Below are 72089 nucleotides of genomic sequence, written 5' to 3' on the forward strand. Positions count from 1 at the left end.
GGAGGTCTGTATGTTTGTCTCTAATGCCTGTCGACTACATACCTGACATCATGATGTAATGTTAAGTCATTTCCTTTTGTATAGTGTCACTGAATTGTCAAGGCGGTGATGGCATTTTATTTTAGTAGAACTGCACAAAATTTGCTTAAAAGAAGAGGAAAGGTCAGGAATGGCTCAGTTATTCAGAAAAAACTATGTATGCCTTCCTGACATCAGCCATTGTTGCTTTATTTATTCCTTCAAACAGGTGGTTAGAAACAGTATTGCTACCTTTTCCCATTATGAAATTGGAATGCTTATATTTGTGAGTCTATGCTTCAACTAGTGCCACTTTTAGAGTAATCACACTTTCAATATCTATTCAAACAGGGATGCTCGATTTTAGTGGAACTGCACAAAAAGTCCAACTGGTTCAACATTAGGAGCATGTTTTTTTTCAAACCTTTAGATCCAATTGGTGGCACTATGAGTTGTTCATTATGAAGGTACATGGTTTGCTACTATCTTGCTACTCTTTTTGTACTATCATTAGATAGTAATACTAGTGGTTTGCATGTGAATTTATTGGCAGGGTGGACCTACATTGGATGTGCAGGACATGATTCAATGATTGCATGCTCAATTTTGGTTGTATTGATTTCAGCTCTTCCCTCACTGCGAACATGGATATCCTTGGTCTGATGAAGAATAGGCGCTATATTTATGCTCTGAACCAGCAAATCAATTCAGTATGAAATTGTCCAGGGCAAAACATAACTATATCAGATTGTCGAGTGCAGAACATGACAGATGCTAAGCGGAAGAGACATGTTTAAACTGAAAATACAAGGTGTGGTATATGTTTACTAGCTGCTTGATATTTGTGCAGACAGAGATGTCTGCCCGTTGCTATTTGGCAAACAAACAAAGTGTCCGCAATTTTGGTTGAACTGCACAAGAGAATAGTATAGTCATTGCATGCAGTGCCATTTGAAAATAGACACAGAAAGATTGGATAGTCACTTCATGGACTGCAGAAAAGTAGTACTGTACTATTTATTGGCCAAAACTAGGTATTTCATTGCTTTGGTTTGACTATACAATGGGCATCATTTTGCCTAAGTTAAAGTTTGTATTCCGAAAATAGTCTCGCGGTGTGATCGAGAGAAGACCAAATCATATTGCAGTGGATGTTCCTCCATCATGTGTGGTTCATTCTCATGGTTCCAGCTGTTGGTGAAACCACTTACGCTTGCAAGAGGAATTGTAGACTTCAAAACAAATTTGTCTTTCAGTCTGTACCTGAATGTTGGCCAAGAGAAGCATCCATGTTAGTAGGAAGAACAGATGTTTTTTCTAGATCTCTGCTTTTGGAGTTACATATTTGTATATGATCTGTGAATCATTGAGATGCATTAACATGTTGATCTTATGTATGGGAATCGTACTAGTTAGTTTTAGTTGCGACGCGAGATCCGAAGTGGCTGATCTTTGCTTTTGGAGCTACATATTTGTATATGATCTGTGAAACATTGAGATGCATTAACAGTTACTTATTTCTGTTCGCTTAGTGTTTACAAGTTACTGATCGATCACAATCTAGCCTACAAATGCGCTCCTAGCAGTTTTATTTGCGACGCAAGATGCGAAGGGGCAGTTTTTTGAATAAAAATGCCTACCTCTGAAGAAACTGATAGGCTACACTATCGATCCTACACGGATAAAAATGCCTACCTCTGAGGAAACTAACAAGCTACACTATCGATCCTACACGGGTAAATAGCGGATCACGGGCGTACTACCTTCTTTCCGGTTTGTAGGGCTCAATTCAATAAATGGCCTACTCAATCCTACACGAATAAATAGCGGATCACGTACGTACTAGTACCTCCTTTCCAGTTTGCAGGGCTTAATTCAAACCTCTCACCAACCAAGGTACTCCCTCCGTCCGGGATTCATTAGTCCCATGAGCAAAGCAGCAAGACCAAGGCATGGCAATAATTAACGTCATGCAAAAGTTTAAGCCTAATTAATTCCAGCGATTTAAGTGGCTGCATGCGTGCCCTCGGCTGCGACTCATTGCATGCTGCTTCGCGTACTGCCTGCGAGCGATTCTGAGTGCCTGCATGCAGCCGGCCGTAATTAAGGCAGCTAACTGATGCAAAAAAAGATACGCTTTAAATTCGTGGAATCATTATTGACAAGGAGGGAGATGATTCGAGTGCACCCGTTTGACCGCCATGCCGGCGTGTGACCCAGACGGGACGGGACGGCATAGTCATAATTTCAGTTTCTCTAGTTTTCCACGGCAAGCTGGCGCGCTAAGCCATTATGCATTTAATTCCGATGACCGTCGCGCTACCTTCCGCCTATAAGTACTGTTTCCCGGCCTTCTCTGGTGCCACCGTGACCCAACTCGTCATATCCTCATAAGCCCCCACCGGCCCGGCGTTGCTCGCCACGTCCGCCATGCCCCCGCCCGTTCGTGATAGGCGACGCCGGAGGCGGTCACCGCCGGAACTAGTGTTCGGGTTTTCACCGGAAGGCAGATGGAGGGAGGAGGCATTCTATCTGTCTTTAGATGGCAATGCAGAGATCGAGGAGTTGTTGGAGCGCGACCGCATGGCGGAGGAGCAGGAGTTCTTGGAGCGCGACCGCCTGGCGGAGGAGCAGCGTATCGCCGATTTGCGCCGCCAGCGGGACATGGAGCAGCAGCACACTGACCCAACTGGGCCGACTACGTGGAGGTCGGCGCCCGCCAAATAGCCCTGGAGGCTATCGGGCACGCACGCGTTCGCGATGCCGATTTTTACTACCAGCTCGTCAAGTGGGTTTCCCGCATGGAAGTCGAAGCTTCGGTGGACCACGCCGGCATGGAAAGGGTCAATGCATGCGAGCAACGCGCCTTATCGCACATCTGGCAAGTCCGAGGCGAGGCGGAGGACGCCGGTGCCGGCGTTTAGCATGGACAGCAGATGGCGGCCGGCATCGTCTAGTTAGCTAAGAGTAAGTTAGTACTTGTACGCTACTAGAGTGTTAGTGGGAGTAGATAGTTAACTTGGCTATGATGGTTGTCAACGTGGAAGTTCAGTACTCTATATGTGGATCAGACCTGTTACTTTGCTCTGAATGTTGAAATTTCCATTTGAACGTATGGAATGGGCTGTTATTTTTTTAAATGGGTTGTATTTGTCCTACACGTTTTAGAGGCTGACTTGTGGGCCTAGCAAGTTGACGCGTACACAATCAGGAGATGATTGTACGTGGAGAGGATGACAGCAGGGACCCGCCAAGGTCATGGCAGTACGCAAGCAAATGCCTCCTTATTTCAAGCCAATAAAAAAATGGCTCCTCCTAGTGGATTTCTGACATCTGGGTCCCATGCCATTGTCAACGTAGTCAATAAACGAGAGAATTGCACAACGAGCGGCTGACACCAGGGACCCAGCAGCTCGCCCAGTTATTTTTGTTTTGGGTTAATTTGATAAATGCCACTCCAAATCTGGTGTATCCGAGAAATGCCGCTGCAATTTCCAAACTTTGAAAAATGCCATTTCTAGTGGCATTTTTCGAAGTCTGGAGTGGCGTTTTTCAAAGTTTGCAAACTGCAGTGGCGTTTTTCAAAGTTTGCAAAAATTGCAGTGGCATTTTTCAAAGTTTGGAAATTGCAGTGGCATTTTTATGAATCACCATAATTGGAGTGGCATTTATCTAATTTGTTTTTGAGACGGAAGCACAGTGTCAACTGGGCTGTGCGGGACACTCTGGCCTGTCTATACAACCTTTTCTTTTATGTTTACCACATACCAGGTCAGTAGTTTTTTTTCTTTCTAAAAATAGCTAGACCAGTTCTTTTGTGATTTGTCAAGTAAGTCGCTTTATCAGGCCTGTTCGGCTACAAATTTTTCAAGACGAGGAGAGCTTCATTCGGCTGGCCGAGAAAATGGCCTATCAGTAATGAGAAATGGGTTGTACATTTTTAAAACACATCAAACCGACAATTATTTTCAAATATCTTTTTTTCTTTTCGAGATTTTAAATTGCATTGATTTTTATGCGTGGACGATTTATTGGATTTTATATTGATATACATTTATTTTTAAAATCAGTCTAAATGTGACTCGAAATTTCGGGATTAAAAACAGTTCAGACCGCACCGGCATATGCAAAATTTCGTATAATTTTTTAACAGTGGCCACAATATGGGCTGTAATGCTAACATAAAGAATATGGGCTCCAAAAAAACCCGTAAGAATTAGCAAATGGGCTGTAAATTATTTGAAATAATGGCAGATGGGTTGTATGCTGTTTTCCAGATTTGAGGCTTTCCATAGATGGCGTGTATACTATTGGATGTCCATCCAACGGCCGTCGTGCTTCTTCAATCTCTGCTCTTCCTGCTCCAGCCGCTCAAACAAGTGCCGGCGGGACTGCTTGCTCCCTCCTCCCCGCGGCCGGCTGTGCTGCCGCGCAGGCCTCACCGCCCCACCATACTCCCATCGCTAGCCTAGCCATCTCTCTACTCACCCATATCTGTTGTTATTCTCCGGCGACGGCAGATGAACCAGTAAACCCTCGTACAGTCATACTCCCCTCCGCGTGGGAAACAAAAACAACGGCCGATTCTTCCCTGCCTCCGTGCCGTTCCCTTCCTCGGCCTCTCACTAATCTCTTGCAAAAATATGTTACTTTTATTTTTGATGATGATTGTGTAGAAGCATTTGAAATACTTAAGAAAGCCTTGATTTTCGCACCTATTGTTCAGCCACCTAATTGGAATTTACCCTTTGAAATTATGTGTGATGCTAGTGATTATGTTGTTGGTGCTGTTCTAGGACAAAGAGTTGATAATAAATTGAATGTTATTCATTATGCTATTAAAACTCTAGACAGTGCCCAGAGAAATTATGCTATTAAATATCTTATGGAAAAGAAAGATGCTAAACCTAGACTCATTAGATTGGTTATCTTGCTAAAAGAATTTGATTTGCATATTATTGATAGAAAGGGAGCTGTGAACCCCGTTGCAGACAACCTATTGATGATAGTTTCCCTAATGAATAATTAGTTGTCATAAATGCTTCTCGTAATACTCCATGGTACGCTGATTATGAGAATTACATTTTTTCTAAATTTATACCGCCTAGTTTCACATACCAACAAAAGAAAAAGTTTTTCTATGATTTAAGACATTACTTTTGGGATGACCCACACCTTTATAATGAAGGAGTACATGGTGTTATTAGACAGTGTGTAATTGAGCATGAATAGGGACAGATCCTAGGCAAGTGCCACTCTAAGTCTTACGGAGGAGACCATGCTAGAGATAGAACTGCACACAAGGTATTGCAATCTGGTTTTTATTGGCCTACTCTCTTCAAGGATGCTCGTAAGTTGTCTTGTCTTGTGATGAATGCGAAAGAATTGGCAATATTAGTAGACGTCAGTAAATTCCTATGAATTATTCACTTGTTGTTGAACCATTTGATGTTTGGGGCTTTGATTATATGGGACATTTTCCTTCCTCTAATGGGTATACACATATTTTAGTTGCTGTTGATTACGTTACTAAGTCGGTAGAAGTTCTTCTAACTAGTAGTGATGATCATAACACTTCCATTAGGATGCTTAACAAAGTTATTTTTCTGAGGTTTGGAGTCCCTAGATATTTAATGACTGATGGTGGTTAACATTTATTCATGGTGCTTTCCGTCAAATGCTTGCTAAGTATGATGTCAACCATAGAATTGCATCTCCATGTCATCCTCGGTCTAGTGGTCATGTAGAATTGAGCAATAGAGACATTAATTGATTTTGCAAAAGATTGTTAGTAGATCTAGGAAGAATTGGTCTAAGAAACTTGATGACGCATTATGGGCTTATAGAACTGCTTGTAAGAACCCTATGGGTATGTCCCCGTATAAAATGGTTTATGGGAAAGCATGTCACTTACCTCTCGAATTAGAATATAAGGCATATTAGGCTATTAAAGAGCTCAACTTTGATTTCAAACTTGCCGGTGAGAAGAGGTTATTTCTGTTAGCTCGCTCGATGAATGGAGAACCCAAGCCTATGAGAATGCAAAGTTATTTAAAGAAAATGTTAAAAGATGGCATGACAAGAGGATACAAAAGCGTGAGTTTAATGTAGGTGATCATGTTTTGCTATACAACTCTCGTCTAAGATTTTTTGCAAGAAAGCTTCTCTCTAAATGGGAAGGTCCTTACATTATCGAGGAGGTCTATCGTTCTGGTGCCATAAAAATCAACAACGCCAAAGGCACAAATCCGAAGGTGGTAAACGGTCAAAGAATCAAACATTATATCTCAGGTACTCCCAAAAATGTTGAAACCAATATAATTGACACCGTAACACTGGAGGAGTACATAAGGGACACTTTCCAGAACATTTCGGACTCCGAAAAGGAACAAGTATGTGGTACGGTAAGTAAACTTACTTCAAAACGTTTCTAATGATAATTTTTCTCCATTTTGGAATATTTAAAAAATAGGAAAAATTAAATGTAGTCTGAAAGAGACACGAAGGGACCACAAGGGTGGAGGGCGCACCCCCCTACCTTGTGGCCACCTCGTGTGCCCTCCGAACTCCGTTTTCTTGCACAATACTTCTTTTGGTCGGTAAAAATTCATTATTAATCTCCTAAAGGTTTTGACCACCGTACCACGACAAAAACGCCTGTTTTTGTTTTGAGCTGTTTTTTGCCAGAGTATTCATGGCCAGGCATCATGTCGTCCCCCTCCAACAACGCGGGTGGTGATGCTTGGCTAATGAAAATAAAGATGAAGATGGAAGAACTTGGGGAGACCAATGAGGGTGATATGATCAAGAAGGCCGCGGAGGATCAATTTTCGGTAGTGGAAGAACAAGACATCCTTCAACCATACTACAATCGTCTTACCCCTATTGAAATTGAAGCTTTCAAGATCATTGAAATAGTTCATGTGCAAAATAAATATTTCACTCGTGAAAATATTCTATTGCAAGTGCATATCCCCACACTCCAGGGCACTATTCATAAATTGGAGCATCTCCTACGCTCGATGTGTGTCACTACTTCATCAACAACTCCACAATCACCACCTCCGAAGAAAGAGACATAAATACATGGGTGTGGGCACTCAACTTGGCAACTGCCAAGCTTGGGGGAGGTGCCTCGGTATCGTATCACCATCACACTTTTACCTTTATCATTTTTCTTAGTTCGATCCTTTTGGTTATATTTTGATATAGAAGAATAAATTTTTAGTATGATCTAGCTTTAAGTTTTGTTTCGATCTCTATATATGTATTCAAGTCCGCGAGATATATATAATACAGAGTAGTTTTGAGTTGAGGGCTTTGCTTTTTTGCTATGATCTTGACAGAATTAAATAAAAGAAAGAATAAAAAGATCATATATTGATCTTATGGAAAGTAATGACTTCACATATATAGAGTATGATGAATAAAATTTGTTGAGAGTTGACAAACATAGTTTTAGTCATTGTTGCAATTAATATGTGACGCCCGGATAATTATGCTATAGTAAACCTATGATAATGATGCCACGTCACCTCTGTTACTGTTGCTAACCTCGCATTAGATCAGAATGTTTCAAAATCAAATTTGAATTTTAGGCAAACACTAAATGTGTTCGAACATAAAAACTAAAATGTTCTAGAGGTGAAAAATATTGCATAGTTAATTATGGTGGAGAATCCACATATTTATAAAATGTTTAATTGCACTAAAATGATTTAACTAGTAGTGAAAACAATTAAATAAACGCCTTTTGAATTTTATAAAACATTAAAACTATTTTATTATGGGCTAAAAATTAATCTGACAGTACTTTATTTATAAATACAAATTTAGATACCGGTGGAAATTTTTATAAACTAAAAATAAAAGAAACTAGAAATAAAACAGAAAGAAAAATAAGAAAAAGAACTCAAAAAACAAATAAATACAAATCAAAGAGAAACCCCCTCCCTCCCTAGGCCTCGTCCCAGCTAGCCATCGGGCCAACCAGGCCGGGCCGGTCGTCCCTTGTATAACCCCCCCCCCCAGTCCACCACAGAATCCTAGTGGTCGCTCATCCCCCCCCCCACTGGATCTGGATCGGCCCAGAGCCGATCCCTGATGCCCGACCCTGACGCCTTGCCGCCCGACGCCGCCTCCCCGTCGCCCGACCCCGACTCCTCCCCAAGCCCGCCTCACTCAACTATAGGGCTCTGTGAGCCCCCTCCCCTTCTCCTCTCTACCTCCCTCGCCCGCCCGCTAGTCCACCGTGATCGTGCCGTGCTCGCGGACACTTCTTCCCCGCTCGTGCCCCGCCACTCCCATCGCCGTCCGAGCGCGTGCCAAGCCCTGCCCGGCTCGCCGGCTCCCGCCCACGCTCCGGCTACGCTCGTAGCCCCCTCTCTGCCCCGTGCTGTCCTCACTTCAGCCGGCCACCGCGGCCTCACCCGCGGTCTCTACGCTCGTCCTGGCCCTTTCCCGGCATACCCGCACTCCCTCCGCCGTGCGCTGCATGCAAGCCCGCATGCCCCGCATTGCAGCCTCACGCCCCGCATGCCTTGCTGCTGGCTCTGCTTGTGCTGCAGCCGAGGGAGTCCTGTTCTAAGGGGTCCTCGGGCGTCCGGCGTGTTAGCCGTGGGCTGGATTGATGGGCTGTGAAGAACACGAAGACCGAAGACTGCCCCGTGTCCGGATGGGACTCTCCTTGGCGTGGAGGGAAAGCTTGGCAACCAAACATGTAGATTCCTTTATTTGTAACTGACCTTGTGTAACCCTAGATCCTCCCGGTGTCTACATAAACCGGAGGACTTAGTCCGGAGGGGAGATACTCATTACCATAGCCATACCAGTTAGACCTTTAGGGTTTAGCCATTACGATCTCGAGGTAGATCAACTCTTGTAATACTTGTATTCATCAATATCAATCAAGCAGGACATAGGGTATTACCTCCATAGAGAGGGCCCGAACCTGGGTAAACATCGTGTCCCCTGCCTCCTATTACCATCGACCCGAGATCCGCCGGTTTTGACACCGACATTGGTGCTTTCATTGAGAGTTCCACTGCGTCGTCCTCAAAAGGTTAGATGGCCCCTTCAATCGTCAACAATGACATCGTCCAAGGAGAAACCTTCCTCCCCGGACAGATTTTCGTGTTCGGCGGCTTCGCACTGCGGGCCAACTCATTTGGCCATCTGGAGCAGATCGATTGCTACACCCCTAGCCACCATGTCAGATTTGGGAGCATGAACTACATCGCGGACATCCGTGGAGATCTGATCTTTGCTGGATTCGAGACTGCGACGATCGCTCCTCGTCACCTCGATGAACATGATCTAAATCTATCATCGGACCATATCCAGGAGATAGCTCATGTAACTGCTTTAGCCTTAGATCCGGAGCAGACGACGCCATCTAAGGACTGGAGGTTCAACCCCACCACGGAGGCCACAGATTCCCCGGCGTTGGAGCTACACATGGACTTAAACTCACACAATATTCTTGTCACCAGAACCCCGGACTCGTCTCCGGATGTAAGTTCCGAACCATGTGGTCCACGCATGCCGAACTTGATCGTTTATCGATCTTCGAGTTCAATGCCGCAGACATCTTCCAACACTCACCCTTGGGCGATGAGCTAAGCTCATTAAAGAACCTATCCTTGGCAGGGGACTCATAGCCGAACTATATCCGGTTTGAACTAGAAGCTGATGATAGGGAATTTCGCTCCCCGCCCGCCACCCACTTTATAGCCACTGTCAAATACTTAACCGACATGCTCGATTACGGCTCCGATGACATCGGCGGTATAGACGACGATGCCGGAGAAGAAGAGGCCCAAGACCCGCCGTTCACCGAACGCTGGACAGCCACTTCCTCGTACGATGTGTACATGGTGGATGCACCAAAGGAGAATAGTGGCGATGACAAAGAAGACCCAGTTGAGGATAAACCTCCTAAGAAACAATTGAAATGTCGATGTCAGCAGCGCTGCTCTAAGTCACGCCGCAGTAAAGATAGGAACACTGGCACAGGAGAAGATAACACTCCGAAAGGTGCCGAAGACAACGAAGACCCTGTTGAAGCAGCTACTGAACGGGATGAACAGGCAGAAGGGTAGGTTAGCCCTTGTAGACAGGCCACGCACGAGGACTCGTAGGACAGTAATTATCTTCCGCTCTCCGAGGATGAGGCGAGCCTCGGCACCGAGGATTTCATCGTGCCTGAGGAACCTCTTGAGTAGGAGCGCTTCAAGCGCCAGCTAATAGCCACTCCAGGAGCCTGAAAAAGAAGCAGCAACAGCTTCAAGCTGACTAAGATCTGCTCAACGATAAATGGACCGATGTCCTAGCAGCCGAAGAATACGGCCTCAAGCGCGCGGCCAAAAGCTACCCGAAACGCAAATTACTACCTCAGTTTGACGACAAGGCGCGACAACACATACTGTAACACCCCAAAAATTTTAACCATGATTTGTTTATTAAAAAATTTCCAAGAAATTAAATTTTCATTTTTTGTGGAATTATCTTTTGATTTCAGAACCACTCTTTTCCTTGATATTGTGGAGTGTTCACCCCAAGTGAAAACCTTTCAAAAATATTGTTGGACTTGTTTACCCTCTCAAGAAAAACATTTCTTTTATCAGTGGATTTATTTGCGTAATTATTTTCCCTGAGCTTTATTTCTTTAGAAATGATTTTTCATAAGTTTTGGAGCCTCTTTTGCACTACAACCCTTTGGTAAAATTATTTATCAGTTTCACCAAAATTTGGAGATGTCATGGGATGCTCCCACATCACTTTTATGCAAAAATATCTTATAGTCATTTGGAAATTTTGAGCTCTACCCCAAATTTTCAAATCTGATCCAGTTTGTAAAATTGCACTACAACCTATTTAAATATTTCTTTAAAGCTTCCACCAAAATTAAGGGATGTTAGTAGTAGGGTATAATTCAACTTTATGGAAAAACCCATTAATGTTCTTTGAAAATTTTGAGCAAACCATCCTCTTTTGCTCTCTGGTCCAGTTTGGCATTTTCTACTGCAACCCTAGTTTATTTTGCTCTAGTGCCCATGAGCTTTTTCCTGCTTATAGTCCACCCTACCAAACCCTTAAGTCTAGGAGATTGGACCCATTGGAGTATTTTTGGTCCATGCAATAATGCCCTTTTCATTCTGTCCAGATTTGGTTTTCTCAAAAACTTGCACTAACAAGTTTTTGTTCTTGACAAACTAACCTTGCCACCCTCTTTGTCATCTAAAGAGACTATGATCTAGAGTTTTTGGCCACCCCAAGAGATGCTTAGATGACCATAGCTTTCTGTCAAGCACCTTGTGTGCATGGTCAGATTTGACATGGTTTTTAGTTTGCACATTGGACCTACTTGCTTTGCCTAACCAGCATGTCCACTAAGCTCCTAGCTACCTCTAACCTAGATCTGTTAATCCCCAGCCCCATCCAAGCCTCCTGGCATGCCTTAGCATTTTGCCGAGCACGTACCATGCGTGCTCTGGGCGCCCAGAGCGCACGTTTTGCACGCGCGCGCAGCTAAGCCGCCACGTCGTGCCCCTGGCCTTTGCTCGCCCACAGGGCCGCGCCTCGGCATCGCCCGCTCACCAGAACCCTCCAGGCCGCCCCTGGAGCCCCACAGCGCCGCCGTTAGGTCGGCCATGGCAGCTAGCGGCCGGCCACAACAAGCTCCTGCCATGGATGGTGCCGCCCAAGCCACTCTCGCCCGCCAGCTCGCCCCTGAAGCAGTGCTCACTCGTCTGCTAGCCTCTGCCGCCATCCCCAGCCTCGACACGTCACGTTGCAAGCTACAAAATGGCGGTTCGCCGCTCCTATCCACTGCCGTCGTCAATCCTATCCATGCCCGCCACGAAACCGACCTAGTCACGCTATTAAAAGGAGCCCCGAGCTCATCCAGACCCCCAGGCAGCCTCAAGCTATCTCACTAGCACCCCCATAGCCAGCCATCGACGGAGGGAGGCCGTCTTCCTCATCTCCAGCCAGTTCGTCGCAAGCAGGACCTCCCTCGTCCATCCAGTGCTCCCATCTCTTCCCCTTGACCTTGCGGAGCCACCCCACCCCTCAGCTTCGACTAGGAACCACCGTAGCCCAAACCCCCAAATCCTCCCGAAGCCACCTCCGCCGCAGAGCTCGCCGCTGACGACTCCCTCCACCCCTGCCAACCTAGCAACCACTGGGAGGACCGCCCAGGACTGGCGGATCCATCCCTGCCCTCGGAGCCCCGTGAGAGGCCACCAATCACTGGCGTTGATCGCCGGAGCTCCGCCTCCTCTCGAACAGAGGAGGAAGAAAACACGGGCGACTGGTCAAACCTAACCAGTGGGCCCAAGGGACCCATTGGCAGTGACCCAGCGATGGCCCGCGCTGTTTTTAAGTGAAAGCGTAAAACCCGAAGTACGTCTTCCCTGCCCCGAAAACGTATTTTCATTCGAACCGTTTTCTTTTTTTGTTTTAATTAAAAACAGAGTTTTGACTGAACTTTAACTAGCTATAACTTTTTAAATATAAGTCCAATTGACTTGATTCTTTTTCTGTTGTTTCTCAAATTTCGTCTAGTTTATTTTCATGTTTATTTGAAAATTTTCCAAGCAACTTTTTTGTACAGTTTTGAAACTATGTGTGAATTCGAAATTTGCATAAATAGGATTTTTGGAGAGAGAAGGCAACTTTGAAAAAGTGCACCCCCACTTCCATACTCTTGAAGGCAAGCATTCTGAACCCTGGCATAATATTGTTGTGTGTTGTTTGATATGGTACAACACCATCTTGACACGAAGTATTCGTTATTTTATGTGACGATATGATCATACTCATGAGTGCGCAAATGAAGATTTCTTGCGGTTAAAATTTGATATGCTTGTGATAGTAATCACCCTCTTATGCCTTTCATGCCCACCGGAAGGAATCCGGGAAATCCTCTGCCTTGGGTAGACACGAGCTTGTCCCTAGTTCTTCGTCGAGACGGTTATGTCCGGTAAGGCATGGTGGGGTACGATGAGCAGTGATTCTGTCTGATTGGTATGAAATATACTTCTTATGCTTATCATGCAGGTAATGCTTTAACCTCCTGAGTCACCCATAGACCGAGTCTTGTTCTAGTAACTCCCATACTTGTCTCGTACTACCACTTGTCCCTGCAATAGGTAGGGTACGGTTCAGTCAGTTGTCAACCCCTTCCTAGCAGACAACGTACAGAGAGGCCATGGTGGAAGATACCGGCTGCATCCGGTAGGCATGCCACCTGGTCCGGGGGCATGGGTGTTTTGGTTGGAGCCAAAGGGGGTAGCTCCCCTAGTTTGCGCGCGTTATAAAATTTGTGATCCCATGCTAGTTGAGGTTGTAGCCTCCCCACTTAGAGTTTCGCTTAACGGGTGTCGTGGGTGATTCCAGACGCCAGTAAGTTAGGCTAGTGTGTGCAGTCAGGTGTGTTTTCAATTAAAAGACCGTAGATGGAATTAGTCCCGACAGACTAAAGGAATCCGTTACTCGTGGGTAAAGAGTACACCCTCTGCAGAGATTATATCTATTCGAATAGTCGTGTCCATGGTTAAGGACTACAGTCTGGGATGGGTCAAGTGTTGGTCTTAGTGTCGGTCTTTGGAGGAACAATTGCTGAACTAGAACATGGATCATGACTTGTGACGCGTGATGACTATGATTATTATTATTATGAACTAACCGTTTACATTATTTGAATTATTGAGCATCCCTGGGAAGGTTCTTCCTCCTGGATGTTCGCTGTGATTACTCTCATATGAGCCCTTTATGTGGTGTCACGGAGACGCCCGACTGTGGCACTCTTGTTATTCATTTATTTTATAAGTCCTTTATGTGGTGTCGCGGAGACGCCCGACTGTGGCACTCTTGTTATCCATTTATTTTATAAGCCCTTTATGTGATGTCGCGGAGACGCCCGACTGTGGCATGTTGGTTATTTACTTAGTTTATAAGCCATTTATGTGGTGTCGCTGAGACGCCCGACTATGGCATGCTTGTTATTTACTTACTCTATAAGCCATTTATTTGGTGTCGCACAGACGCCTGACTGTGGCATGTTTGCCGCTTATTTCCTTTATAAGCCCTTTATGTGACGTCGGTCAGACGCCCGACTAAGGCATGCTTTATATTATTAACCTTTCGAGGCGTCGCTTCCGACACCCGATCGGTGCATTCTTTTTCTACTCCCTTATTACATATGCATGTTGTATGTGACTAACCTGCTTGCGTGCATCCTGGATGTTTATTTTGTGATTGACGTAAGATCATAGAATAATTCAGAGCATGATTATCATTTGTTATATTATACATGTGTTCATAATGTTTTCGAGTACATTCAAAAGTACTCACTAGCTTGTCCCTGGCTATTGTCTTGGCCAGATTTCTTGTGTGGAGAGGAGCGCCGTGACGACAACCCCGGAACTTACGCAATGGTGATAGCAGCCTCGTGAAGATAGGAGTTATCTAGGTCAGATGTTCCTGTGGGAAATGGAGTCCCATAGATGCTGATGATCCGCAAACCGCTTCCGCCATCAACCACTAGAAACCATTTGTTGTACTAATAGGCCAGAATTGTCTTGTACTACTCATTTTGTATTTTGCCTGGAGTTTCTTTATCAAGTTGGTGTCTCATCAGCTAACAGTAATCCTGGGGCTGGTGAGCATAAGGGCCATTTTCTGGGAAATTAATATCCCGAAAATCCGGTCCCGACAACCTTGGTATCAGAGCCATGCTGACCATTGGCTAATCCTATCTTGGCCAGGTCAATAAACCTAGGTAAATCAACCCACCAGACCTTAACCTAACCCCGGCCAAGCTTCTTGTGTAAGATAGCCACACAGTGAACCCAACACCTTTTGGCAGTCGGTGCCTAACCTATCAGCCTAGCCTGTCGATCACACGCCAGTGACCGACACCTAAAATGTCTCATTCGCAAGCATGCGAAGGAAGACTCCATCCCCTTTTACTATAAAAGGGAACACTAGCCTCAACCCAACCCAACACAACCTCTACCCCAAGCCGAGCGAAAATGCCTGGACCCATTGTTCACAATGAGACCACAGCAACCAACCTTGGAGGTTTTGTGACCGTGTTAGCAAACCTCACCAGCCGTGCCTTTGCATTAGAAGAGCCCCCAGAATATGTCATGTACCAAGGGCCCATGAGCAGTGAGAGCCGTCAATTCTGGTCCACTGTGCACGTTTATGGTACAGGTATATCGCCAGAATACCCCTACAGGTTCACCGGAAGGACAACTTCCTTTGAGCCAAAAGCCATTCAACTAGTTGCTCGAGAGGCTATAGTTCAAGTCTGGCACTTGTCACCCAGAGTTAACTGTCGCTTGTTCTACTACTACCCCAGCCGTGATGGATATGGTAGACCACCCCAAGTTTCCAATGGAGATCACGAGACGGATCCTGCATTGTTGCATCTGGTGCGCTATGTAAGTGCACTAGAGGAACTGTTCGATCAAATCACCCTTGATCTGATCGCAGCCCGTAGAGAACTGATTCGCCGAGCCCCGGCAAGAAGAGGAGATGAGCCCGACGCTGATAACCCAGTCGTAATGTTTGGACAACCGATCGAGTACTTAAGGTCTGCCCCAGCCATGGACCAAAACACTTTGGTGTCCCCAGAAGTGCTTCGTCGCCTTTTGGGAACATGCTCCAACGGGATCGTGGCCAACAACCCCCGTGATGATCATCATCGCTACCCCGACCCTGCAGCTCCTCAACCCCCTCCAGCTAACCCCGACGGTGAAACCCGTGGAGAAGGCTCGGCGTCCACAAGGCATGCCCGCTTAGATATAAACGAGGTAGACTAAGTCACTCGAGTAGTACCGAGTCTTAGTATGTCCACACCCTGTAATTGTGTGATCTTCTATCACCATAATTAAATAATGTCTGCTTATGCGCCCCTATTTTAAACAATAGCCATGCATAAGTATGTTGGCATACGATTGCATTTTTTTAATTCCGGGCGTAGCTGCCAAAAACCACCACGACGACACCCACAGTAATACGTCAATCTTGTGCGATATGTGTATCTATGGCATTAACCCCGGCCCCATAGAGCAGAACCAACAGACTAGTTGCCCCTCACCGTGATAAATGACCCAGCCCAAATGATGTATAAAAGGCCACCTCGTGACCTTACCAAGCATCCCTCACCTTGTGCACAACTCTCACAGCCATTTCTTTGCCATGCCAAGCCCTAGTATTTTTCTGAGAACTCCAGATGCAACTCCAGTTAGTTTTGTTAAAATATTTTGGGATTTTACCTGCAGTACCATGAGTTCTATCCATCCACCCCAGTACGAGTTGCTCAAATCGAGGATCACCCCATCCACCTCGAAGTATTGGGCAGTAGTGCACATCCCTCCCGCACACCCAAACCAAGACCCAACGGAAATCTCCTTCGTGGGAAAATCTATGCCAACCCCGCAAATGGCCATAGAAGCTGCTGCGTACAAAGCGCTTGCTCGCCTTCGATTTGCGATACCCTATGCCAGTGAACGAGGGTATTATTACTTCCTCAGTCGTGCAGCACCCGTAGAAGTAGCATCGTTTCCTGGTGGACGAATCGAGAGAGACCCAGTACTGGCTAACCTTGCCTAGTATGTCATCGCTCAAGAGCGTTTGACCCAGCGAGTAATGGGTTATCTCTAGAGCCTCGCTGATTTAAACCCACAGATCGCCATTGGCAGGCTACTGAGGCCCGACCAGGAGAGACGCATTCATCAACTAGTCAATCCGCTTCCCCCGATAGAAGAAGAGTGTGCCCCAGTGCCAGAGACTTTTTCTCAAGACCCTGTCTATTTACCGTTTTCATTGTAGGCATCACTGCTATGTTTATTGTCCCAACATTTATTTATGTGTTGCAACTCATGCGTGGTATCCTAGATTTGTGCGACGAATTAAATAATTGGTTTCAGTTAATATGAAGTAGTTTTTACTACTGTTAATTTTGATTAACTGACGTCGCTCTCGGTAATTTCGAAAGTGAGATTTTTTTTCCTGAGTTGTTGCGGCATATATCTCTTCACGACATAGATTTTTTATTCACGCAGCACCACGACAACAGACTCACAACCCCAAACCACTCGACCACATGCACTAATTGCAAATCCGTGTGCACACGTTGCATCTAATTGATTTCCTCCGTAACACACCACAATCTCTGAAGGAAAGATTTGTGGGTTATTAATCGGGTGCAAGTTGCCTGCAGCACACCGACAGCAGTTAGCACCCGACACCAGCACCTAATCCTCATGATCGCCGCCACCGCGGAGAGCTAACACTCGAGCAGAAGCATCACGACGATCATCGAGGATCATCGCGCATAAGAGCACGGAGAACCCCAGCAATGTCGCCAACCCTCCGCACACCAGGATCATGTACCAGTCCGGTATCACCTCTGCCATTAGAGCCTCGTCTCGAGCTCCTACAAGCAGAAATGGAGGAGAAGGAAGGAGAAGGAGAAGCAAGGCCAGGTGTGAGGAAGAAGAAAGGAGCACCTCGGTCATTTTATAGCTCGAGATTGGTGTACGGTGGGCGAAGTCCACCAGCGCCGCTCGTCGCTCGATCGCCGGTGTTCTCAGGCAAATCCGTGAGTAGTGCCGACAGTGCGCTGGCCCGCGAGGTGAGTGCACCCTGCGCCGGCAGCTAGCTCGCCGCGCACTATCGTGGTATGGCCTAGATGCCCTACGCGCTAGACGTCAGCGGTGGAGAAAGCGCGGGAAAGCGCATGAGAGAGAGGAAGAAGAGAGAGCCAGAGGTAGAAGAAGAGACTGACAGTGGGCCCCGGGTCCACCCGTCAGCTAGAGAGAGCACTATGCTCTCGGGGGCGACCAACGTATTTTAGAAATTTAATTCTAAATTTTCTATAACCAAAAGTAGAAATATCTCGTTTTCCCCCTCAACCATGGATTTTTCCATGCAGCGCCAGTATTCCACACTATAGTTTTACACCACTTATTTGCCCCCTCACTGCAGCCATGTTTTATTGCGTGAGTAGGGTGGTTATTTTTGTGATATTACTTTGAGATAGTAAGAGTAATTCTTTTTCAAAGCAGCCCTTAGCCAATCTCGAGGATGAGATTTTTCTTAAGGGGGGTAGTGTTGTAACACCCCACAAATTTTAACCATGATTTGTTTATTAAAATTTTGCCAAGAAATTAAATTTTCATTTTTTGTGGAATTATCTTTTGATTTCAGAACCACTCTTTTCCTTGATATTGTGGAGTGTTCACCCCAAGTGAAAACCTTTAAAAAATATTGTTGGACTTGTTTACCCTCTCAAGAAAAACATTTCTTTTATCAGTGGATTTATTTGCGTAATTATTTTCCCTGAGCTTTATTTCTTTAGAAATGATTTTTCATAAGTTTTGGAGCCTCTTTTGCACTACAACCCTTTGGTAAAATTATTTATAAGTTTCACCAAAATTTGCAGATGTCATGGGATGCTCCCACATCACTTTTATGCAAAAATATCTTTTAGTCATTTGGAAATTTTGAGCTCTACCCCAAATTTTCAAATCTGATCCAGTTTGTAAAATTGCACTACAACCTATTTAAATATTTCTTTAAAGCTTCCACCAAAATTAGGGGATGTTAGTAGTAGGGTATAATTCAAGTTTATGCAAAAAAACCATTAATGTTCTTTGAAAATTTTGAGCAAACCATCCTCTTTTGCTCTCTGGTCCAGTTTGGCATTTTCTACTGCAACCCTAGTTTATTTTGCTCTAGTGCACATGAGCTTTTTCCTACTTATAGTCCACCCTACAGAACCCTTAAGTCCAGGAGATAGGACCCATCGGAGTATTTTTGGTCCATCCAATAATGCCCTTTTCATTCTGTCTAGATTTGGTTTTCTCAAAAACTTGCACTAACAAGTTTTTGTTCTTGACAAACTAACCTTGCCACCCTCTTTGTCATCTAAACAGACTATGATCCAGAGTTTTTGGCCACCCCAAGAGTTTCTTAGAATACCATAGCTTTCTGTCGAGCACCTTGTGTGCATGGTCAGATTTGACATGGTTTTTAGTTTGCACATTGGACCTACTTGCTTTGCCTAACCAGCATGTCTACTATGCTCCTAGCTACTTCTATACTAGATCTGTTAATCCCTAGCCCCATCCAAGCCTCCTGGCATGCCTTGGCATTTTGCCGAGCACATAGGGCGCATGCTCTGGGCGTGCCCAGAGCGCACATTTTGCACGCGCGCGCAGCCGAGCTGCCGCGTCGTGCCCCTGGCCTTTGCTCGCCCACAGGGCCGCGCCCCGGCCTCGCCCGCTCACAAGAACCCTCCAGGCCGCCCCTGGAGCGCCACAGCGCTGCCGTCAGGTCGGCCATGGCAGCTAGCGGCCGGCCACAGCAGGCTCCTGCCATGGACAGCGCCGCCCGAGCCACTCTCGCTCGCCAGCTTGCCCCTAAAGCAGTGCCCGCTCGTCTGCTAGCCTCTGCCACCATCCCCAGCCTCGACACGTCACGCTGCAAGCTACAGAATAGCGGTTCACCGTTCCTATCCACTGCCGCCGTCGATCCTATCCACGGCCGCCACGGAACCGCCCTAGTCACGCTATAAAAAGGAGCCCCGAGCTCGTGTAGACCCCCAGGCAGCATCAAGCCATCTCACTAGCGCCCCCATAGCCAGCCATCGACGGAGGGAGGCCGTCTTCCTCATCTCCGGCTAGTTCGGCCGCCGCCATGCTCTGGTTCAATTCGTCGCAAGCAGGACCTCCCCCGTCCATCCAGTGCTCCGATCCTCTTCCCCGTGACCTTGCGAAGCCACCCCACCCCTCAGCTTCGACCGGGAACCACCGTAGCCCAAACCCCCAAATCCTCCCGAAGCTACATCCGCCGCAGAGCTCGTCGCCGCGCGACTCCCTCCACCCCAGCCAACCTAGCAACCACTTGGAGGACCGCCCGGGACTGGCGGATCCATCCCTGCCCTCGGAGCCCCGTGAGAAGCCACCAATCGCCGGTGTTGATCGCCGGAGCTCCGCCTCCTCTCGGACAGAGGAGGAAGAAAACTCGGGCGACTGGTCAAACCTAACCAGTGGGCCCAAGGGACCCACTGGCAGTGACCCAGCGATGGCCCGCGCTGTTTTTAAGTCAAAGCGTAAAACCCGGAGTATGTCTTCCCTCCCCCGAAAACGTATTTTCATTCGAACCGTTTTCTTTTTCTGTTTTAATTAAAAACAGAGTTTTGACTGAACTTTGACTGGCTATAACTTTTTAAATATAAGTCCAATTGACTTGATTCTTTTTCTGTTGTTTCTCCAATTTTGTCTAGTTTATTTTCATGTTTATTTGAAAATTTTCCAAGCAACTTTTTTGTACGGTTTTGAAACTATGTGTTAATTCGAAATTTGCTTAAATAGGATTTTTGGAGAGAAGGCAACTTTCAAAAAGTGCACCCCACTAGCGTACTCTTGAAGGCAAGCATTCTGAACCCTGGCATAATATTGTTGTAAGTTGTTTGATACGGTACAACACCATCTTGACACGAAGTATTCGTTATTTTATGTGACGATATGATCATACTCATGAGTGCGCAAATGAAGATTTCTTCGTCGAGACGGTTATGTCCGGTAAGGCATGGTGTGGCACGATGAGCAGTGATTCTGTCTGATTGGTATGAAATATACTTCTTATGCTTATCATGCAGGTAATGCTTTAACCTCCTGAGTCGACCATAGATCAAGTCTTGTTCTAGTAACTCCCATATTTGTCTTGTACTACCACTTGTCCCTGCCATAGGTAGGGTACGGTTCAGTCAGTTGTCCACCCCTTCCTAGCACACACCGTACAGAGAAGCCATGGTGGAAGATACTGGCTGCATCTGGTAGGCATGCCACCTGGTCCGGGGGCATGGGTGTTTCGGTTGGAGCCGAAGGGGGTAGCTCCCCTAGTTTGCGCGCGCTATAAATTTTGTGATCCCATGCTAGTCGAGGTAGTAGCCTCCCCACTTAGAGTTTCGCTTAACGGGTGTCGTGGGTGATTCCAGACGCTTGTAAGTTAGGCTGGTGTGTGCAGTCAGGTGTGTTTTCAATTAAAAGACCATAGACGAAATTAGTCCCGGCGGACTAAAGGAATCCATTACTCGTGGGTAAAGAGTACACCCTCTGCAGAGATTATATCTATTCGAATAGCCGTGTCCATGGTTAAGGACTACAGTCTGGGATGGGTCAAGTGTTGGTCTTAGTGTCGGTCTTCGGAGGAACAATTGCTAAACAAGATCATGGATCATGACTTGTGACTTGTGATGACTATGATTATTATTATTGTGAACTAACCATTTACATTATTTGAATTATTGAGCATCCCTGGGACGGTTCTACCTCCTGGATGTTCATGGTGATTACTCTCATATAAAACCTTTATGTGGTGTCGCGGAGACGCCCGACTGTGGCACTCTTGTTATTCATTTATTTTATAAGCCCTTTATGTGGTGTCGTGGAGACACCCGACTGTGGCACTCTTGTTATTCATTTATTTTATAAGGCCTTTATGTGGTGTCGCGGAGACGCTCGACTATGGCATGTTGGTTATTTACTTAGTTTATAAGCCCTTTATGTGGTGTCGCTGAGACGCCTGACTGTGGCATGCTTGTTATTTACTTACTCTATAAGCCCTTTATGTGGTGTCGCACAGACGCCCGACTGTGGCATGTTTGCCGCTTATTTACTTTATAAGCCCTTTATGTGACGTTGCTCAGACGCCCGACTGAGGCATGCTTTATATTATTAACCTTTCGAGGCGTCGCTTCCGACACCCGATCGGTGCATTCTTTTTCTACTCCCTTATTACATATGCATGTTGTATGTGACTAACCTGCTTGCGTGCATCCTGGATGTTTATTTTGTGACTGACGTAAGATCATAGAATAATTCAGAGCATGATTATCATTTGTTATATTACACTTGTGTTCATAATGTTTGTGAGTACATTCAAAAGTACTCACTGGCTTGTCCCTGGCTATTGTCTTGGCCAGATTTCTTGCGTGGAGAGGAGCGTCGCGATGACAACCCCGGAACTTACGCAATGGTGACAGCAGGCTCATGAAGATAGGAGTTATCCATGTCAGTTGTTCATGTGGGAAATGGAGTCCCATAGACGCTGATGACCAGCAAACCGCTTCCGCCATCAACCACTAGAAACCATTTGTTGTACTAATAGGCCAGAATGGTCTTGTACTACTCATTTTGTATTTTGCTTGGAGTTTCTGTATCAAGTTGGTGTCTCATCAGCTAACAGTAATCCTGGGGCTGGTGAGCATAAGGGCCATTTTCTAGGAAATTAATATCCCGAAAATCTGGTCCCGACACATACCACCATCGCGCAATGTGGCTGACCGACAACCACGTGGACGGGACAAAGTGGCAACTCATGCCGAACACCAGCCCGCCCCGCCTCATCGCAAAGGCAGAGGTAAATCAGCTCACGGTCATACATATGACCTTCAACATGACCTGAATAATAAAGCAGGATATACCCGATCAATTTACGGATCGCGAGGACGTTCCTCGACACGTGATGATGGCTACCTATTCGGACATGACAAACCTAGTCACACCCGAGCCGAAAACCGCAGATGGACTCCATTGGAGCTACGTCGCGACGCGGCCCGATATAGAGGCGCCGCACACCCCCTTTGCTTCAAACCCATTAACATTGAATCATACGACGGAACAACTGACCCCGCGGTATGGACCGAGGATTTTATTCTCCATATCCACATGGCCCGTAGAGATGACCTCCACACTATAAAATACCTCCCACTAAAGCACAAAGGGACAGCTCGGCACAGGTTAAATAGCCTACCCAAAAACTCTATCGGCAGCTGGGAGGACTTGTAAGAAGCCTTCCTTAACAACTTCCAAGGTACATATGTCCGGCCACCAGACGCCGATGACTTAAGCCACATAGTCCAATAACCTGGAGAGTCAGCCATGAAATTTTGGACTAGGTTCCTAACGAAAAAGAACTAGATCGTCGACTATCTGGATGCTGAAGCTCTAGCAGCCTTTAAACATAGCATCCACAATGAATGGCTCGCCCGCTACCTCGGCCCAGAAAAGCTGAAATCTATGGTAGACCTCACGGCACTTATGACCCGCTTTTGTGCGGGTGAAGTTAGCTGGCTGGCTCGTAGTAAAAATACGGCCAGCAATGCAGGCCCCTCTGAGGCCAAAAATAGCAACCGCAAGCTCCAACGTAACAAACACAAGCGCCGAAGCAATGGTAATAATACTGACGACACTACAGTCAACGCCAGATTTAGTGGCTCCAAGTCCAGCCAATGGAAGAAACCGTACAAGAGAAACAATCAGGGACCATCCATCCTGGACCGCATACTCGACCGTCCGTGCCAAATCCATGGCACCCCAGACAAACCAGCCAACCATACCAACAGAGATTGCTGGGTTTATAAGCAAGCTGACAAGTTAAATGCCGAGAACAAGGAAAAGGGATCGCAGAACAAGGACGATGACGAGGAGCCCATGCAGCCAAACACAGGGGACAGAATAAGTTTCACCCTCAGGTCAAAACGGTGAACATAACTACGCACTCAACATTCCATGGGCATCGACGGAGGCATAGCTAGCTTGTGATCCATAGTACGGCTTAACCGACACCGGATACACTCATACTTTCACTTTTATTCGTTTCCTTTTCAGGTTTCAATCCCGTAGGCCCCATCTGATGGCCTGATCATCGGTACTCTTGAAGGACAAACACACCAAGGCAGCAAGAAGCACAAGCATACGGGGGACTTCTCTAGGTGATTTCGTTAACGATCACTCTACCTATTTTTTAGGACCCACGTGCAACTCGCCCTTGGTTAAGGCGTAGTAACTAGGCTCCTGTTATTGCATTACTTGTATGACCGCGCTTTAACGCACCAATGAAATTATAATAAGAACATTTTGCGGCTCAAGTTTTACGGCCCTAGCTTATCACTTGTTCTTCTTTTTCTTCCTGTTTTGTCTTTTCTGGTAACTTTATCATGTAGCACTCGTACACTTCGGTACGTTCGATGTTTGCTAGGGGCTTCATAGCACCTCACACTAAGGCAAAAAAAGTCTGAACACTTTTTATAAGTATAGTTCGGCACCTCGAATTTAGCATTATATGCATCGGCTCCGAATCATGTCTTTGGTTAATAGTTGGGTTGCCCGGCTCCTGTGCTTGCTACCTTACATTCCGCTATAACGACTAAGGTCGTAAAGGGAGAACTACTGCGATTGTGCCTTGGTTTATCCAAAGGAGCACCTTAGTAGAGAAAGCCGAAAACTGACCGTCATGATGCCGCGAGAGCCGGTCGGCTGTTCGGAGGTTACAAATCGTTGGAGATTTCTTCCGCGTTACGCAAAGGATCGATACTTCCCGATCAGACGCTTATAGCACTCTAGTTCGGATACTTGGGGCTGCTCCCATGTTTTTATTTTCGAACTCCTATGGTTAAGTGAGGGTGTTAAAGCCGCATAGTCTGGTTGCCTGGTTCGTTGCGCTAAACAACTCCTTCAAGGACCATAAAATTGGATCAAGATTGTTTAGATTCCATCCCAAACACCTCCATACTACCTACATGGGGGCAGAAGCCGACGACTGGTTAACCCTCAGATTTCATACAACACGGCCGCATACGAGGTAAAATTTAAAAACATAACAAGCATTATATTTCAAACCCACTTTGTTCTATCATACAAGGCAGAAGGAACTTGAATATATTCATTCAAAGACTTTCACACATTGATCCGCAACAATGCAGGACCCCTCCAAGACATCACCAAAGTATTGCTCAAGTGTGCGGTCCTCCTTGCCCTTAGGCGGCCCCTCGGTCGCCAACCTAATGATGTCCATCATCACCTACCAGACCTTGACCTAGGAGAATGCCAAACACGCGCCTTCAATGCAGACGGACCGCTTGATGACGTCCAGGCGAGGACAAGCATCAACCAGCCTCTTCACGAGGCTGAAGTAACTGCTGGGTATAGCTTTGGCTGGCCACAACTGGATTGTTAAATCCTTTATGGCCAGTTCAGCCACCCTGTGCAGCTCGACTAGTTGTTTTAGCTGATCCCTAAAGGGCATCGGATGTTCCGGCGTAAGATATTGCGACTAGAACAGCTTCTCCGTGGAGCCCCCTTCTTCGGATCAGAAAAACTCCACAGCGTCAGTCACACTGCATGGCAGATCAACAAAATCCCCTGGAGAACTCTGAATCCGGGTCAGTACAAGATATTTCCTCTTCACATTCTTGCTTTGCATATTGAATCCTTAGCCGCCACGATCTTCCTGGCCTCCTGGATCTCCTGGAGGGCGCCCTAGGCTTCACTCCGGGCCATCTCTGCACATTTACAAGCCTTGGCGAGTTTGGCCTCTTGAGAAGACGCATTGTGCTCCAAGGTCTCGCACTTCCTCACCGCGTCCTGGAGCTCCTGTTGGACTTCGTTGACCCGGGACTTGAGCCTCTTACAGGTGTCCTGATCCTTGACAGCCTTCCCCTCGGCTTCGACCAGGGCCTCTCTCAGGGCCTCGACCTCGGTCGTCGCTTCTGTACATACCATGGCACTTCGGTCAAATGCATGTCATTTTACTTTTTTCGAATACATAACGGGTTATCACATACCTTCTTTTTCTTCGAGTTGCCTCCTCACCTAGCTGAGCTCCTCCTCGGCCTGCTCCAGTCTCCGCTTCAGTTCAGAGACCTCAGCAGTATGTGAGGCTGCAGCCAACAGCAACACCTGCGCATTCATGCGCATTCATTCTTGCTTTTCTTTCCGAACATCAGACAGTGTCTCAAGGGCTACTGTCTATATTGGGATTTTCTCTTCTTGCGCCGCCAACCTCAAAACATGTCAGCAGGCTATTGCAGGCTTCGGTTAGTATGCTCTTGGCAGACCGAACCCTTTCAATTACCGTGCCCATAAGAACACGGTGCTCGTCCACAATGGAAGCGCCTCGTAGCGCTTCTAGCAGATTATCCGGTGCTCCTGGTTGGACAGGGGTCACCTGCGGAATAGGCATACCCCCTTCTTTCGAAGGAGGTTGCGTGCCGGATAATGGAGCCGTACCGGTCTCTGGAATGGAGTCCGGCTGAGGGCCGAACTGAGTACGACCCTCCTCACCACCAGTATCCATGGGGATCGGCTTCCCCTGGTGTCCGGCAACGGAGGCATCGCCTTCTCGCACCGCCTGAGCCTCTCCCTGGCCTGGGAAAGTCCTTCGGGACAGCACCTCTGTGTCGTCCTTGGTCTTGGGGGAGTGAGCGGCTGGTGGTGACTCGCCGGCCATCGCCTATGAATCCAACGAACCTCCTGACGAGGATCACTAGGGGCAGTCATGGGCCAGACTGTAATAACGTAACCAATCATGTCAATACAACAAGGAGGATAGACTTGGTTTATGGGCAGATATGAGTCTTAGCACTTATGATGCAGCCTGAGGCTTAATGCGGGGGCATTGCTCTGGACGACTTTCGACATCCCATGCGAAGCTACCCACGAGTGGGCTATTGCCTTCTTGGGGAGCTCCGCCTCCAAAATTGTGGAGGCCGCCCTCTTCTTCCTCCCCCCATCAGGGGGAGAATCGCTTTCCTCCTCCTCATTGTCGTCGTATTCGACGGCAGAGGAGCGGGTCTTGTTTTCGGGCATCGCGTCCGAAGCGCCCTTGCAGTGGGGGCCACTCCGGACCCCCTTGGACTTCCCCTGGGTCTTCTTCTCCGGCGCCTTATAAGGCGACGGTTCCAACATTTTCGCTAAACGCGAGATGACTGGTTCTTCAGGCACCAGAGCCAGACACCGGATCTGCTTCGCCCTCTTCATCCAGTTCTGAAGAAGCAATGATAATAATTGCTTAGATATCATCCTCGAAACAAGCAAGTAGGAGATGTGTGAAAGATAACATACCTCATTGGGGAGGTGGTTAATGTCGTGCCCACGGTCCGAATCTGTGGCCGGCGGTATCTCGTTGCCCTTGAAGAGCAACTTCCAGGCATATTCGTGAGTTGTTTCAAAGAGCCTCTCCAGTGTATGGTGCTTCTTCGGAATGAACTCCCATAGAGGGCGGCTTCAGTTCTGGCAGGGGAGGATCCGGCGCACCAGCATCACTTGGATTATGTCGACGAGCTTGATGTCTTTGTCCACCATGCTTTGGATGCGTGTTTGCAGCGCTATCAGCTCGTCTGATGAACATCAGTTCGGGCTCTTCTCAACCCAGGAGGTGAGTCGCATGGGAGTGCCGGAGTTGAATTCGGCAGCCGCGGTCCAGGTGGTATCGCGGGGTTCTGTGATGCAGAACCATTGTTTCTGTCATTCCTTGATGGTCTCCATGAAAGTTCCTTTTGGCCAGGACACATTGGTCAGCTTGCTCACCATGGCGCCTCCGCACTCCGCATGCTGGCCATCCACTACCTTCGGCTTCACATTGAAGATTTTGAGCCACAGCCCGAAGTGGGCTTGGATGCGAAGGAAGGCCTCACACACGACGATGAACGCAGAGATAATGAGGAAGGAGTTCGGGGATAGGTCGTGGAAGTCTATCCCATAGTAGAACATCAGCCCGCGAACGAAAGGGTGGAGTGGAAACCCTAGCCCACATAGGAAATAGGGGATGAATACCACCCTCTCGCTGGGCTTCGGTGTGGGGATGATCTGTCCCTTGGCTGGAATGCGGTGGGCGATTTCCTTCGCCAGGTACCCGGCCACCCGAAGCTCGGCAATGTCCTTCTCCCCGACGGAGGAGGCCATTCACTTGCCTTGACCTCCGGATCCGGACATGGGTGAGTGTTCGTTCAAGAAGGAAAAAGATGAGAACTTGGGCGCTGGAGCTCAAGAGTGGAAGGGCAGAGGAATAGATAAGGCGTGGGAGAAGAAAGGGCATTCTTATCTCCTTATAAGGGCAGTGAATATTGAACGCCTCCCCACTCGCCTTAAAGTTCGTCTACTCCCAAGGGCTGTGTAAATGGCATGGTTGGGTTACCCACACCCGTATTGATGAGAATCCCGCAATAAGAGGACACGATCTCTGCTTCGACAAGACATGCCAAGGACAACCGCGTCTCGAAACATGGAGCAGCAGGCGAAGACCGGTTCAAAATTATGACCAGGCAGACGTGATGTCATGTTGTAAAAAATTGTCAGCAGATTGGACTCGAGCATTGTTATATTCTCTCTGCGGTTGTGTGTGTTGTGTGTGTTACAGGTCTAGACACGAGAAATACGTCCTAAGACTATCTTGGAGTTCGGAAGGAGGAACCTGCCTTGCAATGCCGGAGACAGATCTACGCGTCGGATACCTTGTCATTGAAGCCAGGTCTAGGGGCTACTGAGGGAGTCCTGGACTAAGGGGTCCTCGGGCGTCCGGCCTGTTAGCCGTGGGCCAGACTGATGGGCTGTGAAGAACGCGAAGACCGAAGACTGCCCCGTGTCCGGATGGGACTCTCCTTGGCGTGGAGGGCAAGCTTGGCAACCAAACATGTAGATTCCTTTCTTTGTAACCGACCTTGTGTAACCATAGATCCTCCCGGTGTCTATATAAACCGGAGGACTTAGTTCGAAGGGAAGATACTCATTACGATATCCATACCAACTAGACCTTTAAGGTTTAGCAATTATGATCTCGAGGTAGATCAACTCTTGTAATACTCGTATTCATCAATATCAATCAAGCAGGACGTAGGGTATTACCTCCATAGAGAGGGCCCGAACCTGGGTAAACATCATGTCCCCTGTCTCCTATTACCATCGACCTTAGACGCACAGTTCGGGAACCCCTACCCGAGATCTGCCGGTTTTGACACCAACAGTCACTGCTCCTTTAGCTGCTACCGTCGCCGCTCCCGAGCCATGCCTCGCCAGCAGCCGCCGCGCTTCGCCTGCTCCTCCCATCGCCCGTATGCCTCAGGCCGCCGCCGTGCGCTCGCTGCCTAGCGCTGCAGCCACCCACGCCCTCGTCCCCCCGCTCACCGGCCGCGCCATCCTTCCGACACCACACGTAGGCGTCCTCGCGCGCCCCTGGCCTGCCCGCCTGCAGAGCCGCTGCTACCATTGCCAGCGCTCGCAGCCGCTCCCGCTCATCCTGCCCCACCCCTGCGCCGCGCGTGCTGCCCGAGCCGCGCCTGCTATCACTGCCGACCGCCCCGCCCGCGCGGCCCTGCTCCGCCCGCCGTTGCTGCTTGCCGCAAACCCCCGCACACATCGCCGCCTCTGACCGGGCCTCGGGCGCCCCGTGCACATGCCACCCCCCCCCCCGGCACTGGCTGGCCTCGCCACGCCGCCCGCACCGGCAACGGTCACCAGCGCTGGGACACGCGTCGTCCCCTTTCCCCCTGGCCGCGCACTCGGTGCCCGCGCGTGCACCACCGGGGCGAAGCCCCGGTTAGCTCCGCGCCCACGCCCGCTAAGGAGCACCCTTTAGGCCCCTGTGTGCCTATGACAGTGGTGCGCCACCCATAGAACGATTTATAAAAAATAAAAATAATAAAATAATATATTAAATAATTAATTAATTATGCTTAATTAACCTAATTAACTAGTGTTAATTAATTAAACAGTAATTAGATTAGTTAAACCCTAATTAGATTAAACAGTTAATGACATGTGGGACCCACACGTCAGTTTGACCAGTCAACACCTCAGTTGATTGATGACATCATGCTGATGCAATAATACTATTTTTGAATTTAATTAATAATTAATAAATTAGAAAATGATTTGAAACATTAAAAATTAATATAAAATAATCCGTAATTCCGATGAAAATACTTTGTACATGAAAGTTGCTTAGAATTTCGAGATGAATCCGGATACGCAATCCGTTCACCCACCACACATACCTAGCATAGCAAACACACAACTTTCCCCCTTCGGTTCATCTGTCTGAAAACGCGAAACACTGGGAATACTTCCCGGATGTTTCCCCCCTTCGCCGGTATTGCCTATCCCTACGTTAGTTCACCTCTAGCACAACGCATTGTCATGTCTTTCTTTGTGTTACATTTGATTGCTCTGTTATTTATTGTGTTCCCCCTCCATTACTTATTTCCGGTAGACTCCGAGACTACTGCCGGTGTCCGTGTGTTCGACTACATTGAAGATGACCCCTCCTTCTTGCCAGAGCAACCAGGCAAGCACCCCCCTGGTCACCAGATATCGCATATTCTTCTCTCTACTGCTTGCATTAGAGTAGTGTAGCATGTTACTGTTTTCGTTAATCCTACCCTGATGCATAGCCTGTCTTTGCTACTACTGTTGTTACCTTTACCTGCAATCCTAAATGCTTAGTATATAGGATGCTAGTATTCCATCAATGGCCCTACATTCTTGTTCGTCTGCCATGCTATACTATCGGGCCATGATCACTTGGGAGGTGATCACGGGTTTATACTTATATACATGATATATCATACTTGTGGTGACTAAAGTCGTGTCGGCTCGTAGAGTACCCGCATGTGATTCCGACGTGGGGGCTGAAAGGACAAGTGGTTCCATCCAGGTAGTGGTGGGCTTGGGTTCCCGACGGCCCCCGACTGTTACTTTGTGGCAGAGCAACAGGGCAGGTGGAGACCACCTAGGTGGGAGGTGGGCCTAGCCCTGGTCGGCGTTCGCGTTTACTTCAAAATAACACGCTTAACGAGATCTTGGTATTTGATCTGAGTCTGGCCACTGGCCTATACGCACTAACCAACTATGCGGGAACAGTTATAGGCACTCGACGTCGTGGTATCAGCCGAAGCCTTCTTGATGTCAGCGACTGAGCGGCGCGCGCCGGGTTGGACCGCGTAATGTAACTTCCATGGAAATGGAGGTTGCAAGGTCTGCTCACCGGCCGCCCTCGCAACATGCAGGTGTGCAATGCGTCCAGACCCCTGCGCGTATAGGATTTAGACCGGCGTGCTGACCTCTCTGTTTTGCCTAGGTGTGTGTCGGTGTCAAAACCGGCGTATCTCAGGTAGGGGCTCCCAAACTATGCGTCTAGGTCGGATGGTAATAGGAGGCAGGGTTCACGATGTTTTACTCAGGTTCGGGCCCTCTTGATGGAGGTAAAACCCTACATCCTGCTTGATTAATATTGATGATATGGGTAGTACAAGAGTAGATCTACCACGAGATCGGAGAGGCTAAACCCTAGAAGCTAGCCTATGGTATGATTTTTGTTCGTCCTATGGACTACAACCCTCCGGTTTATATAGACACAGAGTCGGATACAATGGTAGGAGATCTACATATACGTATCGCCAAGCTTGCCTTCCACGCCAAGGAAAGTCCCTTCCGGACACGGGACGAAGTCTTCAATCTTGTATCTTCATAGTCAAGGAGTCCGGCCGAATGCATAGTCCGGCTATCCGGACACCCCCTAATCCAGGACTCCCTCAGTAGCCCCTGAACCAGGCTTCAATGACGACGAGTCTGGTGCGCAAATTGTCTTCGGCATTGCAAGGCGGGTTCTTCTCCAAATTCCGTGTACCTGTTGAATAGTGTCCGGTTTCTTATAAATGTATTGCTCCTTGGCTTCTACGCCCAATAATGGCCGTTTTCCATGTGTCAAACGAATACGAAAAGTCAGGGTGTTTTTTATATTTACACCCCTAGCCGCGTGAATGAGCCGCCTATTTAAGGGGACGAGGATTTAGATCCAAACCACACCTTCTCCCTTCCGCGAGTATTCATCAGAGCGTATCCGACAGAAGTCCATTCTATTATGGTCGGCCGCCGTAGCTCCTCCTGTCGCCCTTCCAGCCCTCAGCCTGGAGATTAGAAGAGGTGCTCCATCCCGCACAGTGAGCTAGTGAAGCTCCAGACCAAGGGATTTCTCCCCCCGGCCTATATGGTCCCGGTTCGAGCTGGACTTGCCACCTATAATGGCGGAGAGCACCCCCAATCCCTCCAAAGGAGAGCGGGTACGCCTTGCCCCTTACTTAATAAGAGGGCTCGGATTTCCAATTCACCTGTTCCTCCGGGGGCTTATGGAGTTCTATGGCCTCCAGCTGCACAACCTCACGCCTGCCTCCATATTGCATATCGCGGGCTTCGTATCCCTTTGCGAGCTGTTTTTGGGCTGCGAGGCTCATTTCGCGCTGTGGAAAAGGCTATTCTGCCTTGTGCCCCGCTCCAAGGATGGGTCGATATATCAAGTGGGCAGAGCCGAAGTCTGGCGCATCGCCGGGACCGGATATCTATTCGGAACCCCAAAGAAGGCGTCCGAGGACTGGCCTTCAGAATGGTTTTATATAGAGGACATCCCGCTGCCGGATCCTGTCCGGATCGTCCTCCCTGAGTTCGACAGTGCTCCCCTAAAGAAGCACCTAAGCTGGCGTCCACGGAGCCCTCAGAGGGAAAGTGACAGGGCCGTTATTTACCTGATGGGCCGGATAAGATTGTTAGCTCATTCCGGACTGACCATGATCGGGGTCATGGCCGCATGCATCATGCGAGGGGTGCAACCGTTTCAGTATAGAGGCCGCCCCATGTGGGACTTCAACGGGGAAGACGACGCCACCCGCTACGGCCTTAAGGGGCTGGATTCGGCTGCCGTTCTAATAAAGACCTTGTCCGCTTTGTACAAGGGAGAAGAGGAGGAATTTCTCCGTGTCAACCCACGGGGTGGATTTTCTATGTACAATCCCCCAAGTTGGCTAAGTGGACACTTTTACTTTCCCATCTATTTTATATTGCCATTGTTAAATTTTTAGTCTAACGACTTCAATGCAGGAACTGCACCAGGCTATTAAAGAAATAAACAGCCCTCCTCCAAAACCCGAGGATCCGAGACGGTCCCTTGACCCAGCCTCTCAAGAGGATCCGGACTTACCTGTGGAGCTGATTGATGGAGTGTTTCATCAATTGAGCAAGGACAACGCCTTGGTGGCCATTATGGCCGATTATCCAGGGCTACTCCCAGCCTCATAGGTAACTAAGACCGGAGTCCCAACACTTTGAAAAGGGCCCTGTCCTCGCGTGTTTTCGATTGCTGTATGACAACCGTGTTTTGCAGGGGAGGTCCTTGAGACGGGAGGCCGAGCCTGCGGCGACTAGCCAACAAGGGGCGGCAAGGCCCCGCGAGATGAAAAGAAGTGCGGTCCGGACTGAGGCACTGGCGCAAAGGTATAGCGCTCCGCCTTATTCCCAGGTGTTATTCCTTTGAGGCATATTAACACTTGTGCTCTCTTCAGGACGAAGAGACCTCGCCGGACTATATCCGGAGAGGCTGCCAATCGCGCCTCCACCAGCCAGGCTCCAAAGCCTAGTCCGGAAGCGGAGGCGAACACGAGGCGCGCATCGGACGCTCCTCCGATGGAGGATGCGGACAGGCTGTCTTCCACCCATTCTGAGGTGGAGAGTGCCATGAACCACAGGCGTCACCGGACAGTTCTTCGTGACGCTTGTTTCTCCCAAGAGGCGTTGGATGCCTTCAATTCGGGAGACGCGTACCTCCGTGCTGCTCAAAATGGTCTAGCCAGAGCCACGAAGGAGTATGTGAAAGACATACGGGTAAGAAAATTTTGGTAATTATATATATATACTAGTAGCCCCCGAGACTTGAAACAGTTAGAATAACTGTTTTAAGGATCATTTGTTATGCAGGTTCTTACAGAAAAGAATGCCCTACTGTCCCAGGAGCTGGCAGAGTGCAAAGCCCAACTTGAGGCCGCACTAGCCACGGCAGGGGAGCCCAAGGAGACCACCTCTGGTAATATACGCTTCGAAAGATAAGTATTTTGCAAAGTGCGGCGTGGGTGCAAATCTGACAAATGAAATTGCAGATGGCGCCGGATTAAATCCGGAAGTGCAACAATTCTGACGCCAGCTAAAGGCTGGTGAGAGCGTGCTGACAAAGGTGAGGCGGGAGAAGAACGATCTCCAAGATGCCAACACCAAGCTGGGCGTTGAACTGAAGGACGTTCGTGCCCAGCTGTCGGACTCCGTGAAGGAGAATCAGCGGCTTCGACGCGGCATATATAGTAAGTGCTTAAGCGAACTTTGAAAAAAGAGTTCGGCGAGGAAGTCGACTAACAGAGTAATATCTGTAGGTATGCTAACAGGTCGTCCTGCAGAGGAAATGCCCGGTTCTACGGGTGACCTTCTTCCCGAGCTCTCACAACTACACGAGCGAGTTCGGCAGGTGATGCAAGGCGTCGCCCAGGCCTTGTGGCCATCCGTCTCCATGCCCGAAGGCCTTGGAGAGCTTGTAGAGAAGCTGAAGGGAGCGCGGCGGCTTTTCCGATTGTGGATGATGTCGGCCTCCCGTCAAGGCGCCAGGGAGGCCTGGGCCATGGTGAAGACGCGGTACACGAAGGCTGACCCAAACCACATGGCCGAGGTCGAACCCGTAGGCTCTGATGGGAAGGAGATCCCTGTGAGCTTAGTATACGGCTAAGTAGAGTTGGCCGCAAAGTATTCCCAACAGGACTGTAAACTAGACAACCTGTTAGATGGTATTGAAGAGGAATACAATCAGTCAGATTGACTATGTAATTTTAATTCACATGTGTAATGCCTTCTAGTCGGATTGTAGATCGTTTCTCATGGCCGACCTTTTCGCTTCAACCTCGGGACCTGACGGTCCGGAGTGTGTCCGAATACCCTCGCGGTTATATAAGAACCAGGGTATGCATGGAGACCAGGCTTAGGGGTCATTAGTGCTTGAACAGACAAGTGCCCAACTAGTTATGTTATATTACATGGTTAGTAAGAAACATCTTCCAGGGAGAATAGTTCCGTTAGGTGTTCCTTTCCCTGGGAGGCATGCCCTAAAGTGCATGTCCATTCTGCGAAAAGAGACGCGGGAAAAACATCTGGGGCGTATAGATAAATAAGTGAAAGTAAAGATCATCTTTAGTTCGCTGACCGAATATTCCCTTAAGAACGCTAGCTTTCGGCTTCACCTAGTCTGAGGTACACATCCGGTTGACCCGACAGTAACAATCGCAGAGGTGCTCCCTTTACCACCTTGTCGAACAATCGGGAACGTAGGGGTAAGCACAGGAGCCAGGCAACCCAGCTTGGCCAAAACTTAAGTCATATCGATGCATATAATGGCGAATAAAAGGTACATGCAGAAGTATGACACATGTGTTGGGCATGAAGCCCGTATAAATAAGCTTCTGTTTAAAGAAGCCCCCAGGTTTAATGAGCTCGGATAGCGTGTCACTTTATGAGCCTTTAAAGGCTATAAGAGAGAGAGGAGAAGGAGAGAAATGTAAGACAGAAAGTATATAAAAAATGGACAGAGGAAGGAGACGAACACGGAGTCCGGCGCTAGGCATAGAATCTTCGTAGACGGGCTGCGTTCCATGGGTTCGGCTCGAGTCGGTTATCCGATGCATCTCGCAGGCGGTACGCTCCACCAGTTAGGACTTGGTCGATTATGAAGGGACCTTCCCACTTGGGCTTGAGTTTGTCCTTTTTCTTGTCCGGCGGGCGTAGAACTAATTCGCCAACGTTGTAATTTTTGGCCCGTACTTCTCTGCTTTGGTATCTTTGAGCCTGCTATTAATAGAATGCAGAACGGGTTTTTGCCACGTCACGCTCTTCCTCCAAGGCGTCCAAACTGTCCTGCCGATCGAGCTTGGCTTCTCTTTCTTCGTACATGCGCACTCAAGGTGAGTCATGAATTATGTCGCAGGCAAAACTGTCTCTGCGCCGTACACCATGAAGAATGGTGTGTAACCGGTGGTGCGATTCGGCGTGGTCCACAGCCCCCAGAGTACAGAGTTGAGCTCCACTACCTAGTGCGTATTAGATTCCTTAAGGGACCGCACTAATCTGGGTTTGATGCCGCTCATGATAAGACCATTTGCACGTTCGACCTGGCCGTTGGTTTGTGGGTGATAAACAGAAGCATAATCGAGCTTGATGCCCATGTTTTTGCACCAGAGTTTTACCTCATCGGCCGTAAAGTTCATGCCGTTATCAGTGATGATGCTGTGGGGGATGCCGTAGCGGTGTACAACCCCGGATATAAAGTCTATCACCAGTCCGGACTCGGCCGTCTTAACAGGCTTGGATTCTATCCATTTGGTGAACTTATCCACCATGACCAGTAAGTATTTTTTTCTTGTGGGTTCCGCCTTTAAGGGGTCCAACCATGTCAAGCCCCCAGACCACGAAGGTCCATGTGATGGGGATAGTTTGGAGGGCGGTGGGTGGCATATGGCTTTGGTTTGCAAAAAGCTGGCAACCGACGCATCGTTGGACTAAGTCCTGTGCGTCTGCCTGGGCCGTCAGCCAATAAAAGCCTATATGGAAGGCCTTGCTTAGAAGGGACTGAGCTGCAGCGTGATGTCCGCCGAGTCCAGCATGAATTTCCGCCAGGAGGTTCCGCCCTTCCTCTTCGGAGATGCACCTTTGAAGGACTCCGATAGTGCTTTTCTTATAAAGCTCTCCCTCATGGACTTTATAGGCTTTAGATCGCCGTATTATGCAGCATGCCTCATTTTGGTCCTCAGGATGTTCCTGCCTGGTAAGGTAGGTGATGACGGCCATTATTACGTGGGCTGAAGGTGTTATTTCATTGGCAGAGCCTCCAATTATGCCAGAGTGTTCGGTGTCGGCCAGTGCGGTTGGGTCCGGGCTGTTATTGCCAGGTTCCCCTTCCCATACTATGGACGGCTTGAACAGCCTTTCCAAGAAGATGTTGGGGGGACTACATCGCGTTTTGCGCCGATGCGTGCCAGGACATCTGCCGCCTGATTATTTTCCTGGGCTATATGGTGAAATTCGAGCCCTTCGAACCGAGCTGACATTTTTAGGACGACGTTGCGATAAGCTGCCATTTTTGGATCCTTGGCATCAAAGTCTCCATTTATTTGGGATATTGCGAGATTTGAGTCCCAGCGCACCTCTAGGCGTTGAATGCCCATGGATACTGTCATCCGGAGACCATGTAACAGGGCCTCACATTCGGTTGCTTTGTTGGAGTCTGTGTACATTATCTGGAGTACATAATGAACTATGTCTCCTGTGGGGGACGTCAAAACCACGCCAGCCCCTAGACCGGCCAACATTTTGGAGCCGTCGAAGTGCATGACCCAGTTTGAATATGTGTCATACTCTTTAGGTAGTTCGGCCTCCGTCCATTCTGCGACGAAGTCGGCCAAAACTTGCGACTTGATAGCTCGCCGTGGCTTGTAAGTTATGTCAAACGGGAGGAGCTCAATTGCCCATTTTGTAATCCGGCCCGTCGTGTCGCGGTTGTTTATAATATCGTTAAGTGGCACTTCCGAGGCTACTGTTATTGAACACTCTTGAAAGTAGTGTCGCAACTTCCGGGATGCCATAAATACGATGTATGCAATCTTTTGATAATGTGGGTACCATGACTTGCATGGAGTAAGGACAGTGGACACCTAATAGACCGGCTTTTGAAGGGGGAATTTGTGTCCGTCCGTTTCTCGTTCGACGACAAGCACTGCGCTTACGACCTGATGGGTTGCTGCAATGTATAATAGCATTGGTTCGCTAATGTTTGGCACAACCAGGACTGGGTTTTTTGCCAAGATGGCTTTGATTTCATCGAGTCCGGCCGTGGCTGCATCCGTCCACTCGAAGTGTTCAGTGCGCCGAAGGAGGCAGTAAAGCGGTAGGGCCTTTTCTCCTAGGCGGGAGATAAAGCGGCTTAGAGCCGCCATGCATCCGGTTAATTTTTGTATTTGTTTGAGGTCCTTCGGGATATCCAATTGTGATAGAGCTCGGATCTTGGCAAGATTTGCTTCAATTCCTCTACCGGATACAATGAAGCCCAAGAGCTTTCCGGCTGGAATGCCGAAAACGCATTTTCCGGGTTGAGCTTGATGTCGTATGTTTGGAGGTTATCGAATGTTAGCCTCAAGTCGTCTACTAGAGATTCGACATGTCTTGTTTTAACGACCACATCATCTATGTATGCCTCCATTGTTTTGCCGATCTGGTTTGCCAGACATGTCTGAATCATGCGCTGATATGTTGCACCGGCGTTTTTGAGCCCAAAGGGCATTGTGTTGAAGCAGAATGGGATGTATGGTGTGATGAATGTCGTTGCGGCTTGGTCTGACTCTGCCATCTTTATTTGATGGTAGCCGTAGTATGCGTTGAGGAAACACAACGAATCGTGTCCTGCGGTAGCGTCAATAATTTGATCAACGCGTGGGAGAGGGAAGGGATCCTTTGGGCAAGCCTTGTTAAGGTCTTTGAAATCAACGCACATGCGCCAGGATTTGTCCTTCTTTGGTACCATCACCAGGTTTGCTAGCCAGTCCGGATGTTTTATATCTTTGAAGAATCCGGCCTCCAATAGCTTGGCTAGTTCCTCTCCCATGGCCTGTCTCTTAGGCTCGGAAAAACGTCGAAGAGCCTGTTTGACTGGCTTGAATCCTTTTAGGATATTTAAGCTGTGTTCTGCCAGCCTGCGTGGGATTCCTGGCATGTCTGAAGGGTGCCAGGCAAAAATGTCCCAGTTCTCTCGTAGGAACTCTCGCAGTGTGGCATCTACATCAGGGTTTAACTGTGCCCCGATGGAAGCTGTTTTATTGGGGTCTGTTGGATGGACCTGGAATTTGACTATTTCGTCCACCGGTTTAAAGGAGGTAGACTTGGATCTTTTATCGAGTATCACATTGTCCCTATTTACCGTGGAGCGCAGCGCAGTCAGTTCCTCGGCCGCTAAGGCTTCGGATAGCGCCTCGAGGGCCAGTGCGGCTGTCTTTTTTTCGGCGCGGAGTGCTATTCCGTTAGGCCCGGGCATCTTGAGCCTCATGTACCTGTAATGGGGTATTGCTTGGAAGATTGTAAACGCTTCTCGCCCTAGCAGAGCGTGATATCCGCTACTGAATGGGGCCACCTGGAACGTGACCTCTTCGGACCTGTAATTATCCGGCGTGCCGAACACCACATCTAGTGTGATTTTTCCTGTACAGCGCGCTTCCCGACTGGGGATTATTCCTCTAAAGGTTGTGCTGCTTCGCTCAATGCGGTTCCAGTCTATTTCCATTTTTTGAAGGGTTTCCTCATAAATGAGGTTCAATCCGCTGCCTCCATCCATGAGTACCTTGGTAAGACGAAAACCTCCCACTATTGGACTGAGGACCAATGCGGCTGGTGCTCGGGTTGTTCGGAATTTAGGTTCATCACTGGCGTTAAAACTAATAGCCGTGTCACTCCATGGGTTTATTGTTGCTACTTGGTAGACTTCGGCAAGGCCGCGGAGTGTTCTTTTTCGCATATTATTTGATGCAAAAGTCTCGAAGACTGTTAATACCGTACTGGTTTCTCTGGGGTGGCTTTCTGTGGCTTCTGGAATTTGAAGATCTTCGCCAATTTTTGCCACCTGCCGGAGTATCCAACATGCTCTAAGGCTGTGAGTTGGTGTGGCGCCCTCTGCACTGTGGATTTTATAGGGTCCATTAAGCCATCCTTCCAGTACGGTTCCATGCCCTGTAGAGGGCTTTTGCTTTTTGGTATTGAATCCGGGTGTCTGGCGATGATGCACCCTTTTGTTTCGGACTGGGTTTGTATTCAGGGCCGGATTGTCCCAAAATTTTATTTCGGTTTTCCAAGCGCTTCCCATCACACAGTATTTTCGTACTATGGACGCCAAGTCAGCGAAGCATCTAATATCACGGCGACTTATGGCGTTGAGGATTCCCTTGTCCGTGCAATTATTGCAGAAGAATAAAATTGCATCTTCCTCGCGGCAGTCCTTTATACTATTCATAACCAGGAGGAATCTGGCCCAGTAATGATGTATTGTTTCTTCGGGCTCTTGCCTAATTTGGGATAGATCGCTTATGTACGGGTGGGTGGGCAGAATTAAATCCGAAACCTCACCCAATCTGAGACCCAGGGGCCAAGGAGTTTCCGAAGTCGGAAGTTTGGATTCTTGGATGCTGTCCAATGAATCTAGCCCGTCACCTGACTTTAAGTTCAGGTTTTGAGTGATGTCCTCCACTCTGCGGGTATCCGACTTGGAGGGATCGGGAATCCGAACATATCTAGTCCTTAAGATAGATGAAGGGTCGCCGCACTGTCCCTCTACCACGGCAACGTGATGGGTGACCTGGGGGAGTTAATCTCTCTCAGATCGGGTTTAGACCCAATCTGATAGTAATCTGTAGTGACTCCCAGGGCGGTGAAGCGATCCAAGAGCTCGTTTAATGAAGAGAGCTCCATTGGATCTAGCTGCTCGGCGAATTCCGAGCTGACGTGAAGATTGCTTTTGATGACCCGAGAGGTCATCATCGGCGCAGCAGCCGAACGGGTGGTCATAAGGAAACCACCTAGCCTGAGAGTCTGGCCGATAGCCAAAGCACCCTTAGCAACGGTGCCATCTTTAAAGATAGGATGAGGCATCCTTCCTGATGGTAACGGCACAGAGGAAATCTCAATGAAAGCACCAATGTCGGTGTCAAAACCGGCGGATCTCGGGTAGGGGGTCCCGAATGGTGCGTCTAGGTCGGATGGTAACAGGAGGCAGGGGACATGATGTATTACCCAGGTTCGGGCCCTCTTGATGGAGGTAAAACCCTACATCCTGCTTGATTAATATTGATGATATGGGTAGTACAAGAGTAGATCTACCACGAGATCAGAGAGGCTAACCCCTAGAAGCTAGCCTATGGTATGATTGTTGTTCGTCCTATGGACTAAAACCCTCCGGTTTATATAGACATCGGAGAGGGCTAGGGTTACACAGAGTCGGTTACAATGGTAGGAGATCTACATATCCGTATCGCCAAGCTTGCCTTCCACGCCAAGGAAAGTCCCTTCCGGACACGGGACGAAGTCTTCAATCTTGTATCTTCATAGTCTAGGAGTCCGGCCGAAGGCATGTTCCGGCTATCCAAACACCCCCTAATCCAGGACTCCCTCAGTGGGGCTGTGACGTGTTGATCTTCCGAGGCCGGGCATGACCCAGGAAAGTGTGTCCGGCCAAAGGGGATCTAGCGTGTTGGGAAATGTGGTGCACCCCTGCAGGGAAGTTTATCTATTCGAATAGTCATGTCCCTCGGTAAAAGGACGACCCGTAGTTGTACCTTGACCTTATGACAACTAGAACTAGATACTTAATAAAAATCACCCTTCCAAGTGCCAGATACAACCCTGTGATCGCTATATACTTATTAAAACACACTCTTCCAAGGACTAGCTATCCCCCTCTTATTCAGGCATTCTGCAGTTTAGTTCATATATACTACCCCTTTCATTGATACCAATGCATATGTAGTGTAGCTCCTTGCTTGCGAGTACTTTGGGTGAGTACTCACGGTTTATTTCCTACTTCTTTTCCCCCTTTTCCCAGTTACTGCGATCATATGATGGAGTCCAGGAGCCAGAGGATCCCGAGGATGATTCTACATGGAGTTCGACTTCGAGGAGTAGATAGGAGGTTCCCGGTCAGGTGGCCTTGCCTTTTCGATCGTTGTTGCTTTTGTGCTAGCCTTCTTAAGGCAGACTTGTTTAACTTATGTTTGTACTCAGATATTGTTGCTTCCGCTAACTCTTGTGTATTAGAGCTTATGTATTCGAGCCCTCGAGGCCCCTAGCTTGTAATATAAAGCTTGTATTATTTTAATTTGTGTCTAAAGTTGTGTTGTGATATCTTCTCGTGAGTCCTTGATCTTGATCGTACACATTTGCATGTATGATTAGTTTACAGTCAAATAAGGGGCGTCACAAGTTGGTATCAGAGTCGACTGCCTGTAGGAATCCCCCTTCCACACTCCTTGGCCGAAGTTGAGTCTAGTCGATGAAAACTGTTTTACTAACATGGCTGTGTGGCCCAAGGGCCCGTGTCGCCATTGGGTGGTATTAGGATCTTTTATTCGTCATCTATACTCTGGGACTCTGATCTCTCTTCTATTCGGGTTAAATGATTTTACTAACACTGACTCTAGGTTCTCGTAACTTCTTTCTCTCGGAGAGACCCTCACTCTAGATGATTACTTGGTGCATCGAAGGATTTATCGTTCGATGTTCTCTCGAGACTTTTTGCCATCGCTATTGCAATTCCCTTCCATCGATCCCATATGGATAACCACGTGTACTTACCACTCATACAATCATTCCCCATTGATCTTGTTATTACAAGATACCCCAGAATTTTCTCTATTGTTCCGAGAATACTTTGTGCCTATTGCCTTGCGGTTCTTTGCCACATGACAACCCTATAGATAATTCCTCGCACTTACCGAGTATCCTCTCATCCCAGTTGATTCAAGTCTTTGAAATACCGTTCGATCTTCCAAAAATCCTCAACCTCCTATTACTCTTGAAATTCTTTCTTGCATTATGATTAGTCCCATAAGTTTATTAATATTATTGGCATCCTTTGTCATTATCATTTTGAGTCCGTTAATTCAATATGTTGCGAATGCTCGCAATCCTCAATCAGATCCTAGAATTCTTCCTCCCGACTCAGATGTCATTTTAAACATGAGCTGGATCTCGACCAATCACATTGTCATCGATTGTACCCCTAAGGCTATTCAACTTATCCATCCCTAATCAGAGCATTGCTTTTGATCCCTTGTCTTGGAATTCATAATTCCTTTGCATTTGAGCTTTGAGTTAGTTAGTTGTTTCTATAATCTGATCTCCTTGCATTCTTTCTTCCTCTGGTGGAGTAACGATGCTTACCATCAGACCCCTTGTGGACCACCAGACACTCTATCGGATTTTATCAGACAACGTCCTTCATATTCAATAGCTTGTGAGCCTTTCCTCGGGTACATAATGCCTTTGGTAAATTGTATCCTCTGCTCTCTCAAGCATGCTCTACTATCGAGCTTGTGTTATTTATTCTTGAAATTCGTGGTATATTATTCCCAAGATAACCCGATGGGTTTAACCTATACCTTCCCTAAAGTCGGGTGAAACTGAAAGTTTTCACAAGTAATACCCTTCTGGTGTTTTACCTGATAATTTTCTGCCATACAACTTTGAAGACGAGAAGTGAATGAAAGGTGAGGCATTGAAGAAGTGGGAGTCGACCTTGAACTTTGTGTTCATGCCCATGCACACGATGTAGATCTTATCATTAAAGCTTCTCTTAAATTAATTATTCCCTTGGTATGAGTTCATCTTATATCTGGGATCTGGCCTTTTGCAATCGTGGTTTAGACCATGTTTTCCTTTAAATACCATTTCTCGTGCAAGTTTAACCACTTGTCTTCTGCAAAGCAATACCCTAGTCCAACCTCTACTGATTTGTCGTCGAGTATTACACTCTGGTATCTTGAGAATATCATGGAACTGCATAACTTCTTATGGGTTCTTCATCAACTGTTATTTGTCACAGATTCCAATTTTCTCAAGTTTTGGGTTGTCGTCAACCAAGAATACCAAAAACTGAATCGAGTTTGCATCGTGATTAAACAACTCTTAGTAATCTTCTTTACTTACGAGTTTGTACTCGATCACGTCATTCATAGCTTGATCGACTATATCATTACCGTGCTGATTTTAACGGTGCTACCTAGTCCTTATTCCTGGAGCACAACTTTTGATGATGAGCTAAGATTATGTCGATCTTCCTCGTCTTATCGTTTCACCTCCAATAACAAGCTTGGTTTGGGTATTGAATCGTACCCTTGGTTCCATTAACCTTTCACTTCATCATTCCTTTGACTTGATGTCATCGTTGATCGATTACATCTTCGCGGAGCCTCTCGACAAAATTTGCCGTGATCATCATAAACATATTGACTCCTTCCATAATATCAATCAAATTCATGATGACAAGTACCACCCTTGGCCCTCGATGATTTGTGTTATCATCCACAACATTACTGCTTTCCCTCCAACACAAACTTGTTTGTTTTCTATATTATACCTAGAGATCTGTGCTTCCCATCAATTCTTCTTCATTACCTTGCAGTATTACCATCTTTTATGTCAAGAATGTCGTGAGAATTTCACCACCTCTTATGACATCTTCATACAGGTGATACTTCTTGCCATATCCGTTCATTCCTTGGTCCCTGTGTTGTTTCTAACCGGAAAACCAACAATTGAACTATGGTGTGCGACTTCAAAGCTTCTAGCAACCCTATTGCTTTGAGGTTAATGGTCGATATTTCATTCTTAGACCATTGGTTATCGAATCACCATTCTAACACTGATCATGCTACCTAAGCCCTTATTTTGGGTGCACCTTTCGACCAATGTTTAACTGTGTATGTTTTCCTCGAGCATACCTCATTATATCAATTGATCTGACAAGTGTTACCTCCTTGTTCACATAGTTATGGAAATCCATCTTTGGTTAATCTCGATGAATTGTCGCTTACTCCATCAATCACATCCTCATTTTCTACTTGGTTCATGATGAACTTTTGTTTTGGAACTTGATTCTATAGTTCATTTCCCGAGAATCTTGTAATGTCATATCGTCGATTTGTGTTGCACCTCTTCTTCACAGGCATCCAGAGTCTAAGGTATCCTGACACCAATGAGATCTAAATCTCGGTCAGATATGATGGTTAGAACATACTTCCAGTAGTTATAACATCTTTACATGACCGGGTAAGGTGATGTCATGCCTAGCAAACCTGGCAGGAGCACCTAGTGTTATAGTTTCCTTTTTTGCAAGGTTATCCATTCTTTCATGAGGAAATTGTAAGACATATTCTACAATGGATCCTTCGTGTATCCAGAGTCTGACCCTTAGTTGATTGCCATGTCAATGCTATCTCGAAGCATGTCTATGGTACTCCAATTTTCAACATGAACATTTGTAGCCCAATGCTAAATGTTTCCTGCTCAATTATCCAAACACCGTTGTATGGGTAACGCCATGAAATTCCTCTCCCCTTACCTAAATAGTTTTCTACTCCCTCCGTCCGGAAATACTTGTCGGAGAAATGGATGTATCTAGACACATTTTAGTTCTAGATACATCCATTTTTAGCCATTTCTTCGACAAGTATTTCCGGACAGAGGGAGTACATTATACCCTATCATGGATATCATGCTCTGCCTGTCTGTGGGAAGGATATACCCTTTAAATATGTGTTTAAACACATTTTCCTTTCCATTGTTCTGTTTAATCTGATAACCATATTTTTCCTTTCCATTGGTTGGTTTAACGATTCTTGTGATCTATATTATCTAAACATTAATATTCTCCTGCTTATGTAAACACCTCATTGTACAATTCTGTGAGCAAGACCCTGTTACTATTGTTGATGGCATTCCAGTAGCCACCGATGGATGAGAACTTTTCCTATTGGTTCGCCTCGTTCAACGAGCAGGAAAATGGTTCTCTTCGTCCCTTGCCCTTGGTACCACCATTGTTACCGACATAACTGACAGGTTATTCTTTGACATGCCTTGCTATCATGATCGTGCAAGATGACTCCACCCTCCTACTTTTAACCCACTTGTGGGCCCATAACCCATAGTTCCACAGGATAGAAACCTAACTCTCCTGCACACCTCATACGTCTCCCTCATATCTACTTTTCCAAACACTTTTTCCCTTATTTTGGACTCTAATGTAACACCCAGATCTGGCTATATCTCCCACGTGTCGGGCATGACTTAGAGGCATAGCCGCATGGTAGGCATGTCGCAAGAGGGGTAATATTTACACATCCCATGTACTGAATAAGAAAGGGATAAAGAGTCGGCTTACAATCGCCACTTCACACAATACATAAATATATCATACATCATCCAGAATACAATCAAGGTCCGACTATGGAACCAAAATAAAGAAGGACAACCCCAAATGCTAGATCCCCGATCGCCCCAACTAGGCTCCTCTACTGATCATCCGGACAACAAACATAATAATGGCCCGAATCCTCGTCGAACACCCACTTGAGTTCTGTAGCATCCCCTTCACTGGCATCATCGGCACCTACATCTATTTGGAAGTATCTATGAGTCACGGGGACTCAGCAATCTCACACCCTCACGATCAAGACTATTCAAGCTTAAGGTAGGGAAGGGTAGTGAGGTGGATCTGCAGCAAGCACTAGCATATATGGTGGATAACTTATGCAAAAGAGAGCGAGAAGAGAAGCAAAGCATAGTCAGGAAGCTAATGATGATCAAGAAGTGATCCTGAAGCTACTTACGTTCAAGCATAACACGAGACTGTCTTCTCTTCCCGGAGTCCGCCGAAAAGAGACCATCACGGCTACACACACGGTTGATTCATTTTAATTAACTTAAGTTTCAAGTTCTCTACAACCGGACATTAACAAATTCACATTTGCCCATAACCGCGGGCACGGCTTTTGAAAGTTCAAAACCCTGCAGGGGTGTCCCAACTTAGCCCATCACAAGCTCTCACGGTCAACGAAGGATATTCCTTCTCCCGGGAAGACCCGATCAGTCTCGGAATCCGGATTGCAAGACATTTCGACAATGGTAAAACAAGACCAGCAAAGCCGCCTGATGTGCCGACAAATCCTGATAGGAATCGCACGTATCTCGTTCTTAGGGCACACCTGATAGGTCAAGCTACGAGTAAAACCAACCCTCAAGTTGCCCCGAGGTGGCCCCGCAGGTTTCCCGTTTCGGACCAACACTCAGAGCAGCACTGGCCTGGGGGGTGGTTTAAAATAAAGATGACCCTTGAGTCTGCAGAACCCAAGGGAAAGGTATATGGTGGTAGGTAGGCAAATGGTAAAACCAAGGTTGGGCCTTGCTGGAGGAGTTTTATTCAAAGCAAACTGTCAAGGGGTTCCCATAACACCCAACTGCGTAAGGAACGCAAAATCAAGGAACATAACACCGGTATGACGGAAACTAGGGCGGCAAGAGTGGAACAAAACACCAGGCATAAGGCCGAGCCTTCCACCCTTTACCAAGTATATAGATGCATTAAAGTAAATAAGAGATAATAATGATATCCCAACAATATCCATGTTCCAACATGGAACAAACTTCATCTTCACCTGCAACTAGCAACGCTATAAGAGGGGCTGAGCAAAGCGGTAACATAGCCAAACAACGGTTTGTTAGGAAAGGTGGGTTAGAGGCTTAACATGGCAATATGGGAGGCATGATATAGCAAGTGGTAGGTATCGCGGCATAGCAATAGAGCGAACAACTAGCAAGCAAAGGTAGAAGTGCTTTCGAGGGTATGGTCATCTTGCCTGCAAAGTTCTCAGAGTTGACGGAAGCTTGATCCTCGTTAGCATACTCAACAGGTTCCTCGATCACGTACTCGTCTCCCGGCTCTAACCAAATCAAGAACACAAGTAAATGACCAACAATCAATCCCGAAGCAATGCACAAGCAACATGAAGCAAAACATGGCATGACATGCGGGATGTGATATGCAATGCATATGTGTGCTTCTGAAGGGAAATATTGAACCAGGAATCAACTTGGAAAACCAAGTGTACCGCTGGAAAGATGAGATGATTTCGGTTGAAAACGATATAAAGATCACCAGAATCGGATGCATGGTTTGCAAATGGCAAGCAAAACAAGAATGGCGTAATTCTGCGAGTAACAACACGATGCCATCTAGAATGCAACAAGAAACTACGCTACTGCACTCCAACATAGCAACAAATTACATGGCAGTGATCTACTCAAGATGATTGACAAAACATGAACATTGAGCTACGGCTAAATCATACAAGAGCAGGTTCAAACAAGCATGGAAAAAGTGCAAAAGATATCAGCTTCATAGACTTAGTGAAAGTACTAACATGCCAGGAATAACATGAGGAAGCAATGTTTAGAGCAAGCGAAAAACATGCTACAGGAACTTATCATAGCAAAACAAGGCATGGAATGAATCTACTAATGCATTGAACAGAAGGCCCTTACTGATCATGAGCCAAAAAGGGCTAGAAGATATGATGGCACCCATGTAAACATAGCAAGTTCTATTAACAGATTCAGACTTAGCAGAAAACTAAGCATGGCATAAACAGAATTATGAAGGCATCTTTGCCAGCTCGATTCACTCAGCACAAGGCATTGCCTGACAAGATAAGCATAGCATCAACAAGAAGAAATGTTGAGGAAGCTAACCATGGTAAGAGAGACTACATAGCATGCATGGATCAACTACAACAACCATCACAAAATTGATTAACATGTAAACAATCTGTCAGGAACATTTTATAGCAAAAGTAGAGCAAGATTAATACATGCTAGGGCACTCCATAATTGCAAAAAGGGGCATGGAAGGATAGATCGCAACCATATGTCCAAATCATCCTTACTGAAGAAACTTAAAACAAGCACGTATCTCACTGTAGAATCTAGTTTACATGGCATAAAAATAAGAGCAGACCAAGGACTTGCATGCTTGTGATAGTCCCTGAAATCAGAAATATCACGAAGGCTACTTTGCATGCTTGTTATAGTCGCCACATTGATCACAAAAATACATGGCATGCACCCCTGTAAAGATGGCATGGCATAGATCGAAACACGTGTAGAGCTCATGCCCATATGAAGCACACAACAAATGTGACAAAAATGACAAATCACCTTAAACTGGTAAGTAACAGGAGCAAACATTTTATAGCACTCTTGCATCAATGATTTGGGCATCAAGATGGATTCAAACAAGCATGTCACAATGTAATGAAATTAAGAGCATCTCCCAATGAACATTTTGATATATCGTGCGCATGAAACGGAGGTACGGTCACCGAGTTATGATGCGTTGAACAGGGGCATAAAAATTAGCAGAAAAATGACTTAGACGAAAATGAGGTCAACTTCCTCAGATCCAAATCTGGCACGGAGTTCAAGGATCACCGAAGATCACCGCGGTGGCCGAAGTTTGGCCGAAGAGGTGTGCCGGTGAGGTGGAGAGGCGGATGCAGGCGCATGGTTGCCGGAGCCGGGGAAGAAGTGGGCGAAGGCGGCGCTGTGCCTCCGGGGCGGCGAAGCGGAGCGAGGCGACAGGGTCGAGCGGCACCGGCGGAGCTGGCCGACGGCGAGCGAGGCGGTGGAGGCAGCGAGCAGCACCGACGAGGATGGGCGACGCACGAGACGGGCAGCTGCGGAACCCGCATGAGCCGAGGAGGCTCGGGCAGCGTGGACGGGCCCCGCGGGCCCGATTCGGGTCCGGCGGGCCACGGCGGCGGGGACGGCGCAGGGGACAGGTGGCGCCTTCTAGTTGGCCGCGGGCGGCGGCGGGTGTCGGCCGGTGGTGGCGGACATGTCCCGTGGCGGCGGGGGCGATTTGATCTAGGGTTTGGACTCGAATTATGGACGGGGAGGACATATTTATACCTAGAAGAAGGTAGGAGTGTCCAAATGGGGTGTAGTTTTCACCCGCGCAATCGTGATCCTACGGCGGAGGACATGGAAGGGGTTTGGAAGGGTTATTGGGCCGTTTTGGTGGGGTGTTGGGCTGCAACACACAAGAGGGCTTTCCGGTTACCCGGTTAACCGTTGGAGTATCAAACGGACTCCAAATGACACAAAATTTGACAGGCGGTCTACATGTGGTGTACCAAGGCCACTTGGAAAATCTCGTTCCATTCTGAGAATGTTTAACACCCGCTCATGAAAAGAGACAAAAGGTGCGCCGGTGCACGTAGGAGTGTCGGATTGCAAAACGGACAACGGGAAAATGCTCAGATGCATGAGACGAACACGTATGCACATGATGCCATGATATGATATGCATGTCATGAACAAAATGCAAAACGAAGACAAAACCCAACCATGAAGGGAAATCTCATAACTTAAAGCCGAGAAAGGCAAGAGTCGGAGTACAAATATGGCAAGTTACATCCGGGGTGTTACAACACTCCACCACTACGAAAGGATCTCGTCCCGAGATCTAGGACTAAAAGAACTCTGGATATTTGGAACGGAGGTGGTCCTCGTGTTCGCTGGTGGCTTCTCAGTCAAAATGGTGTGACCACTTCACTTTCAGGAATTTGATAGACTTGTTGCGAGTATTGCGCTCGGTTTCTTAAAGAATAGCAATGGGATGCTCATGATAAGACAAGTCTTCTTGTAGATCAATGTCTTTGAAGTTGATGGTGCGCTCAGGAGTCTTGAAGCACTTGCGAAGCTATGACACGTGAAACACATCGTGCACGTTTGCGAAGTTGGACAGAAGCTCAAGTTTGTAGGCAAGATCGCCTCTTTTGCCAATGATCTTGAAAGTACCCATGTATCTAGGGGCAAGCTACCCTTTGATACCGAAGCGACGAGTACCTTTCATTAGAGAGACGCGGAGGTAGACATGGTCTCCGATCTCGAAATCCAAGTCACGATGCTTGCTATCATAGTAGCTCTTCTGGCGCGATTGTGCGGCTTTGAGATTTTCATGGATGACTTTACACATTTCTTCAGCCTCTGAGATTAAGTCATTTCCAAGAAGTTGGCGTTCACCAGTATCTGACCAAAAAAGAGGAGTACGACACTTTCTTCCATAGAGAATCTCGAATGGAGCCTTGCCCGAACTCGCTTGGAAGCTGTTGTTGTAGGAGAACTCGGCATATGGAAGACAATCTTCCCACTTCATACTGAAGGAAATGACACAAGCCCTGAGCATATCTTCAAGGATTTGATTGACTCGCTCGACTTGTCCACTAGTTTGAGAATGGAAGGTTGTGCTGAAGCGAATGTTGGTGCCCATGGCCTTCTGGAAGGAGTCCCATAACTTAGAAGTAAAGATGCTTCCACGATCTGAAGATATCAATTGAGGAATGTCGTGCAAGAAGACAATCCTGGAGGTGTATAGCTCTGCCAACTGAGCTGCTGTGATAGATTCCTTGATTGGAAGGAAATGAGCCACTTTTGTAAGCTTGTCGATGACAACAAAGATAGCATCATTTCCGCGTTTGGACTTGGGAAATCCAGTCATGAAGTCCATCTCAATATGGTCAAACTTCCATTCTAGAATAGCAAGAGGCTAGAGGAGACCAGCTGGCTGTTGGTGTTCTGCTCTCACTCTTCTGCAGACATCACATTCATTCACGATTTGAGCAATTTCTCACTTCATTCGAGTCCACCAATATGACTGCTTGAGGTCATGGTACATAGTCGTACTTACATGATGAATGGATAGAAGGGAATTGTGAGCCTCGTTAATAATGACTTTCCTTAGATTGCCTTTAGGAACCATAATTCGATCCTCGAAGAAAAGAGTGTCTTTCTCATCAATGTGATAGCACTTGTATTTGGGTTTGCTCTTGGCAATCCCATTTTTCACCTTCTTCACCATGGCATCAAGAAGTTGTGCCTCACGAATTTGATCTTCCAAACTAGGAGAGACTTGGAGCTTGGCAAGAAAGCCTTGAGGAACAACTTGGAGATTCAGTTTGCGGAAAGCTTCACAAAGGTCCGGTTGGAAGGGCTTGAGAATTAAGCTGTTGCAGTAAGCCTTCCTGCTCAAATTATCTTCAATGACATTGTCCTTGCCTGGAGTATATTCAATACTCAGATTGTATTCTTGAATCTTTTCGACCCAACGAGTCTCTGTAGGGTTGAGGTTGGGTTGAGTGAAGATGTACTTGAGGCTCTTATTGTAATGCCCCGTGACCGATGTGCCAGGTGTCCTCTAGTTATTCGTTGTTGTTGCCTTGTCATTGCTTGTGTGTCATGCATTGCATATCACGCCATCATGTGCATTGCATTTTCATATGTGTTCGTCTCATGCATCCAAGCATTTTCCCCATTGACCGTTTTGCATTCCGGCGCTCCTATCTCCTCCGGTGGTCCTTTCTACCTTCTTTTCATGTGTGGGGTTTAAACATTTCCGGATTGGACCGAGACTTGCCAAGCGGCCTTGGTTTACTACCGGTAGACCGCCTGTCAAGTTTCGTACCATTTGGACTTCGTTTGGTACTCCAACGGTTAACCGAGGGACCGAAAAGGCCTCGTGTGTGTTGCAGCCCCACACCCTCCCAAAGTGGCCCAAAACCCACCTAAACCTCCTCCATCATCTCGGTCGTTCGATCACGATCGCGTGGCCGAAAACCTCACCTCATTTGGACTCTCCTAGCTCCCTCTACCTATATATATGTGATCCCCTCCGAAATTCGCGGATGAAACCCTAGCCTTCCTCTACCTCGCGCCCGGACAAAAACCCACGCACTGCCGGACATGTCCGCGCCGCCCTCCTCAGCGAATCTCGCTTCGCCACCTGTCTCCGCCGCCTTCTCTCTCCTCGCCTGCGCCGCAGCGTCCCTGCGGGCCCAAGGCCGGCCCGCCCAGCCCAAGCGCGACTGCGCGCCTTCCCGCGGCCTCATGAGGCACGCGCCGCCTGCCGAGGCGCGCCGCCCGACCGCCTCATCGCCGCTCCGCCGCGGAGCAGCTGCTCTGGCCACCGCCACCGTGGCGCCGCCTACCGGACCACCGCCTCGACGCCGCAAGCTCCAGCGCCGACGACCTTCTTCCCCGCGCCTGGTCCGCCACCTTGCTGCCCGGCGCCATCTCCGGCCGGACTCCGGCGCCGCCCCGCCGCCCCTGTCGTTGGCTGCCGCGGACGCCCTCACCGCCCGCCGCCACGGCACCGACCGGCCTCGCCGTTGCCTTCCCCTTCTCCGGCGAGCAGCATCTCTGGTGAGCACCCGCTGCTAAAGTACCACCGGATCCCGATCCAGATTTGTTTTGCCCTAGGTTGACTTTTATCCCCGAAACCCTAACTTTATGCCCATCTTCATCGCATCGTAACTTTGCATCCGTAGCTCCGTTTTACGCGCGCATCATATCGAAATGTTCGCCTTGACGAGCACATCATTTCATCTCATTGCATCATTTTCATTTGAGCTCATCTTGATACCCGAAATGCTGTTGGAAGAGAGCTATTTGAGTTAATTGTCAGATCTGCTGCACCAATTAGCTATTTGTCATTTTTGCCATGATTAATGTGTGCATGATATGCTCCTGAGCTCTACATGTGTTTTGTTATATGCCATGCCATCTTTACAGAGGTGCTTTCCTTGTATTTTTGTGACATGTGTGGTGACTAGCACAAGCTTGCGAAGTAGTGCATTCGTTAATGCTGATTTCAGGGACTTAGAATTTCACTAAGTCCTTGATCTGTTTTTATCAATATGCCATATGTTCATGTTGTTTCCTAGTGATCCGTGCCTCTTTTGAGGATGATCAGTAAGGATGATTTGTTAATATTGTGGTGCTCTATCCATACATGTCTTTGTTTGCATTTATGGAGCACCCTAGCTCGAATCAATCGAGCTCTACTTTTTGCTATTTTGTGATTCCTGGCAGATTGTCTACTTGTTAGCGATTTTGCCGAGGATGTTCCTAGTGATCCGTGCATGCTATGTTGTTGTTCTTGCCATGTATAGCTTATATAACATGTATTTTTCATGGGTGTATGCTTAGATTGTCATGCCTTGCTCTGTAGTGAGTGCATTGAGGTTGTAAACATGCCTACTCGTTAACTGATTTGCATTCTGCTCCAGTTTTTCACCAAGTCTGTAATCTGATTATGTTTTGCCAAGTTCACATGCTTGCAATTGTATTTTCTGATCCATTTTGGCTCAAGGTCACTAAGGGACTTTTGTTAAGCTCTTTGAGTAGCTTCGTGCCATGCTTTGTTTCGCCAAGTTAAGTTCATGTAGCATATAGTTTTCATGCTCCAAAGTGGCTACCTGATCTGAAATTCCAGGCTCGTGTTAATTTCACTAAGTCTGAAACCTGTTTATCGTTTGCTCTTTTGCCATGCTAGTTTGAACCTATTAATGACTGAATTGGCCGTAGCTCAGTGTTCATCTTTTGTCAAGCATTATGAGTGGATCCCTGCCATGTGTTTTGTTGCCATGTTTGAGTGCTGTAGCATAATTATCTTGATGCATTTAGATGGCTACTTGTTGTTCATCGCAGACCTGTGCCATATTTGTTTTGCTTGCCATTTCTAAACCGCGCATCCGATTCCGGCGATCTTTATATGGATTTCAACCGAAATCACCTGACCTTTCCAGTGTCACTATTGGATTTCCATGTTGAGGCCAGGTTCAATCATTCCTTTGCAAATCATGCATATGCATCGCATACCGCATCCCGCATATCATACCATGTTCATGTGTTGGTTGTTTACTATGTTGTGTGCTTCTTTCTGGTGTTTTCTTCTTCGGGTTGGTTCCGGTAACATCGCGTTTGTGAGGACCCGTTCAACTACGTCCGTTTGTCTTCTTCATGGACTCGTTCTTCTTCCTTGCGGGATCTCAGGCAAGATGACCATACCCTCGAAATCACTTCTATCTTTGCTTGCTAGTTGGTCGCTCTTTTGCTATGCCTATCCTGCGATACCAACCACTTGCTTATCATGCGTCCTATATTATTGAACCAAGCCTCTAATGCACCTTGTCCTAGCAAACCGTTGATTGGCTATGTTACCGCTTTGCTCAGCCCCTCTTATAGCGTTGTTAGTTGCAGGTGAAGTTTGCAGTTTGTTCCTTGTTGGAACTTGGAGTTCGTTCCTTGTGGGAACATGTTTTCTTTTTGGGATATCACAATATATCTTATTTAATTAATGCATCTATATACTTGGTATAGGGTGGAAGGCTCGGCCTTATGCCTGGTGTTTTGTTCCACTCTTGCCGCCCTAGTTTCCGTCATATCGGTGTTATGTTCCCGGATTTTGCGTTCCTTATGCGGTTGGGTAATAATGGGAACCCCTTGACAGTTCACCTTGGATAAAACTCTTCCAACAATGCCCAACATTGGTTTTACCATTCGCCACCTAGACTTTTCTTTCCCTTGGGAGTCGCGCTCCTAAGGGTCATCTTTATTAAACCCCCAGGCCAGTGCTTCTCTAAGTGTTGGTCCAACCCAGAGCACCATGCGGGGCTGTCCCTTGGAAACTTGGGTTACGTTGGCTCTCGTACGCTTAGCTTATCCGGTGTGCCCTGAGAACGAGATATGTGCAACTCCTATCGGGATTTGTCAGCACATTCGGGCGGTGTTGCTGGACTTGCTTTACCATTGTCGAAGTTATCCTGTAGAACCGGGATATCGAGTCTGATCGGAATGTCTCTGGAGAAGGTATATCCTTCATTGACTGTGAGAGCTTGTCATGGGCTAAGTTGGGACTCCCCTGCAGGGATTGAACTTTCGAAAGCCGTGCCCGCGGTTACGGGAAGATGGGAATTTGTTAACGTCCGATTGTAGAAAACCTGAAGTTGACCTTAATTAAAATACATCAACCGCCTGTGTTACCATTATGGTCTCTTTCCGGCGGAGACCGGGGAGTGAAAACGGTGTTGGAGTTATGCTTGACGTAGGTTGTTATAGGATCACTTCTTGATCATAGTTCTTCATTCGTGCTTTGCCTTCTCTTCTCGCTCTCTTTTGCGAACAGCTTAGCCACCATATATGCTAGTATCTTGCTGCAGCTCCACCTCATACCTTTACCTTACCCATAAGCTTAAATAGTCTTGATCTCGAGGGTGTGAGATTGCTGACTGCCCATGGCTCACAGTTTACTTCCAAAACCAGTTTGCAGGTGCCGATGAAACCGTGCAATTGATGCAACCAAGCTCAAGGAGGAGCTCGTTGAAGATCTTGTCCTTTGTCTTGTTCCGTTCTAGTTGATCAGTAGTGGAGCCCAGTAGGGGTCGATCGGGGACCTTGTCGCATTTGGGGTTCTTCTTTTATTTTAGTTCCGTAGTCAGACCTTGATTGTATTTGGATGATGTAATGCTTTAATCATGTAATTGTGTGAAGTGGCTATTGTAAGCCAACTATGTAATTGTGCTTTCAATGCGGTTATGCCTCTAAGTCGTGCTTCGACATGTGGGAGATATAGCCGCACCAAGGGTGTTACACTTATGATCAGTGAAGATGTCCACTTTCGTTCCCAACAAGAGATGTCTCCATGTTAGTAGAGCCTGGACAACTGCCGCCAACTCGAGGTCATGAGTCGGGTAGTTCTTTTCATTGGGCTTCAACTGGCGAGAGGTATAAGCCACAACTTTCTTCTCTTGCATTAACACAGCACCGAGACCTTGGAGGGAGGCATCACAGAAAACTTCGAATGGTTTGGATTCATCACGAGGAGTCAAAACAGGAGCTGTGACTAACTTCTCTTTCAGGGTGTTGAAATCCATGTCACATTCAGGCGTCCATACATACTTGACATGCTTCTGGAGGAGGCTGGAAAGATGGTTTTCAATCTTAGAGTAATTCTCAACGAATCTTCGACAATAGCTTGCAAGCCCAAGGAAACTGCGGAGCTGCTTGACATTCTGAGGCAGTTCCCAATTCACAATTGTTGTCACCTTCTTAGGATTAACAGTGATGCCTTTGGCGGAGATGATATGGCCAGGTAGAGAACCTTATCAAGCCAGAACGCACACTTTGAAAACTTTTCATAGAATTGATGCTCTCTAAGTTTGTCGAGTACCAATCTCAAATGCATGGCATGATCCTCCTTATTCCTGGAAAACACCAAAATATCATCAAGATACACCAGGACAAAATCATTTGTGTAAGGGTTGAAGATAGAGTCCATCATGAGAGAGAATGTTGGAGGAGCATTGACAAGGCCGAAAGACATGACAGTATATTCATAAGAACCATAGCTTGTAAAAGCTGTCTTGGGGATATCTTGTTCACGAATGCGAATCTGATGATAACCCATGCGGAGGTCAATCTTGGAGAATAATTGAGCACCCTTAAGTTGCTAAAAAAGGTCATTGATGTTGGGAAGTGGGTACTTGTTCTTTATTGTCTTCTTGTTCAATGGGCGGTAGTCGACACAAAGTTGGTCTGTGTCATCCTTCTTATGGACAAAAAGAACACCACGCCCCCATGGAGATGAACTCGGTCTAATCAGACCCAGACGCTCTTGTTCATCGAGCTGTTTCTTCAATTCCTTCAATTCCTTTGGTCCAAGCTTGTAAGGATGCTTGCAAACAGGTTCCGTGCCAGGCTCAAGATCGATAACAAATTCAACCAGCCGGTGAGGAGGCATTCCCGGAAGCTCTTCTGGAAAGACGTCTTGATATTCACAAATGACTGGAATCTGAGAGATGGCATTCAACTCGCCCTTCTCATTGAGAGAAAACAGTAGAATGGTATCATCATGAGCGACATATAAGATCACATCCTCAGATGAGTGTGTCAATTGAATCTGCCTGGCAGCACAATCCAGCTGAGCCTTGTGCTTAGAAAGCCAGTCCATGCCGAGAATTAGATCAATATCCGAGTCACCAAGAACAATTGGAGAGGACAGAAATTTATAGTCGCCCATATCGATTGACACATCAGGAGCTATCATGCTAGAGCTCAAACGTTTACCAGAAGAAATGACAGCCATGGGTTTAACCAAAAGTGAAGAAGTGAATTCATTATTGGCAAAAAAATGGTCTTGACATGAAAGAATGTGATGCACCAGTATCAAAAAGAACTTTAGCAGGAATGGAGTTAACTGGAAGGTTACCCATGATCACTTCTGAAGAATCCTCTGCCTGAGCTGCGTTCATCATGTTGACCTTAGCATGCTTGGGATTATGCTTGACCACTACATTACTAGCAAATATCACAGGAGGAGAAGGCGGAAGGCGCCTTTGGTTGAAGCATTTGTTTGCATAGTGCCCTTTCTGCTGACACTTGTTGCAAGTAACCTCTAATAGCGGACGATGATAAGGAGCACTTGACCTTGGAGTATGAGTCTGCGCTTTGCTCTGATAGTCTGGGTTGAGTGGGTGGGAAGATCCATTGCCACCTTTGCTCTTCTGCTGGTAAGACTGATGAAACGGAGGAGGAGGAGGCATCAGAACTTCTGTTACTTAGCTGCCACTTGAGTTGAAGAACAAGATTGAGCTGCATCCCTGACTCTCTTCTGAGAAGCATCACACTTGAGCTGAGCAGCCTCTTGCTTTAGTGCCATGTTGTAGAATTCATCATACTTGGTCGGCTCAAAAAGCACGAGAGCCAATTGCAGATCTTCTCTGAGGCCACCTCTGAATTGATAAATCATGCTCTTTTCATCAGGGATGTCTTGTTTAGCGAAGCGAGCGAGCCTCTGAAACAGGATATTGTGTTGGTAAACAGACATGCTGCCTTGCTTGAGATTGCGGAACTCCTCGCGCTTACTCTCAACAAAACTTTGTGGAATGTGGTGAGCTTTGAAGTCTCGGCGGAAATCATCCCAGGTAATCACACGACCTCCTCTGGAATCTCTATATTGTTGATACCACTCAGCAGCTTGGTCTTTGAGTTGAAACGAAGCAAACTTGACAAAATCCTCAGGCCTGACATTGCTACACTCAAAATGTTTGCAGATATCCACGAGCCAGTCATTGGCGTCGGTGACCTCGACACAGTTACTAAAGGACTTCGGCTGGTTTGCGAGGAACTGATTGAGGGTAGCAAACTGAGGTTGATTGTTGCCTTGTCCTTGATTTCCTTGGTTGCCTTGCCCTTGGTTGTGCTCTTGCAAGAGTTTCAAAAGCATCTGAGTGTTGGAGTTGTTGGCGGCCATGACATCTTGCCATGCCTCCGGAGGTGGAGGTGGTGGTGGAGGGTTCGACTAATCTCCATCATTGCGGTCTGGATTCTGACGCGTTGGAGGATCCATCCTGTAGAGGTTGACATCCGTTAGCATCTTTAAAGACATATATTCAAGCTGAATCAAAGGATCGAAATTGCAAAAAATAGCCTTAACATTCGAACAAGGATGAACGAATGAATTCCAAAGTAAATCATTACACCTCCATTAAGTTGAGAAGCCACTTAGATAAAGGTAGATGAATAAAGCAACAAGGTACGGATATGAACAAATAATTGGTATGGATTACCCAATCACAAACCAAATATCTGCGGGAAGAAATACTAGAGCTACTTGAATTCCCACCTATAAAACTCCTGAAACTATCTAGTTATGCAATCAGGTGTTGGGGATACAGGGGAAGCATAATATCTCAACCAGAACTAGCAAATCCTACATCCAGTTGTATCCATCCTTCAACACATAATCAAGAAACCTTCAGAAATCATTTACCTCAACCTTCGAAAAGCATCTGTTATATGAGTTATGGCAATACTCCCGAACTCCCGCTCCAGTACTGGGTGGCGTCGAGGTTATCTCACCAAGAACTGCATAAAGGAGATTTTCAATGTCGGTGAACTCAGGTGTTCCAGAACTGCAAGGATAAAATTGTGATGACAACACCTTGGGGCTCAACTCCCCGGGACATTGCCACAACCCCTAAATGTCAGGAGGCACCAAGAACAATGTTCTCGCCACAAAACCATCGGAACGATTCCAAGATACCCACATGATCCTAAAAAATCGTGAAATTTGAGAAGAGTCAAAACTATACGTGACGAGGCCTCACCAGGGCGACGAAGCGGCTGAGGAGTAAAAAGAATCCTACTCTCCGATATATATAATCCTAAGACTCAAAAAATTTTGTTCTAGACTCAACAACGTCAGCATTCGATCAAACAGGGGGCTCCTAAGTCGGGGAAGGCTCTGATTACCAACTTGTAACACCCACGATGCGACAGTATCTCCCACGTGTCGGGGCATGACTTAGAGGCATAGCCGCATGGTAGGCATGTCGCAAGAGGGGTAATCTTTACACATCCCATGGACTGAATAAGAAATGGATAAAGAGTCGGCATACAATGACCACTTCACACAATACATAAATATATCATACATCATCCAGAATAAAATCAAGGTCCGACTACGGAACCAAAATAAAGAAAGACAACCCCAAATGCTAGATCCCCTATCGCCCCAACTGGGCTCCTCTACTGATCATTCGGAAAAGAAACATAGTAACGGCTCGAATCCTCGTCGAACTCCCACTTGAGTCCGGTAGCATCCCCTGCACTATCATGATTGGCACCTGCATCTGTTTGGAAGTATCTGTGAGTCATGGGGACTCAGCAATCTCACACCCTCGCGATCAAGACTATTCAAGCTTAAGGTAGGGAAGGGTAGTGAGGTGGAGCTGCAGCAAGCACTAGCATATATGGTGGCTAACTTACGCAAAAGAGAGCGAGAAGAGAAGCAAAGCACAGTCGAGAAGCTAATGATGAGCAAGAAGTGATCCTGAAGCTACTTACGTTCAAGCATAACACAAGACCGTGTTCTCTTCCCGGACTCCGCCGAAAAGAGACCATCACGGCTACACACGCGGTTGATTCATTTTAATTAAGTTAAGTTTCAAGTTCTCTACAAACCGGCATTAACAAATTCCCATTTGCCCGTAACCGCGGGCATGGCTTTTGAAAGTTCAAAACCCTACAGGGGTGTCCCAACTTATCCCATCACAAGCTCTCACGATCAACGAAGGATATTTCTTCTCCCGAGAAGACCGGATCAGTCTCGGAATCCCGATTACAAGACATTTCGACAATGGTAAAACAAGACCAGCAAAGCCGCCTGATGTGCCGACAAATCCCGATAGGAGTCGCACATATCTTGTTCTAAGGTCACACCGGATAGGTCAAGCTACGAGTAAAACCAACCCTCAAGTTGCCCCGAGGTGGCCCCGCAGGTTGCCCGTTTCAGACTAACACTCAAAGGAGCACTAGCCCGGGGGGTTAAAATAAACATGACTGAGGGAGTCTTGGATTAGGGGGTGTTCGAATAGCCGAACTATACCTTCAGCCGGACTCCTGGACTATGAAGATACAAGATTGAAGACTCCGTCCCGTGTCCGGAAGGGACTTTCCTTGGCGTGGAAGGCAAGCTTGGCGATACGGATGTTCAGATCTCCTACCATTGTAACCGACTCTATGTAACCCTAACCCTCTCCGGTGTCTATATAAACCGGAGGGTTTTAGTTCGTAGGACAATATACACATCAACAATCATACCATAGGCTAGCTTCTAGGGTTTAGCCTCTCTGATCTCGTGGTAGATCTACTCTTGTACTACCCATATCATTAATATTAATCAAGCAGGACGTAGGTTTTTACCTCCATCGAGAGGGCCCGAACCTGGGTAAAACTTCGTGTCCATTGCCTCCTATTACCATCCGGTCTAGACGCATAGTTCGGGACCCCCTACCCGAGATCCGCCAGTTTTGACACCGACAATGACCCTTGAGTCTACAGAACTGAAGGGAAAGGTATATGGTGGTAGGTAGGAAAATAGTAAAACCAAGGCTGGGCCTTGCTGGAGGAGTTTTATACAAAGCGAACTGTCAAGGGTTCCCATAACACCCAACCGCGTAAGGAACGCAAAATCAAGGAACATAACACCGGTATGACGGAAACTAGGGCGGTAAGAGTGGAACAAAAGACCAGGCATAAGGCCGAGCCTTCTATCGTTTACCAAGTATATAGATGCATTAAAGTATATAAGAGATAATAATGATATCCCAACAATATCCATGTTCCAACATGGAACAAACTTCATCTTCACCTGCAACTAGCAACGCTATAAAAGGGGCTGAGCAAAGCGGTAACATAGCCAAACAACGGCTTGCTAGGAAAGATGGGTTAGAGGCTTGACATGGCAATATGGGAGGCATGATATAGCAAGTGGAAGGTATCGCGACATAGCAATTGAGCAAACAACTAGCAAGCAAAGATAGAAGTAATTACGAGGGTATGGTCATCTTGCCTGCAAAGTTATCAGATTTAACGAAAGCTTGATCCTCGTTAGCATACTCAATAGGTTCCTCGATCACGTACTCGTCTCCCGACTCTATCCAAAGAAAGAACACAAGCAAAGGACCAACAATCAATCCCGGTGCAATGCACAAGCAACATGATGCAAAACATGGCATGCCATGCGGGATGTGATATGCAATGCATATGCGTGCTTCGGAAGGAAAATATTGAACCAGGCATCAACTTGGAAAACCAAGTGTGCCGCTGGAAAGATGAGATGATTTCGGTCGAAAACGATTTAAAGATCATCGGAATCGGATGCACGGTTTGCAAATGACAAGCAAAACAAGAATGGCATAATTCTGCGATTAACAGCACAATGCCATCTAGAATGCAATAAGAAACTATACTACTGCACTCCAACATAGCAACAAAGAACATGGCAGTGATCTACTCAAGATGCTTCACAAAACATGAACACTGAGCTATGGCTAAATCACAAAAGAGCGGTTTTAAAAAAGCATTGCAAAAGTGCAAAAGATATCAGCTTCACAGACTTAGTGAAAATACTAACATGCCAGGAATAACATCAGGAAGCAATGTTTAGAGCAAGCAAACAACATTCTACGGGAATATACCATAGAAAAACAAGGCATGGCATGAATCTACTAAATACATAGAACAAAAGTCCCTTAGTGATCATAAGACAAAAAGGCACAGAAGATATGATGGCACCCATGTAAACATAGCAAGTTTTATTAACAGATTCAGACTTAGCAGAAAACTAAGCATGACATAAACAGAATTATGAAGGCATCTTTGCGAGCTCGATTCACTCACCACAAGGCATTTCATGACATGATAAGCATAGCATCAGCAAGAAGACATGTTCATTGAGCTAACCATCGCAATAGCAAGTGCATACCATGCATGGATCAACTACAACAAACATGGCAAAATTGATTAACATGTAAACAATCTGCCAGGAACATTTTATAGCAAAAGTAGAGCAAGATTAAGACATGCTAGGGCACTCCATAATTTCCAACAGGGGCGTGGATGGATAGAGCACAACCATATGTCCAAATCATCCTTACTGGAGAAACTCAAAACAAGCACGTATCTCACTGTAGCATCTAGTTTACATGGCATAAAAATAACTGCAGACCAAGGGCTTAGCAAAATCCCAAGTCCCTGAAATCAGCAATATCATGAAGTCTAGTTTGCATACTTTTGCTAGTCACCACATTGATCACAAAAATACATGGCAACCACCCCTGTAAAATGGCATGGCATATATCAAAACACATGTAGATATCATGCCCATATGAAGCACACAACAAATGTGACAAATATGACAAATCACCTTAAACTGATAAGTAACAGGAGAAAACATTTTATAGCACTTGCATCAATGATTTGGGCATCAAGATGGACTCAAACAAGCATGTCACAATGGAATGAAATGAATAGCATCTCCCAATGAACATTTTGATATATCATGCGCATAAAACGGAGCTACGGTCATGGAGCTATGATGCGTTGAACAGGGGCATAAAAATAGCAGAAAAAGCACTTAGAAAAAAATTGGGTCAACCTCCTCAGATCCAGATCTGGCGCAGAGTTCGAGGATCGCCGGAGATCACCATGGTGGCAGGAGTTTCGCCGGAGAGGTGTGCCGGCGAGGTGGAGAGGCGGATCCAGGCGCGTGGTCGCTGGAGCCGGGGAAGAAGAGGGCGGAGGCGGCGCTGTGCTTCCGAGGCGGCGGGGTCGAGCAGCGCCGACGGAGCTGATCGGCGGCGAGCGAGGCGGCGGAGGCATCGAGCAGCGCCGGCGAGGACGGGCAGCGGCGGATCTCGCGTGAGCCGGGGAGGCTCGGGCGGCGCGGACGGGCCCCACGGGCCCGATTCGGGTCCGGTGGGCCGCGGCGGCGGGGACGGCGCAGGGGACAGGTGGCGCCTTCTTGCTGGCCGCGGGCGGCGGCGGGTTTCATCTGGTGGTGGCGGGGGCCATTTGATCTAGGGTTTGGACCCGAATTTTGGACGGGGAGGACATATTTATACCTAGAAGAAGGTAGGAGTGTCCAAATGGGGTGTAGTTTTCGCCCACGTGATCGTGATCCGACGGCGGAGGACATGGAAGGGGTTTGGAAGGGTTATTGGGCCGTTTTGGAGGGGTGTTGGGCTGAAACACACAAGAGGCCTTTCTGGTTACCCGGTTAACCGTTGGAGTATCAAACGGACTCCAAATGACACGAATTTGGCAGGCGGTCTACTGGTGGTGTACCAAGGCCACTTGGAAAATCTCGGTCCATCCCGAGAACGTTTAACACCCACTCACGAAAAGAGACAAAAGGTGGGGCCGGTGCACGTAGGAGTGTCGGATTGCAAAATGGACAACGGGGAAAATGCTTCCAGTAGTTATAACATCTTTACATGACCGGGTAAGGTGATGTCATGCCTAGCAAACCTGGCAGGAGCACCTAGTGTTATAGTTTCCTTTTTTGCAAGGTTATCCATTCTTTCATGAGGAAATTGTAAGACATATTCTACAATGGATCCTTCGTGTATCCAGAGTCTGACCCTTAGTTGATTGCCATGTCAATGCTATCTCGAAGCATGTCTATGGTACTCCAATTTTTCAACATGAACATTTGTAGCCCAATGCTAAATGTTTCCTGCTCAATTATCCAAACACCGTTGTATGGGTAACGCCATGAAATTCCTCTCCCCTTACCTAAATAGTTTTCTACTCCCTCCGTCCGGAAATACTTGTCGGAGAAATGGATGTATCTAGACACATTTTAGTTCTAGATATATCCATTTTTAGCCATTTCTTCGACAAGTATTTCCGGACGGAGGGAGTACATTATACCCTATCATGGATATCATGCTCTGCCTGTCTGTGGGAAGGATATACCCTTGAAATATGTGTTTAAACACATTTTCCTTTCCATTGTTCTGTTTAATCTGATAACCATATTTTTCCTTTCCATTGGTTGGTTTAACGATTCTTGTGATCTATATTATCTAAACATTAATATTCTCCTGCTTATGTAAACACCTCATTGTACAATTCTGTGAGCAAGACCCTGTTACTATTGTTGATGGCATTCCAGTAGCCACCGATGGATGAGAACTTTTCCTATTGGTTCGCCTCGTTCAACGAGCATGAAAATGGTTCTCTTCGTCCCTTGCCCTTGGTACCACCATTGCTACCGACATAACTGACAGGTTATTCTTTGACATGCCTTGCTATCATGATCGTGCAAGATGACTCCACCCTCCTACTTTTAACCCACTTGTGGGCCCATAACCCACAGTTCCATAGGATAGAAACCTAACTCTCCTGCACACCTGATACGTCTCCCTCATATCTACTTTTCCAAACACTTTTCCCTTATTTTGGACTCTAATGTAACACCCACGATCTGGCTATATCTCCCACGTGTCGGGCATGACTTAGAGGCATAGCCGCATGGTAGGCATGTCGCAAGAGGGGTAATATTTACACATCCCATGTACTGAATAAGAAAGGGATAAAGAGTCGGCTTACAATCGCCACTTCACACAATACATAAATATATCATACATCATCCAGAATACAATCAAGGTCCGACTATGGAACCAAAATAAAGAAGGACAACCCCAAATGCTAGATCCCCGATCGCCCCAACTAGGCTCCTCTACTAATCATCCGGACAACAAACATAATAATGGCCCGAATCCTGGTCGAACACCCACTTGAGTTCTGTAGCATCCCCTTCACTGGCATCATCGGCACCTACATCTGTTTGGAAGTATCTATGAGTCACGGGGACTCAGCAATCTCACACCCTCACGATCAAGACTATTCAAGCTTAAGGTAGGGAAGGGTAGTGAGGTGGATCTGCAGCAAGCACTAGCATATATGGTGGATAACTTATGCAAAAGAGAGCGAGAAGAGAAGCAAAGCATAGTCAGGAAGCTAATGATGATCAAGAAGTGATCCTGAAGCTACTTACGTTCAAGCATAACACGAGACCGTCTTCTCTTCCCGGAGTCCGCCGAAAAGAGACCATCACGGCTACACACGCGGTTGATTCATTTTAATTAACTTAAGTTTCAAGTTCTCTACAACCGGACATTAACAAATTCACATTTGCCCATAACCGCGGGCACGGCTTTTGAAAGTTCAAAACCCTGCAGGGGTGTCCCAACTTAGCCCATCACAAGCTCTCACGGTCAACGAAGGATATTCCTTCTCCCGGGAAGACCCGATCAGTCTCGGAATCCGGATTGCAAGACATTTCGACAATGGTAAAACAAGACCAGCAAAGCCGCCCGATGTGCCGACAAATCCCGATAGGAGTCGCACGTATCTCGTTCTTAGGGCACACCTGATAGGTCAAGCTACGAGTAAAACCAACCCTCAAGTTGCCCCGAGGTGGCCCCGCAGGTTTCCCGTTTCGGACCAACACTCAGAGCAGCACTGGCCTGGGGGGTGGTTTAAAATAAAGATGACCCTTGAGTCTGCAGAACCCAAGGGAAAGGTATATGGTGGTAGGTAGGCAAATGGTAAAACCAAGGTTGGGCCTTGCTGGAGGAGTTTTATTCAAAGCAAACTGTCAAGGGGTTCCCATAACACCCAACTGCGTAAGGAACGCAAAATCAAGGAACATAACACCGGTATGATGGAAACTAGGGCGGCAAGAGTGGAACAAAACACCAGGCATAAGGCCGAGCCTTCCACCCTTTACCAAGTATATAGATGCATTAAAGTAAATAAGAGATAATAATGATATCCCAACAATATCCATGTTCCAACATGGAACAAACTTCATCTTCACCTGCAACTAGCAACGCTATAAGAGGGGCTGAGCAAAGCGGCAACATAGCCAAACAACGGTTTGTTAGGAAAGGTGGGTTAGAGGCTTAACATGGCAATATGGGAGGCATGATATAGCAAGTGGTAGGTATCGCGGCATAGCAATAGAGCGAACAACTAGCAAGCAAAGGTAGAAGTGCTTTCGAGGGTATGGTCATCTTGCCTGCAAAGTTCTCAGAGTTGACGAAAGCTTGATCCTCGTTAGCATACTCAACAGGTTCCTCGATCACGTACTCGTCTCCCGGCTCTAACCAAATCAAGAACACAAGTAAATGACCAACAATCAATCCCGAAGCAATGCACAAGCAACATGAAGCAAAACATGGCATGACATGCGGGATGTGATATGCAATGCATATGCGTGCTTCTGAAGGGAAATATTGAACCAGGAATCAACTTGGAAAACCAAGTGTACCGCTGGAAAGATGAGATGATTTCGGTTGAAAACGATATAAAGATCACCAGAATCGGATGCATGGTTTGCAAATGGCAAGCAAAACAAGAATGGCGTAATTCTGCGAGTAACAACACGATGCCATCTAGAATGCAACAAGAAACTACGCTACTGCACTCCAACATAGCAACAAATCACATGGCAGTGATCTACTCAAGATGATTGACAAAACATGAACATTGAGCTACGGCTAAATCATACAAGAGCAGGTTCAAACAAGCATGGAAAAAGTGCAAAAGATATCAGCTTCATAGATTTAGTGAAAGTACTAACATGCCAGGAATAACATGAGGAAGCAATGTTTAGAGCAAGCGAAAAACATGCTACAGGAACTTATCATAGCAAAACAAGGCATGGAATGAATCTACTAATGCATTGAACAGAAGGCCCTTACTGATCATGAGCCAAAAAGGGCCAAAAGATATGATGGCACCCATGTAAACATAGCAAGTTTTATTAACAGATTCAGACTTAGCAGAAAACTAAGCATGGCATAAACAGAATTATGAAGGCATCTTTGCCAGCTCGATTCACTCAGCACAAGGCATTGCCTGACAAGATAAGCATAGCATCAACAAGAAGAAATGTTGAGGAAGCTAACCATGGTAAGAGAGACTACATAGCATGCATGGATCAACTACAACAACCATCACAAAATTGATTAACATGTAAACAATCTGTCAGGAACATTTTATAGCAAAAGTAGAGCAAGATTAATACATGCTAGGGCACTCCATAATTGCAAAAAGGGGCATGGAAGGATAGATCGCAACCATATGTCCAAATCATCCTTACTGAAGAAACTTAAAACAAGCACGTATCTCACTGTAGAATCTAGTTTACATGGCATAAAAATAAGAGCAGACCAAGGACTTGCATGCTTGTGATAGTCCCTGAAATCAGAAATATCACGAAGGCTACTCTGCATGCTTGTTATAGTCACCACATTGATCATAAAAATACATGGCATGCACCCCTGTAAAGATGGCATGGCATAGATCGAAACACGTGTAGAGCTCATGCCCATATGAAGCACACAACAAATGTGACAAAAATGACAAATCACCTTAAACTGGTAAGTAACAGGAGCAAACATTTTATAGCACTCTTGCATCAATGATTTGGGCATCAAGATGGATTCAAACAAGCATGTCACAATGTAATGAAATTAAGAGCATCTCCCAATGAACATTTTGATATATCGTGCGCATGAAACGGAGGTACGGTCATCGAGTTATGATGCGTTGAACAGGGGCATAAAAATTAGCAGAAAAATGACTTAGACGAAAATGAGGTCAACTTCCTCAGATCCAAATCTGGCACGGAGTTCAAGGATCACCGAAGATCACCGCGGTGGCCGAAGTTTGGCCGAAGAGGTGTGCCGGTGAGGTGGAGAGGCGGATGCAGGCGCATGGTTGCCGGAGCCGGGGAAGAAGTGGGCGAAGGCGGCGCTGTGCCTCCGGGGCGGCGAAGCGGAGCGAGGCGACAGGGTCGAGCGGCACCGGCAGAGCTGGTCGACGGCGAGCGAGGCGGTGGAGGCAGCGAGCAGCACCGACGAGGATGGGCGACGCACGAGACGGGCAGCTGCGGAACCCGCATGAGCCGAGGAGGCTCGGGCAGCGTGGACGGGCCCCGCGGGCCCGATTCGGGTCCGGCGGGCCACGGCGGCGGGGACGGTGCAGGGGACAGGTGGCGCCTTCTAGTTGGCCGCGGGCGGCGGCGGGTGTCGGCCGGTGGTGGCGGACATGTCCCGTGGCGGCGGGGGCGATTTGATCTAGGGTTTGGACTCGAATTATGGACGGGGAGGACATATTTATACCTAGAAGAAGGTAGGAGTGTCCAAATGGGGTGTAGTTTTCACCCGCGCAATCGTGATCCTACGGCGGAGGACATGGAAGGGGTTTGGAAGGGTTATTGGGCCGTTTTGGTGGGGTGTTGGGCTGCAACACACAAGAGGGCTTTCCGGTTACCCGGTTAACCGTTGGAGTATCAAACGGACTCCAAATGACACAAAATTTGACAGGCGGTCTACATGTGGTGTACCAAGGCCACTTGGCCAATCTCGGTCCATTCTGAGAATGTTTAACACCCGCTCATGAAAAGAGACAAAAGGTGCGCCGGTGCACGTAGGAGTGTCGGATTGCAAAACGGACAACGGGAAAATGCTCAGATGCATGAGACGAACACGTATGCACATGATGACATGATATGATATGCATGACATGAACAAAATGAAAAACAAAGAAAAAACCCAACCACTAAGGGAAATCTCATAACTTAAAGCCGAGAAAGGCAAGAGTCGGAGTACAAATATGGCAAGTTACATCAGGGGTGTTACATCTAACTTGCATGATTTCAATGGAACTAACTCGGACTGACGCTGTTTTCAGCAGAATTGCCATGGTGTTATTTTTGTGTAGAAATAAAAGTTCTCGGAATGACCTGAAAATCAATGGAGAATTATTTTGGAATATATAAAAAATACTGGAACAAAGATCCGCGTTAGGGGGCCCACCACCTGTCCACGAGGTTGGGGGCACGCCCCCTGCCTCGTGGCCCCCCTGACGCTTCACCGACCTCAACCTTGACTCCATATATTCACTTTCGGGGAGAAAAAAATCAGAGAGAAGGATTCATCATGTTTTACAATACGGAGCCGCCGCCAAGCCCTAAACTCTCTCGGGAGGTCTAATCTGTAGTCCGTTTGGGGCTCCAGAAAGGGGAATCTGTCGCCATTGTCATCATCCACCTTCCTCCATCACTAATTTCATGATGCTCACCGCCTTGCGTGAGTAATTCTATCGTAGACTTGCCGGACGGTGATGGGCTGGGTGAGATTTATCATGTAATCGAGTTAGTTTTGTTAGGATTTGATCCCTAGTATCCACTATGTTCTGAGATTGATGTTGCTATGACTTTGCTATGCTTAATGCTTGTCACTAGGGCTTGAGTGCCATGATTTCAGATCTGAAACTATTATGTTTTCATCAATATATGAGAGTTCTTGATCCTATCTTGCAAGTCTATAGTCACCTATTAAGTGTTACGATCTGTTAACCCCTAAGTGACAATAATCGGGATACTTACCGGTGATGACCGTAGTTTGAGGAGTTCATGTATTCACTATGTGGTAATGCTTTGGTCCATTACTCTATTGAAAGGAGGCCTTAATATCCCTTAGTTTCCATTAGGACCCCGCTACCACGGGAGAGTAGGACAAAAGATGTCATGCAAGTTCTTTTCCATAAGCACGTATGACTATATGCGGAATACATGCCTACATTACATTGTTAAACTAGAGCTAGTTCTGTGTCACCCTAGGTTATGACTGTTACATGATCGATCGCATCCAGCATAATTCTCCATCACTGATCCAATGCCTACGAGCTTTTCCTATATTGTTCTTCGCTTATTTACTTTTCCGTTGCTACTGTTACAATCACTTCAAAACCCAAAAATATTACTTTTGCTACCGTTACCTTTTGCCACCGTTACCACTATTATCATATTACTTTGCTACTAAATACCTTGATGCAGATATTAAGTTTCCAAGTGTGGTTGAATTGACAACTCAGCTGCTAATACTTGAGAATATTCTTTGACTCCCCTTGTGTCGAATCAATAAATTTTGGTTGAATACTCTACCCTCGAAAACTGTTGCGATCCCCTATACATGTGGGTTATCAAGACTATTTTCTGGCGTCGTTGACGGGGAGCATAGCTCTATTCTTTGAGTCATTTGGGATTTATATCTGCTTATCATTATGAAGAACTTGAAAGATCAAAGAACCAAGATTTTTCCCTCAACTACAAGGGGACGTAAGGAACTGCCATCTAGCTCTGCACTTGATTCACCTTCTGTTTTGAGTAAACTTGCGACACCTAAACCTGCTTCAGCTATTAATTCTGATATGTCGCACGTTATTGATGATGCCACTTCTGCTATGCATGATACTTATGATGAAACTACTTCTATGCTTGATACTACTGTGCCACTTGGTGAATTTCTTGATGAACAACTTGCTAGGGCTAGAGAGAATGAAATTACTGAAACTGATAATATTGATGAAAGTGATGATGAAGATTCTCCCCCTAGATATGAATTGCCTGTTGTTCTCAAGGGTTATGTTACGGATGAAGGCTAACCCAGAGAAAATTAAGGCAATTACATCTCTGGCTAAACCGGCGTGCATCAATGACGTTCCGCGGTTGGCGGGTCGTGTCGTGGCCTTAAGCCGGTTCATAAACCGGTTAGGGTAAAAGGCGATGCCTTTATATCAAATGATGAAGAAGGTGGATAACTTTGTCTGGAGTGATGCTGCTAACTCTACTTTTAAGGATCTGAAGAAACAGCTCGCTGAGTCGCCGGTTCTTGCTGCTCCGGTGGAGAAAGAGCCGTTGTTGTTGTATGTAGTTACTAACTCACGTGTTGTCAGTGTTGCCATTGTTATGGAGTGCAAGGAGGCTAGCAAGGAACATCCGGTCCAACTGTCGGTTTACTATGTCAGCGAGGTGCTCATTGAATCTAAACAAATATATCCACATTGGTAGAAGCTCGTTTATGGGGTGTTCATGGAAAGCCGGAAGCTCAAACATTGCTTTCAGGGTCACCCAATCACTGTGGTTAGCTCTGCTCCTCTAGGAGACATCATTCAAAATAGAGAAGCCACAAGACGAGTCGCCAAGTGGGCTATTGAACTTGGGTCTCATAGTTTGAAGTATGTGCCACATACTGCGATCAAATCTCAAGCGCTGACTGACTTCATTAATGACTGGACAGAGTTGCAGATGCCAGAGGAGAAACCAGACAACACATATTGGACAATTCACTTTGATGGATCCAGACAATTGGAAGGCTCATGGGCTGGAGTTGTTTTAACTTCTCCTCGAGGGGACAAGTTTTGTTATGTGTTGCGATTGATGTTTCCTTGTACTAACAATGCAGCAGAATATGAAGCCTTGCTCCATGGTCTTCGAATGGCTAAAGAGATGAGTCTGAGCCTGGTATGGTGCCTTGGCGATTCATATTTGGTGGCTCAACAGGTGTCAGGCAACTGGGATTCCAAGGATCCTCTCATGACGGCTTATCACCGCGAGGTCGACGCTGTTGCGGGGCATTTTAAGGGTTATCAAGTAGAACACATTGGCCGCAGAAAGAACAAAGCGGCTGACGCCTTAAGCCGGTTGGGATCTCAGCGTAAGTCGGTACCACCTAACACCTTTTTGGATGTTTTACATAACCTGTCGTGGAAACGTCACGGCAGATA

Source organism: Triticum aestivum, chromosome 2A, assembly GCF_018294505.1.
Source record: "Triticum aestivum cultivar Chinese Spring chromosome 2A, IWGSC CS RefSeq v2.1, whole genome shotgun sequence".
In the NCBI taxonomy this organism is placed as follows: Eukaryota; Viridiplantae; Streptophyta; class Magnoliopsida; order Poales; family Poaceae; genus Triticum; species Triticum aestivum.